The 60820-nt window shown below is 39.2% G+C and overlaps 7 protein-coding genes and 1 long non-coding RNA gene across 9 annotated transcripts; 3 read left to right on the top strand and 5 right to left on the bottom strand.

The window, feature by feature from the left end:
* Positions 1-2800: 2800 nt before the first annotated feature.
* On the top strand, positions 2801-7695 carry LOC121809746 (serine/threonine-protein kinase SRK2I-like). The gene is made up of 8 exons (XM_042210521.1): positions 2801-3314; positions 5407-5481; positions 5563-5664; positions 5762-5815; positions 5903-5995; positions 6194-6286; positions 6501-6704; positions 7078-7695. Exons 1-8 carry the CDS (start codon positions 3153-3155, stop codon positions 7339-7341), a joined length of 1047 nt encoding a protein of 348 aa, XP_042066455.1. The 5' UTR covers positions 2801-3152; the 3' UTR covers positions 7342-7695.
* A 939-nt stretch (positions 7696-8634) lies between these two features.
* Positions 8635-9605, bottom strand: LOC121807396 (dof zinc finger protein DOF3.4-like). Its single transcript, XM_042207611.1, has one exon. The coding sequence runs from the start codon at positions 9354-9356 to the stop codon at positions 8766-8768; it is 591 nt and encodes a 196-aa protein (XP_042063545.1). The 5' UTR covers positions 9357-9605; the 3' UTR covers positions 8635-8765.
* Positions 9606-32814: 23209 nt separating this feature from the next.
* LOC121807318 (GDSL esterase/lipase At2g23540-like) lies at positions 32815-34530 on the bottom strand. Its single transcript, XM_042207541.1, has 5 exons — positions 34242-34530; positions 34036-34166; positions 33666-33914; positions 33326-33581; positions 32815-33184 (listed from the first exon to the last, which is right to left on the bottom strand). The coding sequence occupies exons 1-5, from the start codon at positions 34492-34494 to the stop codon at positions 32961-32963; spliced, it is 1113 nt and encodes a 370-aa protein (XP_042063475.1). The 5' UTR covers positions 34495-34530; the 3' UTR covers positions 32815-32960.
* A 6400-nt stretch (positions 34531-40930) lies between these two features.
* LOC121808322 lies at positions 40931-44893 on the top strand. Its single transcript, XM_042208739.1, has 2 exons — positions 40931-41247; positions 41685-44893. The coding sequence occupies exon 2, from the start codon at positions 41856-41858 to the stop codon at positions 44625-44627; it is 2772 nt and encodes a 923-aa protein (XP_042064673.1). The 5' UTR covers positions 40931-41247; positions 41685-41855; the 3' UTR covers positions 44628-44893.
* Positions 44894-46889: 1996 nt separating this feature from the next.
* Positions 46890-49204, bottom strand: LOC121809483. 2 transcript variants are annotated; one of them, XR_006052269.1, is made up of 6 exons: positions 48996-49204; positions 48841-48920; positions 48572-48756; positions 47762-47940; positions 47268-47353; positions 46890-47179 (listed from the first exon to the last, which is right to left on the bottom strand). It is a non-coding gene; the product is annotated as an uncharacterized LOC121809483 (long non-coding RNA). The 2 variants fall into 2 exon arrangements; XR_006052268.1 differs by having other exon boundaries at positions 48841-49204.
* A 441-nt stretch (positions 49205-49645) lies between these two features.
* Positions 49646-53499, top strand: LOC121809482 (protein root UVB sensitive 4-like). The gene is made up of 10 exons (XM_042210131.1): positions 49646-50327; positions 50973-51119; positions 51270-51416; positions 51730-51792; positions 51880-51956; positions 52123-52228; positions 52466-52568; positions 52642-52790; positions 52908-52973; positions 53080-53499. The coding sequence occupies exons 1-10, from the start codon at positions 49830-49832 to the stop codon at positions 53314-53316; spliced, it is 1593 nt and encodes a 530-aa protein (XP_042066065.1). The 5' UTR covers positions 49646-49829; the 3' UTR covers positions 53317-53499.
* Positions 53500-53579: 80 nt separating this feature from the next.
* LOC121808810 (protein JINGUBANG-like) lies at positions 53580-55053 on the bottom strand. The gene has a single exon (XM_042209384.1). It carries the CDS (start codon positions 54855-54857, stop codon positions 53580-53582), a length of 1278 nt encoding a protein of 425 aa, XP_042065318.1. The 5' UTR covers positions 54858-55053.
* Positions 55054-55266: 213 nt separating this feature from the next.
* LOC121806870 lies at positions 55267-57193 on the bottom strand. The gene is made up of 5 exons (XM_042207039.1): positions 57037-57193; positions 56909-56961; positions 56109-56285; positions 55916-55990; positions 55267-55676 (listed from the first exon to the last, which is right to left on the bottom strand). The coding sequence occupies exons 1-5, from the start codon at positions 57082-57084 to the stop codon at positions 55514-55516; spliced, it is 516 nt and encodes a 171-aa protein (XP_042062973.1). The 5' UTR covers positions 57085-57193; the 3' UTR covers positions 55267-55513.
* Between the last annotated feature and the right edge of the window lie 3627 nt (positions 57194-60820).

The raw sequence follows: 60820 nt of genomic DNA on the forward strand, positions 1-60820 counted from the left end.
AACCCAAATGAGTTGATCCGATTGTTTCGCCAAATAGATTCTGCTACCAGATTAGAAATGCTCATCCCATACCCACTCGTAGAAGAGAACGGAGTAAATTTAAAATTGAGTGGTTTATAATTTTACATTCCTTAATTTTCTCTGTTCTTAAATAAATAATATTTCAACTTTCTCATAAAATAAAAACAGACATTTTATTTTGAGATGATATAAGCATTAATATTATTAGAAGAGAAAAAGAGTCATCTCATTAAAGAAAAAGTTACTAAAATTAAAAGATGAACGGACGGACCAATGGGACTGAGACTGACTAATTGTTAAGATTGTGTTATTTATAATTTTTCATTCCTTAATTTTCTGGGTTCCCAAATAAATATATACTTTAGTATAATTGTGATGCATTTATGATTTCCGAAACTACATTTCTTAATAGTTGCATTGGGGCGTGAGAAACAAGCGATGCAGGTGAATTTTCCATCTGGATCCGCGCGCACATAATTTTTAGTTTTTACCATCATCAAACATTCGGTTTTAATGATTTTCTTATGGAAAAACATCAAATGTTTTCTCCATAAAGTAAGTTTTTTTTTTACAAAGACTGAAAGGAACGCTATAATAGTGGGATGGTATGAGAAAATGATGCTTATTCTAAATCCAAGAATATACAACATGCAGCAGTTCCAGGAGTTACCAAAAGTCTAGCTAATACTACGAAACGAAACAAAACAACATAAATGTGGCGTCATAAATGAATTTTATTGTCGGAAATAAATCAAAGTCTTAAGGCTGACCAAGATTTGGAAGGCTCCATCACAAAATCTCAAAAGAGCTTTATCACTATGATCATATTTCATAGGTAATGACCATTGTCTATGTCTTGATTTTGATTCCTTGTGTGTATTATCAGATGGATGATATTGTTGAGTAACCAATACAGGGATAGTCAGATTATGACACAGAAGAAATTGACATTGCTGAGGAAGAAGAGAAAGTAAAGAACGTGACAGGTAAGGCAAGAAGAGATGGAACCTCCTGAAATATATAAATCGATAGTTTGCTAAGTTATCCGTTACCCCCTGAAATCTGAATGGAGTATGAGATGATAGTGATTCTCAGAGGAAGTTTACATCTCAACTCTCCACCTCCTCTCAGCGAACATGGAACTCTTCTCATTCCTAATCAAGATACAGGTGTCTCTCTTTTTTGTTTTACGATTTCTCAACTTCATTATTGATACTATTTTGTTAAAATAGAGGAAAATATCTTAGCAGCAGGATAATTGTACTCCTCCTCCTCCTACTACTACTACTACCTTTTTGTATGTGCTATTTCTTCCAAACAATAAACAAAACTGAACCAGTTTACTACTATTACAAATCCTCACTAAACTCATCTCTGTCGTCACACATCAAATGTCTAAGGAAAAAAGCTATGATTTTCCCATCACCATTAAGTATAATTTTTGGTTGTAGAATATGTGCTAGTTGTAAAAGCCAAATCGGCCATAGGAGATAATCTAATCCTTGTCAGTATCGTAATTAATAACCTCCACTCCTAATATTTATTGTATTCAAAATAGAGCCAAAATTAAGATATCTATACATGCAATTAGGGGTGGGAAAAAAAATACGACTTACCGTACCGAAAAAATACCAATTTTTTGGTATACCATAGTTTTCGGTACAGCAACGGTATCAAATATCATATACCTCGGTATGTACCGTACATGCGGTATACCGAATCTTCGGTATAATATATATAAATTTAAAATATTTAATATATTTATGTGTTGCGATTATTTTACTTTACTTTCATTTGGCACATAATATTAGTAGTTAGCTTATGATGGTTTCATCAAGTTTAAGTTTAATCATTTCATCCTCATAGTTAATTAGGTGGTGTCGATATATGGATTTTACACTTAATATATTTATTTTGGTTTGGTTGTTTCATAGTATTTGTCATTGTGATTATGCTCGACCATTAATAAAGATTGTCAAATGCAGGATGATATCTTCAAAGATTTCTTGTGGGATTGTGAATATGAAGACATCAAGGTTGCGAGAAATAAAGATAGTGTTGATCAATTGAAATGTTATTTTAAATATTTTGGGTATAGGTTTGGTTGTTTTGGATTATTGAAGTTTTTTTTTGGACTTTTTTCAAATAGTTAAACACTTGAAAATGTTATTTTTTATATTTTGGATATAAAATTATAATAGATTTTTTTATAACAGGTATAATGGTATTACGGTATGCCGTACTATATTTCGGTATACCATAATACGGTATGGTATATCGCAATAACGGTATGATAATGGTATTGAAAATTATCATACCGCAATAACGGTACGATAATGGTATTGAAAATTATCATACCGAATTTTCGGTATATCGAAAATTCAGTATGGGATCAGTATGGAATTTTGTCATATCGCTACTTTCGGTACGGTATGCGGTATGACACTCTCGGTACGGTATATACCGTATCGATCTACCCCTACATACAATGCAAAAGAACACAACTTCCATGAAGTCAAATACAATTAAAAAAGACTATTTATCTTTTTCTTCACACACATCATCATCTAAAATATAGTTTAACGTGTAATATGAGTGGAAAGTTTTATTAGGAAGGAATTAAAAAAAAGGTTTGAAAATATAGGGGTATTATTATTACTGTATTATATAATCGATAAAAAGTCGCTACTCCGGATACCAAAAAAACCCAAAGGTTTAAAACGTGAATCGAACACGCAACCTTGTGATCTGGAGTCAGACTGGCTACCATTGCACGACGGATACCGGTGTCTGTGTCTGTTACATTTTTTGATTTTATAACTTATCGTATAGAAGAGAGTAAAGGAAACCGAAGTTAAAACGACATCGTTGCGATTTCGTCTCGTCTCGTCTCGTCTCGTCTTCCTCACAATCACAGGCGCAAAGGAACCAAGAAGAAGATAATAATCACATCCACAGACCACAGTATCTGTCATTATAACCATCGCTCTACTGCTTTCCAGTTAGCCACTTCGCCAATCTCGTGTTCCCCGTCGAAAAACCACCGCCGTGTGCTCCTTCGAGCAGTCTGAGTCTCGGTCAACGGAGACGGAGATTTCGAGGTTATACTAGCTGAAACGTATCGGGCACTGATGGCCTTGCCTCCAGGTATGGATATGCCGATCATGCACGACAGCGATCGCTACGACTTTGTTCGAGACATCGGCTCCGGTAATTTCGGTATTGCCCGATTGATGACGGATAAGCAGACCAAAGAGCTTATCGCGGTCAAGTATATTGAGCGAGGCGACAGGGTCAGTTTTTTACCTTTGCTAATCTTGTTTTTCACTTGATTAATTACTTAAGTTGATTTAGTTTATTCAATTTTTTGTGCAAATCGGGGGTTTTGGTTGGATTTAGATTTGGGAATCGTATTAGGAAGAAGGAACCCCTTTTCTGTTTTCAAACTTAATTTTGATTAGCGACCTTAGTTCGGTTTAAAAGGGCCAAATAGGGTAGTTAATTTGTTAGGCAAAAACTTTCGTTATTCACAATTAGGCTTTATTTATAACCCCAAATTAGGGTTTTTAATCTGTGTTTAGAGTTTATTTAACATAATTTCAATTTAATTAGGACGGTTGCCTCAATTTGTTATTTCAGAGCTATTAACGGAACGAAGGATAAGCAAGCTGAAACTGCTGGAATGTAATCAATCTGTATATATAGTGTCCAAAATGCTAGATTGATGAATGGAATCTAAAGATTCGATTGCAGTGGCTATTTTAGCAAGTCATTAACCACTTTAGCCAGGCCTTTAGGATTGATCACTCAAAGCTGAATTAGGATTTGAGCTGCTTTGCTTACGTGATAGCGCTTATAATAAGGTTGAAAAGGCATTCCCTTTCTCTCATTACAACGCTAATCTCATAGTTGCCAAGTCTATCAAGAACTTACCAAGAATATAGTAATGGAAGGAATTACAACACCAATTATTGTTGGATTGAAATGTTCCGGGAAGCAGTTTCTCCTGCATATACTAAGCAAAAACAACAAATCATTTCTTCACTGCATCTTGTGATTCAAGTAGGAGAAATTTCTAAAGTGTGACTTCATTGAGATATAGCTATTCATGCTCAAAAATAAAAATAAGTGTTTGTGAGTGAATGTGTATGTTTACTGATGTCATCAATCACGGGTATTAAGCGCGCAATTAATTTTATGCGGCAAGCGCTTGTCGTTTATTACCGAATGAAACCTAACATTTCACTCTCACATTCATAGAAAAAAAAGGAACGCGTTGCTATGTTGGAAACAAAATCGTTTTAATTTAACTGTCCAACTACTGCTAAACGACATTATGCTTTCGTCAACCCTTACATCTCCACAACCTTATTCTGATAGTATACAATGCATCTGAATCAAGATTTCAAATTCAGACCTCTATATCATCACTTATAGCTCTATGGTTCAATTTCTACTTAAGAGCGCATAAGAAGCATCTCTCTCTCTCTCTCTCTCTCTCTCTCTCTCTCTCTCGCACACATACCCCCACCCGCATACACGCTTTCATACATACATAAAATCATCTGACCTCTGCTGCCTCACTCTTTTATTTCTTCCTCAATTTGACCACCACCTTTTTTGCATTTCCCACCTCAACCTGCTGGTTTATCATCAGATCCAGTCAAAAGAGTTCAAGTAAAAGCAAGTGAATCAGTTAATACCCGTTTTAGTAGAGTTCGCACTTGTGTTAATGGAGTTTTTTGCCCAAAAGAGATTTCCATGTAGCGTGCAAATTGTGCACAATAACGATCAATATGATCTAATTAAGGATATTGGATCTGGGAATTTCGGAGTAACCCGGCTCATGAGAAGCAAACAGTCTAATGAACAAGTTGCTATTAAATACATCGCTAGAGGCTGCTCGGTCAGTTATTACTTAAGTGCACATGATGCCTGTTTAAGATATCCTCTTTCTGTTTTTAGAACTGGCTATTGGGGTGTTAAGCTAGAAATTATTTGTTTTTCAGTCATACAACTCTTAAATTTTTTATTATTTATGCAAACAAATATGCTTCTAAAATTTAGATTGAAGATTATTATGATAATTCAAAAAGTCCGATAATGTATGTTTTGTTTAATCTGCTTTGCTTCCTATAATGTCTACAAAAGTTCCAAAGAGATCATTCTCTGATTTTCTGTATTCAGATTTTTCTGCTTGAGGTTGTTCCAATTACTATGGCGCCTACTAAGCTGGTTTTGATGTCATGATAAGGGATTATCCAAGTTCCGAAAGAGATGCTTGTCTTTACCTCCTTTTCTTGTCTAGTGTTATACTTATGTTGCAACAGAGACTTGTTCCAATAAAATGTCATGAATAACAACAAAGTAATGTGTGGAATGCAGATAGATGAAAATATTCAGAGAGAAATTATCAATCACAGGTCTTTGAGGCATCCAAACATTGTCAGATTTAGAGAGGTTTGTTATCGATACTCTATTGGCAATATATGAATTTGGAGATATTTATTGTGAGCAGCACTTCTGAATATTGCACTTCAGGTGATTCTAACACCTACCCATCTCGCTATTGTGATGGAGTACGCATCTGGAGGAGAGTTATTTGAACGCATATCTAATGCAGGACGATTCAGCGAGGATGAGGTCCTTTATTTGCTCTAAATGTTTGTTTTCCCTTGACTCTGTGGCTTTTCCATGTGCTTACTGCTTAGTGTGTTGTTTCCGAAATTTTGTCATGCAGGCTCGTTTCTTTTTTCAACAACTTATATCTGGAGTGAGCTACTGTCATTCAATGGTATCAGAATTTTACAATCGGGAGTATTTTTCAATGATGATATTAGAACTTTAATCTAATATCTCTCTCCTATTTTTCTTGATAAAGCAAATATGTCATCGGGACTTGAAGCTAGAAAACACACTGTTGGATGGAAGCCCAGCGCCTAGGTTGAAGATATGTGATTTTGGGTATTCCAAGGTAGTCATATTGTTAAGTTATTTTCTTATGCATCTATTGATCACTCATGTCAAAACTCCCCAGTAGCTGAGATTTTCAAATAAGTTTTTGCTATTTTGATCTGCTTCATGGTATTTTATTCTCATTTTATATGCGCCAGTATCTGCTTATTTAATGTCATCTTCTACTCATGATTAAATTGTAACTCTGCTTTTGCAGTCTTCTTTGCTGCATTCACAACCAAATTCTACAGTGGGTACTCCTGCATATATTGCTCCCGAGGTGTTGCATAGAAAAGAATATGATGGGAAGGTAAAACAATGCATTGCCTTGTTCATAGAGAGTTGTACTACGATTCAATTTGCTACATTTTTTAGCAGGTGGTTAACCTGTCTTCCAGTTCTCTCCCTCTCTAACTTGCATGAACTTTCATAAAGCTTTCAGGAAGACCCTAGCCCGTGTTTCAGCATTTACACAAGTAATGTTCTTTTTTTATCTGTTAATATTAAAGATGGATTTCCTACAGCTTGCAGATGTTTGGTCATGTGGAGTTACATTATACGTTATGCTGGTTGGTGCTTATCCATTTGAAGATCCTGAGAACCCGAAGGATTTTCGTAAGACAATACAGAGAGTCATAAATGTTCAATACTCTATTCCTGAAACTGTCATGATTTCTGAGGAATGCCGTCATCTAATTTCTAGGATCTTTGTGGCTGATCCTGCACAAGTGAGTGATATGATCTTTGGCATGCAAAACATGTTTATAGGTCATCACTAAGGCCTTGTTGAGAAAATTAAAATGAATCTTTGGGAAGTAGAGATCTAACAGAGAAATACCAGTAGACCAATTTTATTGCATACAAAAGGATAAAGCTGAACAGACCGATTCATGTGCACGAGGTCTCAATTTATATACCCAATTCTATAGTCTGACTTGACAGAATCTTGGCAATAACTTGAACTAATTACGTATTTTTTGCTTGCATAATTATATAATAGAGTAAAAAACAGTGGATGATTGCAAAACTTTCTGTGCTGTATATATTCTATGTTCATTTTTAGTTACTATAAATGGGATTTTGTGATTTCTACTTGGCCAGCGCATCAGTATGCTTGAAATCAGGAACCATCCGTGGTTCCTCAAGAACCTCCCAGCAGATCTGATGGATGAAACAACCCAATTCCAAGAGCTGGACCAGCCTATGCAGAGCTTGGAAACCATAATGCAGATAATATCCGAGGCCACTATACATCCAGTTGGTTCATATAACCTAGACATGATGGATGATGATGACATGGATGACCTGGATTCTGATCCTGATCTTGATATTGACAGCAGTGGGGAGGTGATTTATGCCATGTGATTTGCTACTTCAAAGATTGTGCAAGCATCGCCAGCATATCGATCAAGTTTCGTGGTTATGGGAGTCTTTAGTTCACAGGGTGAATGAATGCAAGCAATGGTTAGCTATCTGTGGTTGGATAGATATTCACTGGATAATTACTGCTGGATCGGTTTATTTTTCTTATTTCTTATTTTGTATATGTAGTTGTGTTTGTATATGCATGGTGTTGTTCCTGTATCATTGTATTTATATATTAGGATTTGCGAAAAAGTGGGGACCGAACTGAATGTATGAAGTCAGTGTGGTTTGTGTGAACTTGGGTTTGCGTTTTACTATTTGTTTTCATTTTAATACTGAAATTTATTTATGTAATTCTTGATTTATTTTTTAAGGATAGTTGTGGGTTGAATGAATAATTTTCTGAAGCTCAAACTCCTCATGTCTGTTAAGATGGAGGTCTTTTGAGGAGAAAGATTGAACTTTAGGAGGAAAAACAGAGATTTAGAAAGAAAAGATTTTAGAAAATGGCGGTGATCGAAAAATAGCAGTAGAAAGAAAATGGAAGAGAGAGTAGCAGAGGAGATGAAGAGGGAGAGAGTAAGGTTAGAGAGGCATAGAAAAATCCAAAATTATCATAATATATTAGAGTAATAAAAATGTAACATATGCATGGTGTTAATTTATTATACGAAAGAATAGAAAATAAAGTATCCAGGTTTAATGAATGGGGCTAGTTGTACTGTAGATTTAGTGAATTATTATTCGGGTCCTTTCCTTCCACGAGTTTCAATCACTGATGTGCATAATGTAAATTATATTGGGCCGAAGCCCAGTTCAGATCGTTAGTAAATCCGCCCATATAAAACAATCTGATGAAAATATAACTGCAACCGTAATATATTGAAGAAAATTGATATGCATATGCTGAGCTCTCCCTACTTCACAATCACAAATTTATCTCGCCCAATTCTCAACTCTCTATCTCAACAAAATTGATTCATTTTTCTCTGAAATTCTTTCCAAATCTGTCTACCTCTCTATGAAAATTGAAATAATTGTATAAATGTTCGATCTTTGAGCACACAAGTAAGAGTAGTGCAGAATGCAGATTATGAGAGTCAGATAATCTAATAATGCAGGTAGCAGCAATAATATTGTAATTAAGGACTAAGGAGCATAACGAAGATAATATTTTATATTTCTCCTAAGAGTTCAATTCTTCACAAATCTTGAAGTGAAGTACTAACCATTTATGAAAATATTAGTATAGGAGAGCTAGAAAAGCTAGGTATTAAACGGGGAGTGCATTCATTCTGGAAATACTCACATTGTAAATAAAATTTGAAGCCACAGAAACATAGATTAATTATACTCCTACAAATTACTGCTAATCTTGATTTTTTTTATAAAAAAAGAAAGAAAAACCACTAGTAATAATCCTTTTACTTAAAAAAACATCCAGGAGTGGAAATAGCAAGATCTGGAAATCCGAAACAGTCAGCCCCAACAAACCCACCCTCTCCACTCTCCAGCTGCCACGTATGCCCTGCCACGCCGGGGTGACCACCACCGTTGCCGCCGTCCACAACCGCAGCAAAGGGCCAACTCTCCCTCGCCAGGCCAAACCCCATCTCATCAATCAGCACCGGAGAAGCGTTCACCAGAGTAGTGAATTTGCCAGCGCCGCTGTGGCTGGGCACCAGCTGGAAGTGGGAGGCGGCGGCGGGCAGGTGGCGGTAAGCGGAGGAGAAAACGGCGGCGGCAGGAACGTGGGAGGTGCGAGAGCGCTTGGCGTTCTTGCGGGTGCTGCCGCCGACGGGGATGTCGCGGAGGGTGCCGCCGTGGGTCCAGTAGCGGCGGCAGGACTTGCAGAAGTGGCGCGGCTGCGAGAAGTTGTAGTTGTTGTAGTAGCAGAACTTGGTGTTGGTGGAGTCGCAGCGCGGGCATGGGAGATGCTCCGGCTCTTGAGGCGGCGGCGCCGCGCCGGCCTGCCCTGACTTTGTCGCCTTCTTTTCGCTTCTGTCTGTCGCCATATGCCTTATTAGTGTTTTTGAGATACCAGTAATTTGTGAAGGTGGAAGCTGTGAAAGTGTGGCTTACGATTTCGGAATTAATATATACTAGTTGAGATTTTATTGTGTGAAGAGAGAGAGAGAGAAGGATAGATAAGAGTGTGGGAGAGTGAAGAGCAGCTTTTTCAGAGGTGTTGGTTGAGCACAAAACATATGTTCAGTCGGCTCGAAATTGGCTTTTCTGTTTCGCCTCCCTGCTGGGGAACTACTACTATATATGCATGGACCAAACTATAATCATACTACTATTTGAGATATATTTAAGAAAAAAATTGCTTGTTGGCTCCAATGAATTGAAACATTGTTGTCACAACTTAAACTTTAAAAAATAAACTAGTACATGAGAAATTTGATATTGGAGTATAATTTGAAATTTGATATTGGAGTATCATAGTTAAACTTAAATATCATCATAAAGTTTATTATTTGTAGCATTCTTTTCCGCTAGATATCATTGTAGTAAGTTTATGAATGTAGGCAGAGGACTATATTAAAATATGGAGTAGCATAAAGAGTGCATGCATCTTTCATTAAAATTATAGTACTCCGTCGTATATTGCGCAGAACCGGTGCTGGATATAATCTGAAATACAGTGGGCTTTTGTATTGGTAATTTTGGTAGCCTTTAAAAGTTGTTTGAAGAACCACAAACTTTATATTTTGTGCAAATTTTCCACGGTGCAGAACTGCAAGAGGAATACATAAATTTATGTCCCGCTACATCCAAAAGACTATAAGTCCATCCGCGTCCCCATCTCTTAACCGTCTCATATCTTCACTATTCATGAGCCACACTGTACTTTTCACCCATTCTCTTAACTAAGAGACATCATCTGCATCTCTTAACCGTCTCTTAACCATCTCATCCCTTAACTATTCATTCAATTTCATTTTTTATATTTATTTTCAACAAATTCAATTAATAAAAACACACTTCATTAAATAAAATACAATTACAATTTAAAATCCTAAAAAAATAAAATAAAAGTGCACAAGCCCCTTGGCCTAGCGGTAAAGGGTGCCGGATACCGCGTCCATCCTGGAGGTCTCGAGTTCGAACCCTGGGTGGCGTAATTTGTCTTTCCTCCTTGTTATAGGAGTTGATTTGTAATTTCCTCCTTCATATATATGATATAAATATATGAAGTTAATTTTTAAAAAAAAAAACAAAAAAAAATACATAATTAAAATCTAAATAAATAAATAAATAAATATAATTTAAAATATTAGAAATTAAAAATTACACATTTAAAAACTACTCCGCCGGCGAATCATCCCCCGAAGGCGGTGGCGGTGCACTCAAGCCACCTGTAGGCGGAATACCAATTTGTCTTGCCATATACACAATCCGGCAAGATGGGCTTGATATTGGGGAGGCGTCATGCGGGAAGTGTCCATCGTGGCGGTCAAGTACATGGACAATAGGGTGTTCGAGCCCGAGACTGAGCCCCCGCCTGGCTTGATTCGCCTCGGCCCCTCCTCCCTCTAGCCGCCTTCACCGCCTTGGTCCCTTGCGGCCGACGGCGCCCACTTGAGGAGCCCCCTGCATTGGTGGCCGTGCCCTCAACCTCTTGTGAGGCGTCCGTGTGTTTCGTGCGTTTCGAGCTCGAGTCCGTGCTGGACTGGACACCGCCAGCCCACCTTTTAACGTCTTTGACCGCCTCCCAAATATCAACATGTTTGAATTCTTTGTTGTTGTCGTCAAAAAAGACTCGCATAGCCGCTCTCAGAATGTCGGCTCCACTGGCTCCGCTTTGGTAATTCGCCCTTCATTCTTGTAGATCCCGCAAAAAATTTTGACATCTCTGTCGACTCGGTCAAAATGACTGCGGAGCATCTTCATGGTGCGGCGGCGGGACCCCTTTGGCTTGTTCTCGTTGTAGGCGTCGGTGACCTTTTTCCAAAAACACTTGTGGGTTTGTTGATTCCCGGCGATGGGATCGTACGAGACGCTGACCCAAACGTTGAACAGAGTCATCGTGTCGTTGCGGCTGTATGGATGACGGCCTACATCCTCCTCCTCCTCCTCAGCCGCCTCCTCCTCTTCCGCCACGGCGTCGAATGCGCGACCCCCCGGAGCTTCCACCGCCTCGTCCTCCTTCCGGATCGGGTTCATCTGGAAAATCCACCCTAATTTGGGATAATCCCTGCGATTACCCATACCTTGGGGCGGAGGGACGAGAATATGCATCCACATCAAAATAGGGTCGACAAGCCTTGGGTGCCCGACGTCGACGAACTGGAACCGGAAGCACCCAAGACATTGTACATGCCCCCCAGTCGCCAAACGTGTTCAAGTCATAGCCGCCAGAGCCGCCAGAGTTTCCGTCGCCGGACATTTTGAGATGAAAATTGGAGAGAAAAGAGAGATGAATTGAGAAGAATAGATGTGTGTTTGTGTGTATAATGAGAATGAAAGAAGAGTATTTATAGAATAAAAAAAAGAAAAAAAACTAAAAATTAAAAATTACCATTGAACGATAATATTACCGTTTTTTAATTTTTATTTTTATTTTTTTATTAAAATCAAATTTTTAAAAAAAATTATTTATTGCGTCAACATGACGACGCCCACTCGCGTACCGGCGAGTGGGCGTCACGCCTAGCGCCAGCGCTCGCCATGTGGCGCTGGCGCGTGGCGAGACGTCTCGCCAACCCACCCTTCGGGCCGAGACGAGACCGAGATGGATGGCTGCATCGCTGTCTCGATGTCGTCTCATCTTAGAGAGACGAGACGACATCGAGACAGCATCGAGACGCGATGCGGATGGCCTAATATGGAGTTACATTGATTGTTTCTCTAAACATGGGGGCCTATCCTCTCTCTCTCTCAAAAGAACAGAATGGAAAAATAACATTAGAGCACCCGCATCACTTCTCGATGCGGGCTCTATCTCGTCTCGGAGAGACGAGACCGCATCGAGACAGCGATGCGGGCTACGTCTCGTCCCTATCCCGTCCCTTGTCTCGCCGCGGAAAGGCAGCGCACGAGACAGCTCGCCACGCGCGTTGGCCACGTGGTGAGCGTTTGTTCGTCCGTGACGCCCACTCGCCGGCCCGCGAGTGTGTGTCTTTAATTTCCGTTGAAAATGTTTTTTTGTTTTTTTTAAAAATTCAGGAAAATTTCAAAAAATAAAAAAAATTCCAAAAATATACTAGTCGTTTATAGCCTTTTTTTACAAATTTTTAATTTCTTTGTATTTTTTTAAGCCCCCAATCACTTCTATAAATATCAAATCATTCCTAAAAATTAATCCACCATAAAAAACTCTCTATTCTCACTCAAACACTCTACATTCTTCTCTCAAATTTAATCCATTCATTGATCAATTTGAGCAAATGCGTCGAATAATGGAAGAATACCTAGAAGAAGATCGACGTAGGGAGGAGAAGGAAGCCACCGCAAGGTTGGTACGCGATTACTTCTGTGAGAACCCGGTATGGGGAGAGACCTACTTCCGTCACCGTTTCCGCATGCAGAAACCGCTATTTATGCATATCGCAAATACATTGGCAGCCCGAGAAGAGTACTTCCAAGAAGGGTTCGACGCCTTTGGCCGTCCCATTCACACGACGCTCCAGAAATGTACTGCAGTAATCCGTCAGCTTGCTACTGGACAAACGGAGGATTTGTTCGACGAATACATGCACATTGGGGAAAGCACTGGGAGACTGTGTTTGATGAACTTCTGCAAAGGCGTCCGGGCAGCCTTCACCGATGAATTTCCCCGGAAGCCAAGCACCGCAGATTGTCAGTTCCTGCTCCGACTTCACGAACAAGTGCACGGATTCCCCAGGATGCTTGTCAGCGTCGATTGCATACATTGGCAATAGAAGAATTGCCATGTGGTGTGGAGGGGGTTATACACGAGCAGCCATAAAGGCACCCACCTCACCGTTATACTCGAGGCCGTTGCCGACTACCGGCTATGGATTTGGCATGCGTATTTCGGGGTCCCCGGATCGAACAACGACGTCAACGTGCTCAACCAATCTGACCTCTTCAGCGAAGTTTTGAATGGTAAAGCGCCGGCCATCAACTTCATCGCTAACAACCGCCATTATAAAATGGGATACTATCTTGCCGACGGCATCTATCCGAAGTGGCCATCCTTCGTGAAGACGTTCAACAGGCCGATGAACGAAAAACATGTTCTTTTTGCGCAGAAGCAAGAGGCTGCTCGCAAGGATGTGGAGAGAGCGTTCGGGGTTCTCCAAGCTCGATTCAACATTATCAAAGCCCCGGCTCGTACGTGGTTTATGGAGAATATGGTCAACATCCGTGCATAATCTTGCAAAACATGATTGTCACTTGGTGAGGTCGAGATCGAGATCGACGGATTGGAATTGGATCAAGTTATATGGAAGATAACCGAACCGGTCGGATCAGTTAGCAAATTGTCGTCGCCACTTAATCAAATCAATCCTCAAACTGACTCACGCAAGAAAATATTTATAACTCCCGATTTCGCACTACTTTAACGGTAAAGCGGCAAGTTCAGGGTCGATCCCACCGAGAAAAATGTGTTGCGAGTGTGTGTTTAGTGAACAGGGGGGTTGGTTGTGGCCACGCTTTAACTTGGGAGTTTTTAAACTATTGGATTATACTAGGCAGAAAATTAAGTTGACTAACTACTTGATCAAGCTCCGGAACATTATAACTAAATACTTGAAAAATTAAAGCTGCGGAAATTAAAATGAAACAGTTAACACAAATTCCGAAAATAAAAGAACTTTGATTCCAAAATAAGTCTCAACAGAGTGCGCGAATTGAAATACAAGCATAGACTAACTACGAGCATTAATTGAAATTTAACTAAGCTAAGCTACGAGATTGAAAGAACTGAAAGCGAGTAAACCGAGCGATTCTCGGATTGAAACTGGAAACAACGTCTGGCAGAACCAAAGTTGCTGTCGCGTTGAATCTCTTACGCTTCACTAACTAGAATTCTTTACTAAGCTATGCTAAGAACTGGACGAGAATTTAAAGTTAACTAAGCTAAGCTAAAACTAACTAAGGAGCGGATCCTCTTCATGTGGTAGCACATCCTCTATTTATAGGCTCGGCACGTCCTTCAGCTGGATAACGATTTTTGGCAGGAAATATTCGATCGTGCCGAGAGTGAGCAACTCTTTGATTGCCACGTGCCCTTCTTCGACGCTTTTCATAACAGAATGGTGGCCCAACTTGTCATTTGCGTCTCATGTATCAGCACGTGTCCTCTTCTTAGAGTGTTGTCCTTGATAACAGAAAGATGCGCACCGTTAGCTTTACGTGTCCTTCCTCTAGAATTCAGTGGTTCCCTCCTTGACTGCTTGATCACCCCTTTGATCAACTCCCCCGATTTATGGCCTTTTTTCCGCCCTTTGTACTAACTTGATCAGTTTAGCCTTGATTCCTTGGTCAAGATGCATTCCTGCACTTTTAACACTTGTTTTTGCGCAATAACAGATCAAGTAGCGTACTTTTTACCCTTAAACCAATGCATGAAATAGGCCTTATCATCGCTGACGAAGGACCTGAGGCGGGAAATTGGTTCGACCTTGAAACTCCGGGAAGCTCTACCACAAGTAGTCCGCCTCGCAGTGGAGTGCATCCGTCTTTGCAAGAGCGACTGTCTGTTCGGGCAAGGACACGTGATTCTACCATCCACGCCCAACTTTAGGAGGATCTAATGGAGCACATTTGGGCAAAATTTGGCAACCAGTAGACGCACATGATCGTCATTAGACAATCTTTCTTCTGCTTCTTTGAGTTTTGAGATTTTGAATTTAGAGAGAGTGAGCGGAAGATTTTAAATTATGTATTTTTAATTTTTTTAGGATTTTAATTATGTGTTTTTTTTTTGTTTTTTTTTTTTGAATTTTAAGTTGTAATTTTATTTTATTTAATGAAGTGTGTTTTTATTAATTGAATTTGTTGGAAATAAAAATAAAAAATGAAATTGAATGAATAGTTAAGGGATGAGATGGTTAAGATACTGTTAAGAGATAGAGGGATGCATGTATTGTCTCTTAGTTAAGAGATGTGGTGAAAAGTACAGTGGGGTCCATGAATAGTGAAGAGATGTGAGGGTTAAGAGACGGATAAGAGACAGAGATGCTGATGGCCTTAGGCACTCCAAATTATATACTTCCCCCATCCCATAAATTTTGTCACACTTTAATCATGCACAGATCATAAGAAATGTAATGGAAACTGAGTTTAAAAAGTTGATGGAATATGAATCCTAATTTTATATACTTCACTATTTATATAATAAAATGTGAGTGAGAATAAGTTGTTAGAATATGTGGTCCACTACTATGACAAATTTTGTAGGACGGACTGAAATATAAAAATGTGACAAACTTTATGGGATGGAGAGAGTATATTCCAAGTCATATACTCTTCTATCCCAACTAAGTTAACTCAAAAATTTTAGGCACAAATATTAAGAAATTATTTTGAAAAGTAGGAGAGAGAAATAAAGTAGAAAAGATAAAAAGAAAGTAAAGTAGGTGATGAAATATAATAAGAATAACTAAATATTTTGTTTTTTTTTTTTAAATACTCTAACTTGCATATATGATAAGAATCTATCAACTGGAGAATCTTAATGATTTACAACCACAAGGCCACTAGTAGAGCATGGGAAGAACAGTAAAGCTCAAAATAGTCTCTTATACAAATAATAGAATAAAAATCATATACCACATTGATCAATATTCACCAAGATAAATTATCAATATTCAATGGTAGTCGCATAATGGTATAACTTGCATATATAAAGGTGGATATACACTACAAATTAAACCAAAATGCGTTTAACAATTATATGTAAATAATTACTACCTCCGTCCCACATTAAGTGTCATATTTAGTGTGGACACGGGTTTAAGAAATGTAAATAAAAGTGGGTTGAATAAATTAGTGGACTATAGATCTGATACGAGCATATTCCCTAAGATTATCCCCATATCAGTATTATTTAGTTAATTATTGATTTGCATATCTTTCCCATATAATTAGTTTCTTATTCCCTAAGTTAGGGTATTTAGCATTATAAATAGGGACATTGTTATTCCTTTTCCACCATTCAATAAATATCAAATTATCTTATTTTCCTTTTATCGCGTTTTACTTTCTTTTGCAATCCTAAAATCTTGGTTTGATCAACGGGCAAAGCTCCCGCGACTACCGTTTATCCCTCCGCCGATCGCCTCTGCGACGCCGAAAACTTGTTAAGAGAAATCATATATATATATATATATATATTAGTTTTATAATAAAATATTAGTAGAATTGGTTGGTGGAATGTGGGGTTTGCTTACTATTTATGGTAATAGTGAAATGTGACTTTTATTGCGGGACGGACTGAAATGACAAAATGTGATACTTAATGTGGGACGAAGGTAGTAATATATAAAAAATATATATATAAGAGAACATGGTCAAGCAATCATATGACCAATTATCTAGAAAAACTCTTAAAAGTTATCGTAGGGCAATCATATGACCAATTATCTAGAAAACCACAACTTACATTTATATCACACTGATTCAGTCCAAATGTTTGATTCATATTGCCAACCTTGGTGCTTGGATCAATGCTATGAATACATCCTTTAGCATCGATGCTACAAATACATCGATCCTTTAGCAATAATTTTTTAAAAAAATACTCTCTTTGTCCGTTATTAGGAGTCTCATTCCTTGGCGGTACGAGTTTTAAGAAAAGTGAGTGGACAAAAGTTAGTGGAATAAGGGTCCCTCTTGTAAATATTAGTTTTAAATGAAATGTGATTGGAGTGAGTTAGTGGAAGGTGGGTCCCAGAGTACCATTTATGGCAAAAGTGTACCGGGACTCCTATTCGCAGACGGACTAAAATGGAAAAACGAGACTCCTATTCGCGGACGAAGGGAGTAACTTCTAAGAGACAAATATGTACCAACCTCTAAAATAAAAATATACTCTTATTAAGTAAATAGTACTACAATATTTTAAAATTGCATGAAAAAAAAAGAAGCAAAGCTACTGGATCAACTTATTTGGGGGTAAATACAAAACTCATACAAAATGTATCACATTTGTTTCATATTAGTACAAAAAGTTTGAAGTTGACATAAATCATACAAAAAGTTTCTTTCGTGTTTTAATTTAGTACATTCTGTTATGTGTTTAAACAGTGTTAACTTTTTAATTATATGACGTACAAACCATGAAACAATGATAAAAAAAAATTTGTACCAATATGAAACAATTAAAAAACTTTTTGTACCAACATGAAACAATGATGAAACATTTTGTACTTCACATAGGCAAAGAGCTAACACCGTTTAAACACATATAACGGAATTTACTAAATTAAAAACGAAAGAAACTTTTTGTATGATTTATGTCAACTTCAAACTTTTTGTACTAATATGAAACAAATGTGATACATTTTGTATGAGTTTTGTATTTAACCGACTTATTTGTCGTAGCATTTCGTGAAAGAGGCTTATAGACTATGACATCTAGCCTCCTGTCTACTTCATTACAAAAGCAGCCATACAAATATATTCACTATTTTCATTCAATTCAATTAGATTCAGTTTTAATTGGAGGATAAAATGGAACGACACTTTCTCTTTCGATGTGAATGAGCAACGACAAGTTAGCTCGTTCAAAGGGCTGAGAACCAAAGATCACAGCGGATTGGAAAATACAACTGGATATATACCTCCTCTCCTTATCCATCTATTGGGTCGAACGACAATCCTTTCCCACCGACAGGGGTGAATACTAGTGACTACGAGCTTAGTGATATGGAATCGATGACAAGCAATGGGACACGCGAAGGCAAGGGCAAGAAGAGGTACTACTCTCTGGATGAATTTTTACATTTGGTGCGCATAAACAATTTTAACAAAACTCTCCAGCTCTGGAAGATGGAAGCACTGATGGAGAAATATGTCCGACTTTAACTCTGGAGGTGCACAAGGACATGGTTACTAAATTCTGCGCCAACTTAAATTCAAAGAAACCCTTCACAATGTAGTTTTTACTAGTAATTCTTAGGAGAATTTAAAATATTTAATTTATGGGAACATGTAATGACTTGTAATGTTATAATGAGGTACTTCTCATCCAATGGCGTTGAGTCGTATTCTTTTTTGGGATATCCTAACTAAGTTGATTCATTTTCTGTTTTGTTAAAAAAAACAAAACATTCAATCGATTTTATTTTATTTCATCACCTACTTTACTCCTACTTTATTTTTCTCTCCTACTTTTCAATACAATTTCTTAATTTTTATATATAAAAGTTTTGACTCATTAATTGGAATGGAGGGAGGAATGGAGGGAGTATATAATAATGTAATTTCACCATACTACTATTCCAGTTATCATGTTTGAAACGTTTCATTTATTTTAAATAGGACTATTTATTTAGCTATATGATTATGATATTTTAGTTCATGCTTCAAGTGTTATAAAAAATAGACTAACTTGACACAAGTTTTAATGCATAATTGATAAAGAAAGAAATAAATAAATAAAAAGTAAGAAAGAATAGAGAAAAAATATAATGGAAGTAGTGTTAGTGGATTGTGGGGCCCACATTATTACTGGTGTGTAATTGGTTAAAAATTATCGATATTTAAACTTGGTCAATTTTGAAAAAGACTAAAGTCCAATTTTTGTTCCTTACATTTGCCATAAAATTCTTTTTGGTCATATACATTAAGTTTGTGACCTTTTGGTTCTAACATATTATTTTTTTATCTTTTGGTCCCAAATATATCCAAAAAATAATCATTTTTTGTTAAAAATAACAGTCAAAATGCTTGATCAATTTAAAGTGCATATTATTGTAGGACGGACTAAAAAGGAAAGAGTGCACATTCTTGAGAGACAGAGGAAGTAACTTAATTATAATGTAGGACTAAAGTCTAATTTTGGTTCAATACATTTTTCATAAAAAAATTTCGGATCCCATACATAAGTTTGTGGCCTTGTTTGTGACCAAAATGTCACAAACTTAATGTATGAGACTAAAAAGAATTTTATAAAAAAATGTAAGCGACCAAAATTGGACTTTAGTCTTTAAAAAAACAACCAAAATAGTAAAACTAGTCTATTTTTTTAAAATGAAATGTTAAAAAATAATAAATCCACCAATTGTAACTTGAATTATTATAGAAATAAAAATAGAATATGGATTTTTTAGTAAATGGGAGTGACGAGATTATCATATAGGTTAGTAGCATCAACTCGTTGATGTAGCCAAGACATAGGAGTATTAGATTTTATTGATTGAAATATTAAAGGGAAATAAAAACAGTGGGAAATAGAATTTGTTGGGAGTATGAATTGGGACAGCAGTGATAGGAAAAAATGATGATGGATGTCGGGATAGCGTGGGGGTGCAATTATTGGATTGCTCCTCATTCTGTGTGGGCCCCGCTCGTCTTCAGATTCTCTCCGTACTCTTATCTCCTTCCCCAGATCTCGCTCTTCTGTCTCCATTTGAAAAGGTTTTAAATTTAATTTATTCTCTTCTAAAATTAAAATTTTTGAAAGTAACACAAATTTTTACAAATTTTAAACAAAATAATGTTAATAGACATAAAATTATACTTTCTCCTGATTCATCTTAAGTGATTGACTGTTTTTCAGCCTGAGTTTAGAAAAAATAATAATAAATAATTAAAGTAGAGATAAAGTAAAGTAAAGTAAAGTAAATAAGATAATAATGTATATACGACTCTTTTCTATATTATTTTATTTTTTTACTTTATTTTCTTTTCACTTTAACTATGTATTATCAACTTCACAAAATAACGGTAAAAAAATTAATTATTTGAGCTGGGACGGAGAGAATATCAATAGTATTAATTTTTAAATACTAATTATTATTTAGTTTGATGATAGACTATTCCAAATAAAATAAAACTATTTCAATAATTGGCTGGTGCCTAACAAGTAGAGTATTTCTTTAAAGTAAATTTACAAACTTAAAAGTTAAAAGAGTGTGCATATTTATTTCTCCAATGACTCCGTGTGTGGGCGAGATCATTTAAAAGTAGTAATCCACTTTAGGTAATCAAACACTAATCAATTACTCCTCCAGTCCCTAGTGCCTCACGAATATGCACACTTTCTTTTTTAGTTCTTCTTATAAAAATATACATTTTTTTAAATTTTAGAAAGTTTTTTTCTCTCTAATGAGGTGAGAGTCATTCTCCATTAACAATATTTTATTTACTTTTTCTCTCTGTCTCTCTTACTCCATCAATTTTACATTAAAATTCGTGTCAACCCCAAAGTGCATATTTTTTAGGAACAGACGGGGAATAAATTTTGTGTGTGCAGATTGAAAAATTAAAGCGGTTAAAATAATTTCAAATAGAAGCAAAAGATGAAATAGAGTGACAGACATTGCATGCCGTATGATCTCGATTCGGACTGCGCAGATCAGTACTCTGTCGGCACGTGTGAAGCCCAGCCCAGGCCCCCCTTTCCATAGGCATAGTGAATTTGACCTCGAATACCTCTAATCAATTACTCCCTCTGTCCCACATAATTTGAGACACTTTGATCGAGCACGAGTTTTAAAATATATAATGAAAAGTGAATTGAAAAAATTAGTGGAAAGTGAGTCCTACTTTTATATATTAATTTTATAATTAAATATGAGTAGGAATGAGTTAGTGGAATGTGGGGTCCACTACCAAAAATGATAAAAGTAAAATGAGTCAAATTATGTGGGACGGCCCAAAATGGAAAACTGGATCAAATTATGTGGGAAGGAGGGAGTAGTATATCCAGTCATTTTCAACACTAACACTGCCACTACTTGCATGCTCTGCTTGTCTCTGGCCCTATGCACACACAAACACACACTCACTTCACTCGTATGTTGTGATGTTTGTTTAGGTTATTCATATCCATGTCTCAATACCATCTTAATACTGTCTCATGCCTTAAGGGTCCTACTGCACTTTTACCCCATCTCTTAACTAGAGATAACACTTGCAACCCTTCATCTCTTAATCATCTCATCCTTTAACTATTCATTCAATTTTATTTTTTATTTTTATTTCCAACAAATTCAATTAATATTTTATTAAAATATTAAATTAATACTAATAATTCATAGAATCATTAAAAACCACGAAAATTACAATATTCAAAAATACGAAAAATTCATCTTTGAAATCCTAATATTACAAGAAGTGATTGAGGCTTAAAAAATAGAAAAAAAATAAATATTGAAAAAAACGGCTAGTATTTTTGGGGAAAAAATTATTATTATTATTATTTTATTTTTGAATTTTTTGGAATTAAAAAAAATATTTTCAACGGATATAAACGGCTCCCACTCGCGGGCCGGCGAGTGGGCGTCACGGCCGCACGGGTGCTCGCCACGTGGCCAACGCGAGTGGCGAGCCAGCTCGCCAACCTCCTCTTGGCGGAGGGACATGGGACGAGACGAAGCACCCGCATCGCTGTCTCGTCTCGCCGAGACGAGACCGAACCCGCATCGAGACGGCGATGCAGATGCTCTTAGTCTTTCTTCTTTTTAAAGGGTTGGATGGGAGTCTTCTCTCTGCTCCTTGCATTATTTACATGAGTGTATGAGATTGTAAGTTTTATTCCCTACTTACTGAAATATGGTACTACTATATTACATTAAATATATATATACATCCAATTGTTGTCATAGTTTATGCATGCTGTGCAATTAATGTTGTTAAGCTCATGTCAAATTGTTTAAAATTATTTGTTTGTCAGTTGGTGGGTGTCGGTTTGCTAGATGAAAAAGTCCTTTTCCTTTTGTCTTATAGTACTAGGAAGAATATAATCCTATCTACAATACAATTCGTGTCAGAAGATCATTTCCATATCTCGGTACAAATACAATTCCAACCTTTTGTTTCTCTACTTTGTCCCACCTACAAATGTGACAACATTACTTTTCTTCTAACTTTCATCCTTTGCTTTTTTTTCGAGGAAGAAGAATTGTCACAAAGTGTTAACTAAGAGCATCTCCAATGGCGGACGTCCGGTCGGACATCCGGTCGGACGTCGCGACGGGCGACCGGGACGTCCGCCATTGTGGCGTTTAGGGTCGGATACGGACGTCCCGTGAGGACATCGGGTGTCCTCGGACGTCGGCGCGACGGGCGGGCGGACGTCCGCCATTGTGGCGTCCAGTCGGATGTCCGGTCGGACGTCCCGTTTTTAAATTTTTTTTTTTAAAACTCTATATATACGGCTCGTTGAATTTTATTTCATTCGCACCACTTGTGTTAACAAGTTTCTCTCTCTACATCTCTAATTTCAAGTATATCTAGAATGTCTAGTGAAAGTGATAGCGAGAATGAGTTGGAGGTCGCTGTTGAAGGTGCGATAGAGATGCTGCTACAACAGAGGTCGCAGCGGCGGCAGCAGGCGGCGGTACCTCGGCCGATCCATCGTCGAACTCAAGTACCCCGTGACCACATTGCTGCACATATTCGGTTGTATGCGGACTACTTCGCTCCGCAACCGCGTTTTGGGGAAGCCTTATTCCGACGACGCTATAGGATGCATCGTCCGCTGTTTCTGCACATCGTGGGTGCTTTAGAGAGAAGATACTTGTATTTTAGGATCAGAGAGGATGCAGCTGGCAAACCCGGACTCACGCCCTTGCAGAAGTGCACTGTCGCAATCAGACAACTGGCATATGGAGGCGCGACCGACATGTTTGACGAGTACCTCCACATTGGTGAGTCGACAGCCGTCGAGTGTCTGCAGAATTTTTACACGGGCGTGAGAGCGATATTCGGGGAGCGGTATCTTCGGAGTCCGAGCCCCGAAGACTGCCAGATGCTGATAGATATGCATGGGTCGGTGCACGGGTTCCCTGGGATGTTGGGCAGCATAGATTGTATGCATTGGGAGTGGAAGAACTGCCCCGCCGCCTGGAAGGGGATGTACACTACCGGCTTCAAAGCCAAGCATCCCACGATGATCCTTGAAGCTGTAGCTGACTACCGGCTGTGGATATGGTATGCTTATTTTGGAGTCGCCGGGTCCAACAACGACATCAACGTTCTCCAGTCGTCGCCCCTGTTCAACGCTCAGTGCAATGGCGTTGGTCCCGTCATCAGTTTCGTCGCCAACGGCAACCAGCATAATATGGGGTACTATGTGGCGGATGGGATATACCCAAACTGGCCCGTCTTTGTGAAGTCAATCAAGCATCCGCTCGGACAAAAAAAGACATACTCTGCGAGCCGTCAGGAAGCAGCGCGCAAGGATGTGGAGCGGACATTTGGTGTGCTCCAGAGTCGGTGGGCGGTTGTGAAGGGTCCTGCACGGCAGTGGTATATTCCCAATATCGGCGATATCATGTACGCATGTATCATAATGCACAACATGATTGTCGAAAATGAAGCTGCGGAACTGACTCAGTGGACCAACGAAGATGATACGGGTGCAGGTCCAAGTCACGGCGTGGCCACCGCGAATGTGAATATGGGGGTACCTCATGGAGAGGTCGTGCGGCTGCGTGCATTTACCGACATGCGGCAAACAGATGCCCATGTTCGACTTCAGCAGGATATCATCGAAGAGGTTTGGACTCGGAGGGGTTGACGTGATAATGTATGAAGTTTTTTTTTATTAGTATGTAATTTTTTTTTCGAATCATGTATGTTTTTTCCGATGAAGTTGTTAATTTTTCCCGTTCGTATTCTCGGTCAAATTTTATTTCCGTAAATGTAAATTGTTTTATTTGTAAATGTATGATTTTTTTTATTGCGGGATGTCCTAGTGGGAAGGGCGATGGGAAGGGCGGATTGTGCAGGGGATGTCCTAGTGACGTGGCAGTGGGATGGGAAGTCCTAGTGACGTGGCAAGAGGTGTTTTTGGGATGTCCTAGTGGGATGTCCGCCCACTAGAGATGCTCTAAGACAGGTAGCGTGTTTGTTTATTGACTTGAACTGATTAAATGGACTAAATTAAAAGCTCGACGAGTGATTAATAGTGACCCGCATTTTATTTGGTCAGAGCATCCACGGTAAGAATACTCCGGCCATAGCCTAGCCACAAACTTCTCCTATCATATCATCAGCATTAAAAATACTCCTGCCACATCATCAAAACAAGCAAATAGCCCAGCAATAGCCTAGACACATCACTCAAAATTATATAAAACAAATAATTAACAATCACACAAAATACGGAATTAAATTTACAATCACACAAAATACGGAATTAAATACGGAATTAAATTATATAAAACAAATAATTAACAATCACATCAAAACAAGCAAATAGCCCAGAAACTTCAATTATATTATTAAAATTTAAAAAGTACATTAATTAAAAAAATTACATTAATTTTAAAAAAATACATTAATTAAAAACCCGCCTCCGTCTCACTCCTCGTCGCCTACGTTGCCATCGCCCCCAACCGTGCCGCGGCGGCATTCAAATCGGCTCGCATGCTCACGAGCATTGCGTGAAGAAAACTCTTCTCCTCGGAGTCAGTTGTCGTCTTCCAATCGGCTAAGGTCTTGGCCATATGAGCCCGCGTTTGTTGACGCGAGAAGAAGGCGAGATCGGTTGTCGACTGGCCAACAGGGGGGATGCCGAATGGACCTCCTGGGACCCCCCGGCGACCCCCCTCGATTCCCGTTGCGCCCGCCTTTGACCAGCCGGGTGAGTTCGGCGAGCGAACGATGGAGGGGACGGGAGCTCCTGAACACCCTCGGGGAGGTCGTGGGAACCACCGCTGCTGCCGCTGTAATCACCGGTATAGTTCAGTCGACGCTTCTTCGGCCAGCCAACGTCGACACCTGCCCGGAACTTCTCGGAGTCTGTCAGCACCTCATAGCACTTCCAGTAGGTGAACTCCTTATAGAGCTCGGACACGGGGAAGGCTTTCTCCGCTATCCTCCTGCAGTCCTCGTCAGTTTGGCCACTGCTCTGCATGCGGATGGCGTTGGCGTACAAGCCCGAAAATCGGGAGACCCCAGCCCTGATTCGGTCCCACGCCTTCCGGCACTCCTCCCCGTTGCCTGGCCTCCCCTCCGGGTGAAATGTCTTGTAGGCTGCTGCTATTTTGACCCACAAGTTGACGATCCTCTAATTGTTCGAAGTGAGGGGATCATCACAAACACTCACCCACGCCTTGGACAGCGCGACGTTCTCCGCATCCGTCCACTTCCTCCATACCTGGCTGTCGTCATCAACCGGCTGCGATGACTCGCCGACCCTTTTGCCCTTCCTCTTTGGGCCGCCCCGACCCCGCCATACTCCACCCGTTTGAACGGGAGTTTCCGGAACCCAGAGAAGATCAAACCCCAACTCCTCTAAGGAGAAAGTCTCAAATTGCGTGAACTGCGTCTCTGATGGGGTCGATGTGTGCGAAGAAGCAGTCGAAAAATTAAAACTGGGGCGATAGACGTTGTCCTCCCCGGCGTCCCCTGCGGCACGGGCTGCATCGCCGGTACCCCCAACACCATCTGCATCCCGGGTGCCCACCCCGACATTATCTGCATACCGGGATGCATTTCCGGTACTCCCTGCCATCTCGGCATACTAACCCCGTCTGCCATCCCGGGCATACTACCCCCATCTGCCATCCCGGGCATACTACCCTCGTCTGCCATCCCGTGCATCATCTGCTGCCACGGGTACATGTTGTAGTACCCAGGCATCGGACCCCATCCACTTCCCACGGGTACCGAGGGAGTTTGAGACCCACTCGTCACTGGAGTACCTTCGTTGTTGTTATCCATTTCGCGTTGTTGCTCTTGTACAGAAATTAAGATAGGGAGAATACTCGTTAAAACAAGCGGTGCAAATGAAAATGACGTGCCAATCGCGTATATATAGTGTTTCGAAAATTAAATAAAAAAAATTCGCTCGTCGATCCGGAGCCTGTAATGGCGGCCAGCGCTCGGAAATCGGTGTGCGCTCGCCGATTTTTTCACCGAAATTCGGCTAGCCAGTTACAATTGTTCGGCGAGCGCCAAGGGTCGGCTAGCCGGTCCGCTCGCCGCCATTGTGGATGCTCTCATGGTTCGAATGGTTTAAATTGAAGGGTCGACTAGTGAGTAAAATGACTCACATTTTATTTGGTCATGGTCCGAAGCTAGAATATTCATTTTTAACTCTTTAATAATTTTTATTAATCTCACCATTTATATAAGATTAATTCAATTTGAGTTTACAATATACTCCCTCCATCCCCCATTAATTGAAGTTGTTTGACGAAGCTCGAGTTTTAAGAAATTAGTACTACTACTAGTAAAAGTGGGTTGAAAAAAAATAATGGAATATGAGTCATACTTTTAAATACTAGTATTAGTTTTATAATAAATTTTGAGTGAGATATGTTAATGAAATGTAGGATCCATTATAAAAAAATATTAAAAAGTAAAGGTGTTGGATGGACGAACAAAGGAAATTGATGTCAGTTAATCGTGTACGGAGGAAGTATCCCCTAATTCCTTATTTATAAGGATTGTTTCTTAGAGCATCAGCAATGGCGCATGTCCTAGCAGAATTCCGACCGGCGTGCCGGAATTCCGCGGCGAACGTCCACCATTGTGCATGGTATGCACGGATACAAAATTCCGCCGAGGACACCGCAGTTCCGCGCCGTTACGCGGAATTCCTTCATGACGGGCGTGCGGACGTCCGCCATTGCGTTGACTCCCACATACGTCCGCGCGGAATTCCGTTTATTGCATTAAATTTTTTTTACTTGGTATAAAACATACTACTGTGCTACTAATAATTTGCAATCACGAAGTTTAATGACTTCCAACAAACATGAATTCATGATATTCACATATCATCATCCTGTCATGTTAAACCGAAATAAATATTTGGAAATTTATTGCTTTTACAAATTACAATGCCATCATTTGACTATTTCAATATTATTACACTGAACGTGGAATTCAAAAAAAGAACTAATAATATTAGTAATAAGAAACTGAACGTAGAAATTGATCGAATGAAAGTATCAGGAATTCAGGATTAATATACAATAAAGGTTATTGACAAAATATTCAAGCCAAAATAATAAGGCTGTTATATGCTAATTGATCACACAAATGGTACTCCTATTTACCACACAAATAAAATTGCACTCCTTGTATTAAGCAAAAAAAAAATCAAGGTCCAGCTGCAGGTGATAAAATTGTTAAGTACATAGTATTTTTTTTAATTTAGTGAAATGTACTTTTCTTTTCTTTTTATTTAATGAAAATTTTTTCTCTATTTGTGTCAGAAATTTTAATTCCGGAAATTGTTTAGTTTGTGAATTTGTGGTTTTTTTAATTGTGGGAAGTCCTTGGGGATGTCCGTCACTGTGCAGTGGGAAGTCCGTATAACGTGATAAGATGTGTTTTTGGGAATTCCGCCGGGAATTCCGCGCCACTGCTGATGCTCTTAGAGCATCTCCAATGGCGGACGTCCGGTCGGACGTCGCGACGGGCGACCCGGACGTCCGCCACTGTGGCGTTTAGGGTCGGATACGGACGTCCCGTGAGGACGTCGGGTGTCCTCGGACGTCCCTGCGACGGGCGGGCGGACGTCCGCCACTGTGGCAAGGGTCGGACGTCCCGCTCGGACGTCCGAATTTTTTTTATTTTTTTAAAACCCTATATATACGGCTCGTTGAACTTCATTTCATTTGCACCACTTGTTGTTAGAGCATCTCCAGTGGGCGGACATCCCACTAGGACATCCACTAGGACATCCCAAAAACACCTCCTGCCACGTCACTAGGACTTCCCATCCCACTGCCACGTCACTAGGACATCCCATCCTATGTCCGCCCTTCCCACTAGGACATCCCGCAATAAAAAAAATCATACATTTACAAATAAAACAATTTACATTTACGGAAATAAAATTTGACGTCAACCCCTCCGAGTCCAAACCTCATACATTATTCAAAAAAATTACGGGAAAAATTAACAACTTTATCGGAAAAATTAACAACTTCATCGGAAAAACATACATGATTCGAAAAAAAAAATTGCATACTAATAAAAAAAAACTTCATACATTATCACGTCAACCCCTCCGAGTCCAAACCTCTTCGATGATATCCTGCTGAAGTCGAACATGGGCATCTGTTTGCCGCATGTCGGCAAATGCACGCAGCCGCGCGACCTCTCCATGAGGTACCCCCATATTCACATTCGCGGTGGCCACGCCGTGACTTGGACCTGCACCCGTATCATCTTCGTTGGTCCACTGAGTCAGTTCCGCAGCTTCATTTTCGACAATCATGTTGTGCATTATGATACATGCGTACATGATATCGCCGATGTTGGGAATATACCACTGCCGTGCAGGACCCTTCACAACCGCCCACCGACTCTGGAGCACACCAAATGCCCGCTCCACATCCTTGCGCGCTGCTTCCTGACGGCTCGCAAAGTATGTCTTCTTTTGTCCGAGCGGATGCTTGATTGACTTCACAAAGACGGGCCAGTTTGGGTATATCCCATCCGCCAAATAGTACCCCATATTATGTTGGTTGCCGTTGGCGACGAAACTGATGGCGGGACCAACGCCATTGCACTGAGCGTTGAACAGGGGCGACGACTGGAGAACGTTGATGTCGTTGTTGGACCCAGCGACTCCAAAATAAGCATGCCATATCCACAACCGGTAGTCAGCTACAGCTTCAAGGATCATCATGGGATGCTTGGCTTTGAAGCCGGTAGTGTACATCCCCTTCCAGGCGGCGGGGCAGTTCTTCCACTCCCAATGCATACAATTCATGCTGCCCAACATCCCAGGGAACCCGTGCACCGACCCATGCATATCTATCAGCATCTGGCAGTCTTCGGGGCTCGGACTCCGAAGATACCGCTCCCTGAATATCGCTCTCACGCCCGCGCAAAAATTCTGCAGACACTCGACGGCTGTCGACTCGCCAATGTGGAGGTACTCGTCAAACATGTCGGCCGCGCCTCCATACGTCAGTTGTCTGATTGCGACAGTGCACTTCTGCAAGGGCGTGAGTCCGGGTTTGCCAGCTGCATCCTCTCTGATCCTAAAATACAGGTATCTTATCTCTAAAGCACCCACGATGTGCAGAAATAGCGGACGATGCATCCTAAAGCGTCGCCGGAATAAGGCTTCCCCAAAACGCGGTTGCGGAGCGAAGTAGTCCGCATACAACCGAATATGTGCAGCAATGTGGTCACGGGGTACTTGAGTTCGACGATGGATCGGCCGAGGTACCGCCGCCTGCTGCCGCCGCTGCAACCTCTATTGTAGCAGCCTCTCTATCGCACCTTCAACAGCGACCTCCAACTCATTCTCGCTATCACTTTCACTAGACATTCTAGATATACTTGAAATTAGAGATGTAGAGAGAGTAACTTGTTAACACAAGTGGTGCGAATGAAATAAAATTCGACGAGCCGTATATATAGAGTTTTAAAAAAAAATTAAAAAATGGGACGTCCGACCGGACGTCCGACTGGACGCCACAATGGCGGACGTCCGCCCGCCCGTCGCGCCGACGTCCGAGGACACCCGACGTCCTCACGGGACGTCCGTATCCGACCCTTAACGCCACAATGGCGGACGTCCGGTCGCCCGTCGCGACGTCCGACCGGATGTCCGACCGGACGTCCGCCATTGGAGATGCTCTTAACAAGTTTCTCTCTTCTTTTACTACAAATTTCATTTCTACTTTTAATGGAGAACGATAGGAACTCCCCGGCCACGAGCGAATCGCAGACTCCGGCGTTTCCCATCGACCTGGAGGGAAACGTAAGCGGAAATGCGACAACGGTACCGGGAATGGGACAGATGGGGGCCATGGGTGGGATGATGTCCGCCGAGATTAGCGGAGGGGACGATGGGGGCGGCACGGGCGACGGGGCGGCACGGGCGACGAGGACAGCGCGGAGTGAGCCGGGGATGTTGGATTATGTATTTTTCTTTTTTTTGAATGACTATGTATTTTGCTTTTTCTAATTATGTGTTTTTTATGTTTTATGAATATGTATTTTTGCCCGTATTTTGCTTTCCCGTATTCCGTGTCAAAATTATATTTCCGTTTTTACGTAATTAAATTATTGTGATTTTTTTATTGCGGGATGTCCTAGTGGGAAGGGCGGACATAGGTAGGGGATGTCCTAGTGACGTGGCAGTGGGATGGGAAGTCCTAGTGACGTGGCAGGAGGTGTTTTTGGGATGTCCTAGTGGATGTCCTAGTGGGATGTCCGCCCAGTGGAGATGCTCTTATGCCTAACCAATATTGTTTCATCATTTCACACATAGTCCAGTTCTTGAATTTGCAAAGTGCCGCAAGCCCAAATCATAAGTCCAAATCGAAAGTGTCTAACAACAGATTAATTAAATCGAAAGAGTGGTAATAGTTGGATTAAAAAATGCCATAATATGTCAAAATTCAAATCTTGCATAGTTAATATACTGAAATATCTTTTATGGGTTTGAGAGTACTAGTTCTGATAAAAAAAAGTTTAAAAAATGAAAATAAAATTGAAACGATATTAAATCGAAGTTAAAAAAACTCATATCATATTTTTAAATGATATGTACCTAAATTGATACCTAAAAAAATTGCCCCCTTTTAAATTTAATACTAGCAAAAATTGTTGCAACTTTTATAAATACACATCAGAACTATATTTTTGAAAGATTACATTTTTTATGTTCTTCACTAACATTGTAGATTTATTATTATTATTATTATTATTATTATTATTATTATTATTATTATTATTATTAGCCATCACATTTTGAATATGAGATCAAGAGTTCAAATTTATAAGCAATGCAACTCTTATCATCTTCAAAAAACTTTTCAGTTTCACTTCCTCTAATTATTAAAATAATAAATAAAACCTTTTCATTTCCTCATTCATATTAAAAAAATCTTGTTATTTTTGCAAAAAACTTCTTTTAAATGCTATTGGTTTATACTTTATACAATAGCGATGAATGAACAAATAGGACTTATTACTAAAAAAAATAGATGATGCACTTCAAGAAGATTTATTATGACCAGATGATAGTTACATTATGTTATACTCCAATTATAAAAAAGAGATTCAATAAATCACTTATTTACCTGACCCCGCAGTACACAAGAGACAATAAATCATAACATTAATCAATTTTAATTTGAACCCGTAATCATTCTTCTATATTGTTAAATTTTATCAACATTTGAGCTGCAGTAACTATCATCACCTGAGTTCAATATTTTACAACAAAATGTCACAAGAGGAGAAAGTTTGAGATTGTTGGATATCCTAGGTTTCACGAATTTCTTGCAAGTTTAGCCAATCAGATAAATAAACAACGTATATGCAGGCATATGGGTCAACAATCCATCCTTGGTAGAGTAGAATATCCAATAAATCATAGATTCCACAATCCACATTCTAGGTGAACTTAAATCATCAATTCAGAAAAAATTTAGATAAATTGACAAATATTATACTTCCTCTGTCCAAAAAAATAGACTAAGCGGTACTCCAAATGAAATGAGTTTTAATATATAATTGGTAAAATAAGAGACAGAAAAGGGAGTGAATTGAAAATGGAACAGGTTTATTTCCTCATATTTATTGAAAAAAATCATTATGTCAATCTTGTTATTTTCTCCAAAATTCCACTTTTATACTATGTATAGATATAAAATAAACTTCTGTTGTTGTTGTTCATAGTGACCTGCCCTTTATATAGTCAAAGTAAAACTTCATTCTAGAAATATTATTTGTTCATAGTGATCCCTTTATATAGGCAAAGTAAAACTTCATTTTTTTTATGGGTAAATGAATGTAAACTTACAAGATTGTGCCACGGAAAACTCAAATCGGAAGCCAAAGGTTTTAGGCATTAACCTCTTTACTGTTTGGTCAACTCACATACATAAATAAAACTTCATTCTAAAAAAAGATATAGGTAAAGAGAAAAATATAAAACTAAAAGGAAACAAAATAAAATAAGGTCAAATCCTTACCATATACTATCAGTCCCTAGGAAACATAATTAATATACCAAATCAATTATTTATAGTAGAAAACAATTACTACTACAAAACAGGGGGGGATTTTCGGCTCACATTCATGCAACTCAACCCACATCAATTCAATTTTCGGCCCACATTCATGCAATTTACTACTCGTTCCGTCCTGGCCCATGTGGAAAACAATAGTACTTTGATTGTGGATTGTAACGGCACCAATGTAAAATTAAATAAATAGCTATTTTACGAAAATAAATATGGTAGTAGCAGTAGTAACTAATTTGGTTCAACTACTCATTCATTTTGAATCTCAGCTACTTTCCATATTGACATGATCATACGATGGATGATGTTGCATCCACGTATCGATAGATGATCACATTAATCTAATTCATGTGTCGTGGCCTAATTTCAGTAGCTCGTAACCACAATAACATTACGAAAAAAACGGACATATCAATTAACTTTTAACAAACGTTTGAAAGAAAGAAAAAAAACAAGAAATACGTACATTAAGAAACAAATACATGAGATTCCCGAGTTATGAATAATGAAATTTAATTAAAGATCTCGAAGCTGGCGAAGATTGATTGGAGAGATATATCTCTGGTCGCCGTCAAGCAGCTCTTTGGCGATGAGAAGGTTAGCTGCCTCGCTTGGGTGGTATGGGTCCCAGAACACGTGCTTGTCGCGGTCCGAGCACATGGTCGACGTCGGCCCGCATGGGATTACTCCCGCGTACTGCCCGCCGTCGCCGCAGCAAGCTTTGCTTGGCGTTGCAAATCCTGGACATTCAATGTAACCATTTAATTAGTTTAGTAGGGTATATAGTAGTATAATTCATCTATCTTGAAAATATATGACCTAAAATGTTTCGTTCATTATTTATCTTCCTAACGAAGTTGCCTATAGGGAAGAATCGTCACCGTAGTTGGCATAATTTGTGATGAGTTCCATCACAAGATCATAGACATTAGCATACACAAAAGTGGAGCCGGGAAGATTCTCATTTAATTGTTGCAGAAGATCCTTCAACTTAGCGTTATATTGCTGCGCAAGCTTGTTTGGCAACGATACACATTCACTCTCTTTCAATTGGTTAATACTTCTTTGATACGGGATGCAACCGATGGGCCCCACATTCCCTACTATGAACTTCCTTCCGTCTAATCGGTAAAGTCTCTGCATTTCATTTTCTCATTATACATGAATTCGAATACGATCAATACGCATAAAACATTATATAAGACACATATATATACACACCGTGAGTTGTGTTCTTAGATGATTGATCATGTCGTCCACGAAGGCATCGGGGTTTTGTGATATTCTTTCACCCATCGAGACGACCGGGAGGAGATAATTGTTGAGGAAATCATTGGACCCTATTGTGATGGAGAAAATTGAATTTTTGTGGAGATAGTCTCTTGCTTCTGATGCCCCTAGCAATTTATCAATTTGCTTCCTTGTGATGGTGAAGTAATCTACTTGAATGTCCATCGATAGCCTGTTTACCTGTCAAATTGTAACATTTTTTTACTACTACTAGTATAAATTATAGTATGTCATGTTACTCAATTGTCCTTAAAAAAAATCTGATATTTGTGATTGATGCACGTTTCCCAAGTGTACTTACAAAAATACTTCCGGTAGCATTCAAGATTCCGCCACCTCCGGATGCATAGTTGACGCCGTACAATATAGCTCTTCCGGTGGTGTTGGGGGCGAGAAACGGAAGCGCGTAACGGGGCTCACCTAGCTCCTCCCCTAGCACGTTGGGAAAATGTGTTTAGCCCTCTGTCGTGTTGATTCGTAAAAAAAAATAAAAAAGAGGAGACTTACCCACGATATCCCCGATGGTCCTTCCGTTGGTGTAGCGGCCGGTCGGATTCCCACCCGAAGCCTTGAAATCAATACCATTGGGTGTGATATCGGCCTTGGACAATGTTTGCAAATAGTTGTTGTTTCCAGCATCAACCAATGAATCTCCAAAAATAAATGATGCCCCTTTTGTCAAATCTATGTCATCTTGTGAAATCCCATATTCGATCAAGAACAACACTAATACTACCACGTAATGCAATCTCAACGCCATGACGGAAATAAATTACACAATAATTATAGTTTTGTGGATTTGGATTATACAAATTAAATGGAGTTGCAATTGTGGTTTGACGACTTGAGTTATATAGAAAGGAAAAGTTGGGGGATTTTATGGGGGTTAGGTCATCAACGTTTGGACTTGTCGTATATTATCGTGAATTGGATTAAAATAGATAGTTGCTTCTATGATAAGCAGTAATGTATCAACCCAAGTCAAATGGGTTATTTATTTAAGATTATTACGTGTATATATGGCGGATTATGATAAGCAAGATTGTATCAACTCAAGTCAAACGTGGTATTTATTTAAGATTAATATATGTATATATGGAGGTTTATGTTGGAATTGAGAATCTTCTAGTGAAAATTTAAATTAGGTGTGTTTGGTGGATGGGGTTTGAATAATTCTGCGGGAATGTGATGATTGGGAAATAAAAGTTATAAATTGGAAGGTGATAAAATGGTGAACTAACAATGGTGCATATGAATGGAGTCCTGTTTTTGTCTATCTTCCCTTTTAATTTCTTTATATTTTTCTCCCTGTTTTTTTATTAATGATATATTTTCTCATTTTTTGACTTATTACAGTTTCCAATCCATAAAATTAATTATTACTCCATAGTGTAAAAATAAAAATTTTATTAGTATACTCTCATTCCGTCCCACTCAAAATGTTCACATTTATTTTTTAGTTTGTCCTACTCAAGATGCACATTTTCCATATTTGAAAACAAATTCCTCACTCAATCTCCCTGTTAAAATATTAATCACCATTTTCACTCTCCTTTGTCATACTCAAGTATTCAAAACATTGAAAATGAGGGATCCAAAAAAGTAACACAGACTCTAAGAATTTTAACTCGCGTAACAAACTACATGTAAAACTATATACTAAGCATAAAAATTTCACTGCAATTGAATCTATGACCATTTTCATCCAAATCATAAAAATTGATAGTAACTATAAATCGATACATGGGGATGGCATTTTTGGGTAGATGATTTATATTAATATATAGTAGTAAATTTTGGGATATAATATTCTGGAAGAATAGTGAAATATTCGGGCTTTTTGCCTCGGGCCAAGCTAAACACCAATGGGCCAAAAGTGTAAGGCCTTATCAAACGGATCCTAAATACTATTTTCAAATTTATTTGTGTCGTGAAATTGAGCTTGAACAGCGAGTGTGCAACAGCAGTTACAATTTTGCGATAATCACTGCGATTCCAATTGAAAACTTCAATTTAATGGAAGTCAATTTGTCCTTCCCCTTCAATTTATGTTTGGGTTTTGGGTGTTTTACAATAAAGAATTCCACTAGAGTCAAATGCAAAGTGTGAGAGAAGAGGGAAAATGCTATCAATTGTTTTTCAATTCACAACTGAAGTAAATATGCATTCGTTGTGGAAGGTCTGCTTTAAATTTTCTTGCTGAAAATGAGAGAGATGGATGCTGGTCTCAACACAAATTTTCAAATTTTGGAGCTCATGTTGCTACTTCTCTTGATTCCTCCCTTTCTTGAGGTTTTTGCAAATTGGATGTTCGAGACTTAAATCTTGAACGTAGCATTTTGCAATTTCATTTTCTATGAGCCCATCCTTGAAGAAATGCTGAGTTTAGGGTGTCATCCAATCCGCCCCAATATTTACTTTTTCCAATTTTTAAAATTAAACACAAACCTCTTTTCTCATTCTTTGAATGTTTGATTAAGCCCTTTCCCTCCTTGTTTGGCGGGGGGAGGGGATTTTGGGTTTTTGAGAAAGCAATGTCTTATTCCTTAGAAAGCTTTTTCTTGCTTTAATTCCTTTTGCCTTTTGAAATTTGGGTCTCCTTTGTATGGCCAGTCAATACAATGCTCTACCAAGAAAGAAAGAAAAAAAGCTTCATTTTGTTCGAGTCTCCCTAGCATTCTCTCTCTGTATCAATTTGAATTTTCTTGTACGCTAGGGTGTCCACGATAGTTTGGCCAAGTCCAAGGCCAAACCACAAATTTTTGTCTACAACCAATTTTTTTTTCCACAACCACAAAAAGCCTTGTTCAGCCTAATAGTGGACAAGCCGCAGCCCTCACTGTCCACCCCTATAGGGAGCCGCGGCCCAGCCGTGTCACAAATCACATTATTTTATAAAAAAAACAAAAAATCAAAAAAAAAAGAAAAGGTTTTCCGGCCGCCCCGGGCAGCGCCGTGTCCAGGTTGACTAGTCGGCCCGCCCGTATCCACCCCCCGCCGCGGCCCTCGCTGTCCATCCCTATAGGGAACCGCGGCCCAGCTGTATCCTCGGGCGGTGGCCGTAGCTCCCTATTATGTACACTTTAAGAGCAAACAAGGGAAAAGAAAGTACTCCCTCGTTGTGCCGCACTGCTATTGGATAGAAAGAGCAGAAATAGAGATGGTTCTGAGCATTCAAATTTGGTAATTCAAGCTAATTCATCAATTTTGAGGAAATTGCAAGAAAAAGAGATGGTTCTGAGAGCCATGCGCCGGACTAACAGTCTATCGAGACTCTTTTGGACTCTAAGACATTCTTGACAACCCATTGACCTGGCATGACGCGAAGTTAGTGGGTCTAGTGGATTGGGTTTACTTTGGACGAGGACATCATTCTCGATGATTCGTTGATTTTGCATAGTACGGACTTAGAAGTTCGTTAGGTGTATTAGACCATGTTTATCAGCAACCACTCAACTCAACCCAACCCAACCCAACCCAACCATCCACCTCTTTAATATTTAATTAATTTCTATCTCATCGACCTCATCATCCACCTCATCAATCCATCCAATCCAACCATACCATTTTTATGGTTTATCAATGACCACTCAACCATACTATTATATATTTATTTTTATATTATAACTCTATAACAAAATTTCTATATAACAAATTTAGGAATTTCAAAAATATATTGTTTTCATTATCCTCTGTATGAACAACAAAGGATAAATAAAAATTAAGAAATTATATCAAAGAAAAGGATTATATGAAGAGAAAAAATAATATTTTTTGTATGCAAAACTATATTAAATGTGATCTCTATTTATAAAGAATAAAAAATGATAAATTTTGGTATAATACTTATAATTTTGTGATATAATATACAAAAGATATTTAAATTTTAAATAAAATATATATCTACTAATGACATTGTGCCAAAATGACACAATCTCATTAGTTGATATAGTAAATTCGGATGAGACTAGCCAGTCTATGGTCCGCCTCCAAGAGACCATTGGTTGAGGAAAGAGAGGGACCTTTTCTTCAAATTCTACTCCATCTGTCCCACATAATTTGACCCAGTTTTCCATTTTGGGTTGTCCCACATAATTTGACTCATTTCACTTTTACCATTTTGGTAATGGACCCCATATTTCACTAACGGATTCCTACTCACATTTAATTATAAAACTAATATATAAAAGTAGGACCCACATTCCACTAACTTTTTCAACTCACTTTTCATTACATTTCTTAAAACCCGTGCCCGGTCAAAGTGTCCCAAATTATGTGGGACGGAGGGAGTATTTTTTTTAAAATTTTAAAAATGACCTGGCAAGAGACCAGGCCATTGATAAACGTAGTCTATTGGTTGGAGTTGCGAACTCGACAGTTCGATGTCTATGTCATGTTCGGGCAATGCGGTTTCAGCATTCCATTAAGTTTGCATAGCGTGAACCCTTCAACACGCTAATTTTGACTGATACCCTTCTTTCATCTATTTTGACTTTGAAGTATGTTCTTATTTTCTCTGTCTTAAAACACTACCTACAAAATTGTATTGACACTTCCATGACCTTATATCGTCTTCACGTACAGAATAACAAATTAGGAAAAGTAATGCAAGCCCGCACGGGCTTAACTCAGTTGGTTCCTGGGTGGTAGATTGTCCCTAAGCAGACAGGATCGAATGCTGGCAGCCGCAGTGTGGGAGTTTCACCACTGTGGTGGCTCCTTGTGTGCTGGTTACCAGTGTAAGTTCCTCCCACCTAATGGGCCGCTGAGGTACCGTGTTTGAACCCCTCCATAGCGATGTCGGGCCGGGTTATGGGGGCGCCTGGGGTGAGCGAATCACCTTTGTCCCTAAGGAAAAGTAATGCAAATTAGATTCACATCGGGTGGTCACTACTTACTATTCCACTACGCATGATAATTCTCTTTTTACCTTTTTATCTTATGAACTTCGTCACTTTATTTAATTTGCCTTAAACCACGACCTACACCAAAATTAGTGTCAAAATCACTCAAAAGTGCATAAAATTTAAGAAAAATAACAATTTAATTCACGTTACTAATCAAGTTGGAATTTATCGGATTAAAATTTTTAATTCTAATACTCTAAATTTAACAAGCTATTTGGAGCGGAAATAATATCCTAGCAAAGTAGATACTAATAGTCTTGTAATTTAGAGCATCCGCAGTTGTGCTTGCTGGCGCGGCTGACCCCTGCTCGCCGCTGTGCTCTTGCTGCTGGCACGGCGTTGCTCGATGCATCGAGCACGTCCGTGCCGTTGAGCAGCTGACGTGGCGGCGCCTGATTGGCCAACGGCAATGCCGTTGGGAATTTCGTTTTTTCTTTTTTTAAAAAAATCGGATTTAATTTTAAAATCCGAATTAAATAAAAAAAATATTTCCCCACTTCCCAATAAATTATATCCGTTTTCTCCCCACTTTTAATTTATTTTTCAATTTTTTTCATAAAATTTACATTTTCATCTATAATTACCCCACTTCCACACCAAAAATTTCACACCACTACACAATTCTCATCTAAATTCTCTCATCTTCCCTTATCAATTCTCAATCTTTCGCTCTTACTTACAGAAAAAAATGTCCGGCTCCGGCGATCACCCCTCCGACTCCCGCGGTTGGAACCACGAATGGTTCGGCTCACAACCATTTCCTAGTCCAGAAATGCAATTTTCGGCCCCTCCTCAAATGCAAGGTTCTCAAATTTCGGGTGGCTACCGGCCTTACCCGGTGGACGATCAAGATGCCCCCGATGGGCGATACGGGTGGGCACCCGAACCCAGATCGGGAGGGAGCGGCGGCGGTTTCATACTCCCCCTACTCCTCGTGGTGTCCGCACCCCGTACACTCCGGCGAAGATGGATCAATTATTCAAAGCCTATTTGATTATCTCCGAAGATCCGGAGATAGGCACGAACCAAAGCGGGGATAGGTTTTGGTGGCGCGTCTCTCGTCGGTACAATGAAAACCGTCCGGTTGGAACCATCGAGCGCAATGAGAGTATGGTGCGCAATGCCATATTCAGAGCCAATGAAGAAATCGAAAAGTTCCAGGGGTATTACCTCCAGGAAGAGCGGTCGGCGGGGAGCGGTAGGAGCGAGCTCGACATCATCAGTGCCGCCTTGGCGACCTACCAATCCATAAATTACAAACCGTTCAAGTACCTCAGTGCTTGGCAGGAGGTGCATGTGCATCCGAAGTATAGGGGAGGTGTATCATCCTACTCCAGCTCCTCCAGCAAACGGTCGAGGTCGGTATCCCTATCCGACGCCGGCGAGGATGAGGTGGCTAGCCAGCTCGCTGGAGCTAATTTGGGTAGCCCCGACGCCGGCCCGAGCAGTTCCCAACGCCAGCCACAAGGAAGGAAGAATGCGACGACCAACCGCTGTCGCACCGCGACTCCATCCGCCCCCGCTCCCTTTGTGCCACCTCAACCCCCCACCAACTCGTTGTGGACCTTTTTGGCCTAACTCAATTTGGCCGATAGGTCAAATATGACCCCCGAGCAACTTGATTCACATTTGGCAATGATACGGGGTCTCCGAAGAACATCGGGGATAAGGCCAGATGAATAGTATTCCACGAGGGTATTTTTTAGCCTTTAATTATGTATTTTTTATTTTTAGGATTTTAATTATGTAATTTTAAGTTTTTAGTATTTTAATTATGTAATTTTTAATTTTTTTTGTAATTTGTAATAGTATTTCAGATATTTTTAATGCATTTTAATATTGTGGAAATGTTTTTAATTAAATTGAATAATAGAATGGTGGGCCCTTGAGCATGTCCTTGCGGAAGAGCATGAATATAGGTGTTGAGCCTAAGAGCAGAGAGTAAAAAAATAATAAATGTAGGTCTGGGCCCATATCCGTATCTTTGGCAAGAGTAAGGATGAGGATGCTATTAGGAAAAATGGCTACCATTTATATAGCCGGTATTAATCGATCAAACCTGATTTTATTGTTGAATTTAGCTTGTATGCATAGATAAGACTTAAGAGCATGAATTTAGAAATAAAAATCCATTAAGACGAGGTTGAGTAGTAATCGGGGACCGGAAGTAGTGGACTTTGAGCGAAACGCTGCTGCACAAAAGCGATTATTTGACTTTATGCCCCACCACTAATCTTTTTATTTTACTATATGCTTGCTGCTTTCAAAATACCAAATCACTGTAATCAATTTACTAATACCAGATTGAAAACTGGGAAGTCAATTTCTTTATATCTCCTCAATTCAAGAATCCCACTACAGGCCCCCTACCCCCAACAAGGTCAATTTAGAGGAGAGAGAGAGAGACTGAGTAGTGGGGTAAATGAATTAGTTGAGGTATGTTTTTGATTCACAACTGTAGTAAATGTGCGTTTGTTGTGGAAGGTCTGGCTTTAAATTTGCTTGCAGAAGAGAGAGGAAGAGAGAGAAAGAGAGAGGTGCTCGACTCAACACAATTTTTCTAGATTTAGAGCTCATAGCTTGCTCAGGGGATCCAAGAGCAAGAGGTAGGGGGTTTCTTCATTTGATTCGCAAAAGCCTTTGACTTTGTTGAAAATGCCCATTTTGTGTATGACCATCTCTTGTCGATTTTGATTCCCTTATTGTTAGTGCTTCTCTTGATTCCCTCCCTTCCTTGAGGTTTTTGCAAATTTGATGCTCAGACATCGAATCTGGAACGTATCATTTTGCAATTTCATTTTTCATTTTGTCTGAGCTAGTTCTTGAAGAAATGTTGAGTTTAGGGTTCCGTTGATCTGACCCAGTATTTACTGTGGTCCATTTCTTTTGATTGAACTCAAAAATCTATTCTTGCTGTTTGAATGTTTGTTTAAAGCAAATGCCCTTGCCCTTTCCCTCCTTATGTTTAGGTTTTTTTGAAAGCAAAGGTTTATTCTCGAGGAAGCTTTTTCTTGCTTTGATTTCTTTTGCCTTTTGAAATTAGGGTTTGAATTGGGTCTCCTTTACCTGGTCTCAGTCAGTAGAAGGCTCTACCAATAAAGAAAAAAACAAAGCTTCATTTTGTTTTCCCAGGCTCCATTGCCATTCTCTCTCTGTTTCAGTTTGAATTTTCTTAAATTCTAAGAGCAAATTGAGGGGAAGAAAGCAAGATTTAATGCATCTCTCTCTGTGGAAACCGCTCTCTCATTGTGCCGCACTGCTGTTGGATAGAAAGAGCAGAAAAAGGGATGGTTCTGAGCATTCAAATGAGGAAATACAGGCTAATCCATCAATTCTGAGGAAATTGCAAGAGCACAAATTGAGGGAGGCTCTCGAGGAAGCTTCTGAAGATGGCTCCCTTGTTAAGTCCCAAGACATTGATGCTGAGTCATTGGCCAATCAAGATGAGGGGATAGGCCGTTCGCGGTCACTGGCACGGCTTAATGCCCAGAAGGAGTTCCTCCGAGCCACTGCTCTTGCAGCCGACCGCACATTTGAGTCGGGGGACTCGATTCCTCAGCTCACCGAGGCCTTGTCCAAGTTCCTGACGATGTATCCCAAATACCAGTCATCAGAGAGGATTGATCAGCTGCGGCAGGATGAGTACTCGCATCTCTTGGGTGTTGGTTCAAAGGTATGCCTTGATTACTGTGGATTTGGATTGTTTTCATTTCTGCAAAGTGTCCATTATTGGGAATCTTCAACGTTTAGTTTGTCTGAGATCACGGCTAATTTAAGTAATCATGCTTTGTATGGGGGAGCTGAGATTGGGACGGTAGAGTATGATATCAAGACTAGGATTATGGATTATTTGAACATCCCTGAGAATGAATACGGACTTGTTTTCACTGTGAGCCGTGGCTCAGCTTTCAAGTTGCTTGCTGAATCGTATCCGTTTCACACTAACAAGAGATTGTTGACCATGTTTGATCACGAGAGCCAATCCGTGAACTGGATGGCTCAGAGTGCTAGAGAGAAAGGTGCCAAGGTTCAAAGCGCTTGGTTTAGATGGCCTACTCTCAAGCTCTGTTCGACTGACTTGAGGAAGCAAATCTCGAACAAAAAAAAGAGGAAGAAAGATTCTGCAACCGGTCTTTTCGTGTTCCCTGTTCAGTCGAGAGTCACTGGTGCCAAGTATTCGTATCAGTGGATGGCTCTTGCTCAACAGAACAATTGGCATGTCTTGCTCGATGCTGGAGCATTGGGCCCGAAGGACATGGATTCTCTTGGATTGTCTTTGTTCCGACCAGACTTCATCATCACGTCATTCTACAAAGTGTTTGGTTATGATCCATCTGGTTTTGGATGCCTTCTGATCAAGAAATCTGTGATGAGCAGTCTTCAAAATCAATCGGGTCATGCTGGGTCGGGTATAGTGAAAATAAGCCCCGTCTTTCCTCTCTACTTGAGTGATTCTATGGATAATATCCCTGGATTTGGATTTGATGAGGATGAAGAAGTGAGTGGGGCTGGTAAAGTGAATTCTGAAAATCGTCCAGTATCTCAGCTGCCAGCCTTTTCCGGTGCTTACACCTCTGCTCAGGTGAGGGATGTGTTCGAGACAGAGATGGAGCATGATAATGGCTCTGACAGGGATGGCGCAAGCACTATATTTGAAGAAACTGAAAGCATTTCTGTTGGGGAGATGATGAAAAGTCCGGTCTTCAGTGAAGATGAATCATCGGACAACTCACTTTGGATTGATTTGGGTCAGAGTCCAGTAGGGTCGGATACGGCTACTCCTTCAAACAAGCTTAAGGCATCCTCTCCTTTACCACCTGCTTGGTTTAGCCAGAAGAACAATAAACTCACTTCTCCAAATGCCTCAAAGTTACCGAGCAGCGGAATGCATGACAAGGAGTTGAACCCAGTGTATCATGAGGCCTTGTCATTTGACGCTGCTGTTCGATCAGTTTCTCAAGAACTAGACCATTTCAAGGAGATACCTGAAGATGAGCCATTCTCGGAGGGGTATCCCGCTTCACGAGAATACAGGACTCGGGATAATCAGCACTTCCAAGAGATTGAAGAAGAAGTTGATATCAATAATTCAACTAGCTCTGCTGTTAGGGGATCCAATCGTCTGACTACTCAGAATGGCTGTGCTTCTAAGTTATGCCTCGAGAAAGAGAGTGCTATAAGGCGAGAGACAGAAGGAGAATTTAGATTGCTGGAAAGGCGAGAAAAGAGTAGAATTGCTGGAGGAAGGTTTTTTGGGATTGAGGAGAGTGAGGCAGCTGGAAACAAAGGGGGAAGGGTATCCTTTAGCACAGAAGACAACCACAGAGCTCATATTGGTCAGACCTTGGATCCAGGAGACATGTCTCCCAACAGCATAGACGATGATGACTATTTGAGCAACGGGGAATTTGATGACCTAGAATCAGAAAGGGGTGAACCCGAGATAATCTGCAAGCATCTGGATCATATAAATATGTTGGGCCTCAACAAGACCACCTCCCGGCTCCGTTTCTTGATCAATTGGCTTGTGACCTCTCTGCTGCAACTAAGATTGCCTAGTTCGGGTGGGAAAGACAGTGCGCCGCTTGTTCACATATATGGCCCAAAGATTAAATATGAAAGAGGTGCCGCGGTGGCTTTCAATGTGAGGGACAGAAGTAGGGGTCTGATCAGTCCGGAAGTTGTACAAAAGCTGGCTGAATCGCACGGTATTTCTCTTGGTGTTGGAATACTCAGTCATATACGCATCATAGAAGGATCCAAACAGCGCGGACCTCTGAGTCTTGAGGATACCACCCTTTGCAAGCCGATGGGGAATGGCGGGAAAAGTGGATTCATCAGAGTTGAAGTTGTGACTGCTTCACTTGCATTTCTGAGCAATTTTGATGATGTATATAAGTTGTGGGCTTTTGTGGCTAGATTTATAGAACCAAATTTCGTGAAAGAGGGCGCGTTGCCATCTGTTGTAGAAGAGGTTGAAGAATGATGGCACACCATTGCTGCTGGTCTAAGTTGAACAGCAATGAAGATGGATTTTTTTGCCACCTCCTGCCTCGTTGCTGCTCCGTGCATTTCTTCCTTTTTGTCTTGTTGCTTTGATTTGCCTTGTTGTAGAGTTTGATTTTCGAATTTTTTTCATTGTTTCAAATATTTAGTGGAGTATTTGAATTGAACTGAAGCAGATGCAGCGTAGCATTACACTCTTCTATTCAGAATGAATTGTTGACCCCATTGCTTTCTACTCTGGAAAAATCCCATCATTTTTTTCTTTTGCTTGTTTCTTGTTTTTGATACTGCTGTTTCCACTGCTTCTCATCTCTCTTTGACCATATGTTCTAATTGGATTTGATAAACATAAAAATAAGAATTTATGGGATGCCAAGCATGAGAAAAGGGGTCTATTAATACTTATTGACTAAATTATTATCTATTCTTTTAAGAAGGTAGTATGTGATAGTACTTACTAAGGCACGGTTCTAGGAAAAAGCTCCTACGAAATTCTAGGAGTATTATTGTTAATGAATTAGAAAATTAATTTTCCTAAGAGTGTCGTCCACAATAGGGAGGACACGGCGGCAGCCCCGCCTCCCTATAGTGGATGACACATGAGGCGCGACGGGAGGCGGCGGACAGCACAAGGCCGACTAGTCGGCCTGGAAGCGGCTGGGTGTGGAGAGTCGCGAAATTGGACTTTTTTTTTTAATTTTCGTTTGTTTTTAATAAATACTCCCTTCCACTTCATTTTCACCCTACACACATCTACACCCCCGATTTCACACTCTATCCCTTTTTAACTCTCTATATTTCACTCAATATGCACGGTGGAGACAGTGTCGACAATGACAGTGTTTTTATATTGTTTTTTTATAAAATGTCCGTTGTATAATTTTTCCGTATCTATAAAATACAGCGAATATTTGGACCCAAAATTTATTATTTTTAATTTCCTTTTCCAATTTATTTTATTTTCGATAATTTTATTCACATTGAATTAAAATATACAAATAATTAAAAAATAAAAGGTGTCTACTATTGCTGTGAACATTTTTTTCGTGGTTGTGGACAAATAAAAGTGACTTGTCTACTAAGATGTGCTCGCTATCGTGGACACTCTAAGTGGGGGTGAATCATAGAGGTAAATCCAAGTGGTGGTGAATCATAGATAGAGGTAACAATGACAAGATGGGGAAAAGTTGGAGGGTGTCATTAATTATGTCGTTGTGAAATGGGACCATTGACTCCATTCCAAAATTCGTACCCCTCTTGTTCTATCTATTGTTGGTGGCAATTCATTATTGTAGTATATCTAATCAATAATTATTATATTAATTTCATTTTTTTGTGATGCCTGTTCTTTGATATTGGTTTTCTTTTATTTAAATCAAAGTACCCCTAGAGAAAAATAAATATAATACAAAATGAGATGCATATATGGAAGCATCTCACAATTCTTAGGCGGTAGTAGTAGTATAATTTTTTTGTCAGAGTGAAGTCTGTTAGATTATCAATGGTTAACTATATAAATTAATAATAGTAATAATGGAACATATGCTAGTGGAACAGCCAATCACTCAACTTTTTGGCTTTATATATATTTAATTGACAGCATTAACATATAAAACAAAAACATAATAATATAATCTTAATCTTCATCTAACCCGATAAACTGTCTATTTCTTACAAGTAAAATACAATGTCAGAATTTACTAAATCGATATCAACTTTTACCAACTCTTGTCATTGATCAACGTAGAAATTATGTTTCCCGTCAGTCAAATAATGATTTAAAAATTGCAATCTCCAGAGGTCAATTTACCGAAGTTTTAATTATGAATAGTGCACATGATAGTAATTAACAAGGACAATAATTGATCAGTCAGACTCAGCAACCAATTAATTATCACCACATAATTAACGCTGTAAACAACTACTAGTAGCAATTAAATACTATAATTTCATGATTATATAATTGAACAATGTAATTATCGTTATTGGGCCACACCATGTAACTTTGTTTGTCATGGAATAATAATGATTTCGAAGTGTTGAATGATTATGACTGATATTCTTATCAAAGACATGCATATGATGATTGAACCTTAACTTTTCTTCTACAAAAGCAAAAGTAAAACCAAATCATTCAATCAAACTTTACCATTTCAATGCTGAAAAAAGTTGTTTGAACAAATAATTAATAATACTAAGTATAAATAAAGTAACAGACGCTATAGTGACTCTGACTGAGACAAATCTTTGAAGTCCAATTTTATTGATGGAGAAGCAATATTTATGGAGTAATGGATTGTAAAGAAAAACTGCACATGATTATCGTCAATGAGCATTGCTAATTTCAAGTGTATAAAAGAGATCCTACTTTATAATTTCCCTGATGGCAATGTCACAAAAAAAGAAGAGACCACCCACAGCAACCATGCGCCATGATTCGCTTAATCGAGAAAAAGCCCCTTTCCAACGTCCAACGCATGGCGATGGCGCATAGTAAGTGAGACTTCCACCTGGAAAGACAAGTTCTCCCATCTGAAGGCAAGGAAAAAGTTAAGTTAAATATGGCATCCTACTAGTCATTTTATTCTATTGCTGAGGTGAAGCTGTATAAATGATTCACCTGATCATCTACAAACTTGATAAGGAAAGCAACCTTTCAATTAGAAAACTTAGCACAAGATATGTGATCCTTTCCTTCACAGTCTCCTGCCAACATAAAACAATTTTCTACCATCACCACCTCCACCTCTGGAAAATAACATCACTCAACTACTCAGAGATATATGCACCATTCATGTCAAACTTAAACACCAAAACCACTTTCTTAATTCTTAATAGATAACAATTTTCATCAACCTATCAGAAAAATATAGTCTTAATGTCTTAACTATGAAGATATGAAGTGAAGATTCTTAAAAATAGAAGGGGAAACCTACTTAAAAATTTGTATACATGGACCAAGTAGACAAGATATATTCATACACTAAAATCACAATAGCCAAAATATAATATTAGGAGCAAAAAAATCATATTTTTCCTGGAGATGAATTTATTCAATAGGATGAAAGCAACTAAAGATAGCAGAAGAAAAAGAAGTAATTCACAAATTTGTACCCAGAATTATTCTTGTAGCGTGATTAAGTATGGTAAGTGGAACCGAAACCCTCTCAGAGAGGTCATCAATCTTCTGCATTATTGACATAGAGAGTAGCTTACAGCAGCTGATGATCCATATAAGCATGTTTTGTTGTTGAACAATAGTCCATTTTCCGTTCAGCTAATCATAATCAACACTGTGACGTGCATTTAAAAAGGCAAAAGGAAGTTAATCCACACATATGTATTACAAGAGAGAAATAAATTTAGTACAGCATAAAATGTATGCATTTAGCTCCAAAACTCAAGCAGAGGCTGATAATGAGAAATCTTCTAACAACTCCACTTCAACTCATTTCTAGATTATTAATCTAGGCACTATAAAATTGTACTCTGCAACAAAATGTTGTGGTTAGATATACAATTTTTCTATGAGATACACATATATATGCAACCCAAATATGAGATTAGTAACTTTTTGGGGCATAGAATCCAGATATGTTATTGATATTGATTATCCGTGAAGATGATTTCAATTGTTGCCAAAGATTATCGGCCAATTGTTTGGATAATTGTCCATCTTTCATCTTTTGTTTGTTAGGATTATGTTTTGTTGGCAGAGTCTTTAGGCAATTGTATTCTATTTAGAGTTTGAGTGGGGATAGGAGTCTACAGTCTACTTCATTGAGGTTTGAGACTTATACTTGCTTAGTGGAACACAACTACCAATCTAAAACCTAAGTGTGGACATGTTTACAGTAACTCGTAAGCATCCTGCAAAACACATAAAATCGGCCTTGTGTAGGAAAATTACAGAAATATGCTAACCTTCCAATTCCTTGCACCACATGAAGAAACAATGTGACTAGACAAAAGGTAATGCTTATCAACAGGCTGCCCCTGCAAAGCGGCAGTTGTAAAGAGGTAGAGGTATCCTTGATGATGCTCAATAACGCAATGAGCGTTTGGTTCACCTCCCCAGATAAAGGGTTGGCTGCATTCATTAGAAAGACCTAACAGTGGATTGAAAATATAGTATGAATCCAGCACAACTTCATGCATTCAATAGGCAGTCTAAAACGCGTTAGTAGGCATACCTTTGATGACTGATTTACAGTAAAAAACTGGAAGGCTTTGGTGTGCCTTTTATTCAGATGGACGTTTACTTGAGGCTCTCCTACAATAACACCATTCACAATCATATACTACTCCTACTATACAACTCCATAGCTCTAATAAATAAAAAACAAACTGATAAGAAGAAGAATATAGCGGGCAGGGGAGAGGATTGCCGGTGGGGTGGGAACGGCCATCGAGAGTTCAGTCGGTAGAGAGCTAAAGGAATATAGCTTGATTAAAGTAAATATACTTTTCATTGACTGAATGGAAATGGTGTTGATCAATTGACATTTAACTGAACTGTAACTACTAACTTCATTCTGCTAACTCATTCCTTTCTTTTTTCATTATTAAGTTTCAAGTTATCTTGTTGCAACAAATATGAGTAAGATTTCACTTTAAGCAGTGTAGCTCAGGTATTTTTATGAGTACGAAAAAAAGAGAAGGATCAAAACAAAAATATGAGTAAAAAAATTGATAAAGTAAAAGAGAAGCAGAAAAAAAAGTAGTGGAAGTAATATTAGTAGATTATGAGTCCATCTTTTAAAATAGAAAATTTAAAAAATTTATATATTTAAGAGAAGGATCAAAACAAAAATAATTACAAAACATAGATAGTATAAAAAATAATGAATAAGTTGCGGTTGATTTTGAAAGTTAGTTACTGTGACTGAAATTAAAAACTTAGAAAAAATAGATTTTAGTATATCTGATATTTTGGTCCTATGCCTTTACTAAAATCTAACCAAACCTAACAAAAAAATCTTAAAATAGAATCAATGTATACGCCGCGCCTCTGTCCGGCCTTCACAATCACATCAGCAGCCAACAGGTAAGCTGTGATCATCAAACTTATAGTGTTCTGCTAATCCTCACTCCCTCGAATCCCTAAAGTTGAAAACCCCCATCCCGCCGTTCTCCATCTACATCAGATAAACATACTCGAATTCGTACCATTTTTATAGCGATGAATGTAACGTTACACACGCATACAAATTCACAACTGTATTGCACAAGGCCCGTAAGATATGACCCCATCAAAGCTACCAAACCCATTGACCCAAAAACCTCTCTTAAACCCTTGGCTGTCTCAAAACCATCAAGCATCCCATTCAAATTCAACCATGAATATCAAGAAGAAGAAAAGATAAAACCCCTTCACTTCGGCCGAGAATCCCCTAAAAAATTCGACCTTCCTGTCGTCGTTCACCGTTCAGGGACGATTTTGAGGTACTATTGGGATGGACATGAGATGCAATTAGTCTCTGTTGGCGGAGTTAGCCAGTTTTCTATATGGAAATTTTCGAGTTTCGAAGATGGGATGAAGAAAGTGGGCAGAGTTTGTGGGGTTGCGATTAGGAACTTTTTCCTTCCTAGGGAAGTGAATGAGAACTACATGAAGTATGTGAAGTGGAAATTCTTGCATAGAGTTTTCAGCTCCGCTTTGCAAGTGCTTGCTACTCAGGTGCTTATTTTAACAACTCTTCGTTTATTCTTCCGGTTTTCAAATTGCTGGTAAGGATTAGTGGCGGTAAGTGTGGCATGTGAGGGCAATGTAAAAGATCAGTCTTTATTCAGCTGTATAGTTTGATAGGTTTTTCCTATCACGTCCTTCATGTTCTTGCATTCCAACTTACAGTTTTGCTCATGTTTTGTAAGTACAATTCTGCATCAACTTTCGGTATAGTTTCAGTTTTTAAAAAATTCGGTCACAGGAATGGTGTTGGTTATCTTCTGATCAGTGTTGTTCTACAATTTAGCCTCGGCACTAGCTGTTGGTTATAAACAATTATCCTTTGAGATTAAATATGATTATATGAACTGTTATTTCAACTAAACAGTTTATTTTTTCATGTAATTTTAACTTGAGTGGTTGAATTTATATGCTCCTGGATTGTTTATTAACTGGAATAAGTTTGAGATTGATTAATTATATGCTTGAGACTGTGCATACGTGTGAATGTGTATTGGTGTTGCCATTTTTTATTTGAGTCAGTTTGAGGTTGGCAATCATACTTATCATTTGGACCTAATTTTTTTGAAAATTACTCTTGATATATCACTGCATATATTGACTAAGGAAACTGTGATATCTGAATGGTCATATTAGGCGATGTTTCGGGCAATAGGTATGGGTTATTCTCGCTCACTACCATCAGCTGCAGCCCTAAATTGGGTTTTGAAGGATGGCCTTGGGCGGCTTAGTAGATGCATTTACACTGCTAGCCTTGCTTCAGATTTTGATACTAATCTCAAGGTATATATTCTCACTTGGTAGTCATTGTGTAAATCATTGTAAGCCATTTTCCATGTTATGGTGGTTAGAAAGCCTTTTTTCTCTTGCTTGAGTAATCTTACTTATCTTCAATTAATTTTTCTGATTCTGTTGTTTTGTTTTTGGCTAAAGAGAGTTAGGTTCTCAACTTCTATTCTGTGTAGCCTGAGCATTGGTGTTGAGTTGCTGACTCCTGCCTACCCCGCACACTTTCTTCTTCTTGCAACGATAGCCAATATTGCTAAGCAAATAAGCCTGGCTTGCTACTTATCAACTGGTGTAAGTTTAGAGTTGCTGCTTTGATTATTTATTCAACATTGTTGTCAAAATTGGATGTAGCCGTGACTGCCTACTCAAGAAGCATTATGATTGTGCCCCTTACCTATGAACTTATCCTTTAGTTGGAAAGCATGTAAATTTAATACGAGGCATACATCTAACTAAACAAGTTGAGTTCTCTATAGTGCGAGTGTCTTCACGTTTTTACTTGATGATTATATGCTTCAGCGAATCTAATTCCATAATATCATATGCCAACCATGTTCATCCCACCTAGTTTTCTACATGGTGACACAATGTATTGTGTTGTCAGACTGCTGTTCACAGAAGCTTTGCCATCTCAGACAATCTTGGTGAAGTTTCTGCAAAGTCCCAGGTAAGCTTTGGTTTTTCTGAAAGGTATAAAAATATCTTTAATTTATTCACTTAATATGAAGAAATCTGATTCTTGTTTGCACTTCAGATTCAAACAGTGTGCTTTGATAATGTTGGCCTTCTGCTTGCTGCAACCTTCAACATTTTGTTCAGAAACAATCAGAGGTTGGTGCTCGATCCTCATTTCCTGGTACTTTGTAGTAGTAATTTATGAATTAGTACAATTAATGTATTCTTATCGTATGTGTGTGCGTTTATGTATTTTCCTTTCTTTGTTTTGGTTGAAAAAATTCTTGCATGCTTTCTAGTTCTAATCTCTCTGCGTTTAAAGATTGTTGGCAGCTCTACCATTTGTTGTGTATCCTATCTTCTCCACCATTGACCTTTTCGGGATTTACCAATCGCTGAAACATGTTCATCTGCAAACATTGACCAAGGTTGGTCCTTTATATTGCATTAATATCTACTTACCAATTTTACTTCAATCTGAAGGTTGTTGGAGATCTCATATAGTACTCCATCTTTCTAAAATCTACCTCAACAAGATATAGGCATGAGACAAAAATCTTTGTACATCACTTTTTTGTGTTTCTAGAATATTTAAGAAACCATCCTAACCTTGTCAAATGTTATTTTTGCAATTAAGCAAGATTTCTTAGTACATTCTATTGTAGGATAGGCTTGAGTTGATAATAAACATCTGGGTTCAGCATAAATATATCCCTTCACCAGCTGAAGTGAGTGAGAGGGAAGGCATTAATATCATATCAAGCAAAGGTAGACTTTTCAGCATTAGTTACAATATATGATCTTGCTTTTTGTGCTGCCTTCTAAGTTACATTCCGATCAGGCAGGGAGCTGCTGCCTATTAGAGTTGGTTGCTTGAATCCCAAGAGGAAAATACCAAGGCTATCGCTGATGACATTACGATCTTTAAAGGATACAGATTTCTACTTTATTTGCTTGGAGAACCACAGCAGAGGATCCAGACTAAAGGATGTGCGTATATTAGATGGCTCTGGCTCTTATGCTGTCATGTTTATCTCTCGAATTCTGCTACGTGCCAATTTTCTTTACTTGACTCTTGAATGCTAAATCGTGCTCATCTATTTGCAGCATGGAATTCTTCTATCTATGCGGGAAGGGGCTCAAACTTCAGATATGATAACAGGATTATTGCAGGTGAGCCGTCTTTCTACTAATCAATTTTCTGACAATTTATAGTATAAAAGTGGATACGGAAATTTCCATCAATTAATTAACATCTATCTTTTCAATGGTGTTATAGGCTTGTTACATTCGGGAGGGTCTCCTAGTTAAAACGGCGGAGTGGGAAAATGTTTTAAAAGCTTGTGATTCATCAGATTCGGCATGTGAATGGCGTACACTAATGAGAGAGAGCAAGCAACGTGCAGAAGCGGATGTTAGTGAAATGGTGGAGAAGATGTCGGGACTGGGATGGGCGTGCAGAAATGTTCTTCTCAGCGCTCGGGAGCAGGCAAGATATAGTTTTATGGCTGATTGAGATATGTTGTTTTTGCTGCTTCTCACACAGTGATAAAGGGAATAGGAAACTTAGTTTATTTTCCCTCCTCACAAAATACAAATTCCTAGGGCTGGATGTGTTGATAAAGATAAATCATACACTTCCTCTCCAGAAATGTTGAACAAACTTTTCACATACCAGAGTAGAATACCTTTACATCAATTTTTTTATGTCATGTCATGTCATGTATAATACCAAAATAGTGAAGGTGAAAAAGGTCCCAAATAATCCTGTAGAGAATTTCATGAAGCCTGATTAAACATAGGACGTGCATGATCCTGCTCAGCCGCAGCAATCTTGCAGGTGGAAGCTCCGTAGAGAATGTCTGCCATTTGGCGGTAGGGCCGAGAGGGCAGGTGCGGTGGGGCTCGTGGCGCCTGCGTCACCTTCCATATCTTGACGGACTTATCGCTGCTGCCGCTATACAAGATATAGTTCCTTCCGCCGCCAATGCGCCAGTAGGCTCCCATCTCGTCTTCCAAATCTTCCTCCTCGGCCGCCAGGCACTTGACAGGCCCGCTGTGCCCCGTCAGCACCGACAGGCATACGTGCTCCCCGCCGTCCCTCCTCCACACGCACACGTTGGTGTCCGCCGACCCGCTCAGCGCCAACTCCCCCACCGTCGCCAGGCACAGCACCGCCAGCTTGTGGCCCCGCAGCACCCCGCTGTGGCATAAAAATGTCCCGCACTCCCAGTAGTTCACGAGGCCGTCCGATGACCCGCAGTAGAGGAACCTGCCGGAGGGGTCCACGGTCAGCGCCGTCACGGCGCAATCCTGATTAAGCAGCGTCTGTGTCAGGAAATGCTTCGTCTTCCGCCCCACCGGCTGCCTCCGCCACACCTTGACGGTGCCGTCCGCCGAGCCCGTGAACACGAAGCCGTCGCATGCGGCGACAAGGGCGTTCACGGCGTCATCGTGCGCCGTGACGGACTCGAGGCATTTGGAGTCGGAGATCCTCCATACCTTGAAGGTCTTATCCCAGGAAGCGGAGTAGAGCAGGGATTTGTCCTCGCTCAGGCTGAGGCATGAGATGGCGTCGTTGTGCGCTTTTCGATCGTGGATGCTGGGATTGAAGGAGATCTTGATCATCGATCGCAAGGTCGGCATTGTGCCCACGCGCTTGTGGAACGTGGGATCCTTGCGCGAGGCCTTCCAGATTCGGATCTTGCCATCCTGGTGACCTGAGAAGATCCGTTCTCCGGAGATGATGATGGCCTTAACGAGGCCGGAGTTGGATTTGAAGCCGGAGAATTCCTTCTGATTCTTCCAGACCCGAATGCTCTTGCTCTCGGAGCCCGTGTAGAGGAGGTCGCCAGAGGCAGCAAGGGAGTAAATGTGGCCCTCTTTACGGATGAGGGAGCCGAGCAGACGCGTGTGATGATGATATTCCAAGGAGGGGGCGGGGAGGTAGCGGAAGCTTCTCTGCCCCGCCCCCCGGAAGAGGAAGGGATCCAAATTGAGCCAGCTGGAGAATGTTGTTGCCCTTTTGGGGGGGCTGGAATCTGAGTTATTCATCATAAGGGCTCTCTCTCTCGGATGTTTGTTGCGTATTGCATTAACATTCGATTCTAGAGAGACGAAATGGAGGGGATGGCTGCTATCGACCTACAACCACGACCATTAGGATATCTTCTCTTTGCTATTTCTGATTTCTCACTATATTCATCCTAAAATAGGCCGTCTATTTCTATCGTTATTTTTCATCTCGTTTGCATGTCCACAATTGTCAAAATTAAAGCTTAATAGAAAAATAACGATTAATCGGTTAAGGGGCAAGATTTTTACAAATTATATACACTATTTGTGCATTTTAATCGTATCAATGGTCGAAAGTCAGCCCTCCATAAATAATTATAACCATACGTCCTTCGAATAAAATTCAACCGAAATTTTTTAACCATGTAACAATATATAAAACCACGAAATATTTGATGAAATAATTTTCGTTGATGTGAAGTAACTTACAAAATGTATTCATTTAGAGAAGTTAGTATACGATTCCTCCAAACATTGGTCGAATACACTGAATCTCTTGACCAAGCAATTTAGATTAGGAATGTTGCGAGTAATTCATTTATAACAACAAATACAATGTCTACTAAATTTTCTCTCAAGCACAGTTTTCTGTAGCAAAAAAATGCGCTATTGACTAGCCCGGTTTGCAGCAACGAGTCTCACTTTAGTAAGCCGGACTTTGACAGGAGGCGCAATGCTTGGTTTGAATTGTTCAAAACTGCAGATGATCTTGAAACCTGCATTTTTCTTTTCTTTAAGAATTCCAGTGAGCTTTCTACACATTGCGCAGCTGGTATGTCCTTCAATATAACAGGTTCCAACCTGTCAAAGACAATGACGAAAAATACAAAAAATTGAGGTAGGCATAATCACAAATTTCTAGTTTTTATACTGAGGCAAAATCAGTGAGCTCATTTGTTACTAACTGTGTGTTGAAGGGGGCACCGTGAAGAAGTTAGGTTGGGGTCTAAACAATAGCCACATATTCTATGAAATACTACATGCTATTGGAGATCTAGGGAGGGAGGTGACAGAGAACAGGACAAAGTGCCATCACTAACCCAGATTTTCTCGTCTTTCTTCTCTTTGACTTCTTCTCAACTTTCTCATCCTCAGAGTCCGATGAGAAAACTTTTCTGCACACAACATATTTGACTAGGTTAGGATCTTGTGAGCTCACAACAACATACGATGGCATATAAAATCCAAGGAGGTCAGGACTACAACGACTTTATAAAAGGTAAGAAGGCGTACTTCTCACGCTCTGCAAGAAGTTTGACAATGTTTTCTGGTAGCATTCCCTTGTTAACTAGAGACTCTTCCCTTGTTTCATTTTCCATCACATGTTCGGTGATATCTTTTTTGGGCAATGACCGTGGGGTCAAGTTTTGTGCCCACTGTCTGCGACGTTCTTTCCCTTCACGCACTACCCTGTCATCGTTCACCTTTTGTTAACAGCACTGCTAAAGATCAAATAGCATTGCCCCCTTTCGTAGAAATTTAAGTACATTAATTGTTGTTATGTAAGCATATGAGCAAGTGCAATACATACTATACAAATTCTCAAAGTTTGGGGCATCATTAGTCATTACATAGCTTAAGCTTTGAAAAAAAATCCATATACTTCTTCCACAAGCAATATCTTCAACAAAACTGGAAGCCAAGCAAGAACTAATCTTATTTAGGCACTATAGATAATGTAAATTTTGAATTTTTTCGTCCACATTATTCATTCAAAATGGCTATCGACTATCGAGAACAACAAAAAACTCACATGCACAACCAGAGAAGACAATTTTGGTAGTTTAATTATAAAAAAATGCAAAAAATATCGTCAACCTGGGGTAAACCTTGTAGTCCCCAAGTCAAGAGCTCATTCAACTACATTTCAATTCTCACTTCCTTCTTAGCAGGGTAAAACTTGGGATAAGATAAGATTATTAACAAAGTGGAGCCTTTATGTACATCCATCTTGCCTTAGAACAAGAGCATAAACAATTTCAGCACAGGCGTCGCATTTTATTCCAAAAATTCGTGAGTTTAAGAAAAATTACCTGGCCTTATTTTCCTTTTGCACTTTTCTTATCTCTTCATCTTGTTGCATCCCCTAAAAAATTAAGAAAAATTATAAACGAATATCTCGGTTAAAAAGAAAGATTCATAGCACTAGAATTAATCGAACCTGCTCGGAGGTGAACTCCTCTGGTGCATCGGAGTCGTAATCCGACATATTGCACCGACAGTTTTGAAGCACGACGGTGATTGGAATTTGATAGTTTGAGATGGTCACAATTAGGGTTTTAGATTTAGGGGTTTAACAAATGAGGGCAGTCGCTAGTTATTGGCATTGGGCTTTTATTCCGTTGAAGTCCAATCTTAAAAATAATGCTACTACAATTTATTAAATCGCAAATCGAATTTTATGTTTGTGTATCAGTGTATGTATACATTTTTTTACTATGGGTCAAAATTGGTCCCAAACATATAATCAGAATAAGAATAAGAATTTTGTCGTAAATATTCAAGTTTTGAAAATCGGGTCATAAACATTTGAAATCGTTATCGAAGTGGTCCTAAACATTTGAAATCATTGTCGAAGTGGTCTTTTTTTACGGTTCCATAAAAAACTAACTGTCAATGCCTAATTAATGATTTTTAAACTTAATTAATATACTAATGCATAATTAATTAAATAAAGTTAAATAAAAATTAATAAAATGCTAAGAAAATTCCAAAATCGACTCTTTCTCTCTCTTCTTCCTTCTGTTCCATCTCATCTCTCCTCCGTTCTTTCTATATCGGAATCTCTCTCTCCTTCTCTCCGGCACTCAACGTTGTCGCGTCTTTCTCTCTCTGCTCGCTCCTCCACAACTCGCCGTCATCGCTTGTTTCTTCGCATTGCTGATGTCCGAGATCAAACGTTGTCCACCATTGTTGTTGCCATCAACCCCCATTCATTTCGGTCTTTTTCATCTATCTCTCAATTTTCTTTCTCGGCGGTCCGACTTGTTATCTCTCCGCTGACTTCGACGTTGTTGCCAGAAGATGGTTTCGCTTCCGTCACCTCTGCCTGCTCGTTGTCTGTCGAGCAGTATTGCTGCTCCATGACCTCATTGTCGTTGCTCTTGCCTCGGTCCAGCCCATTGTCATCCTCTCTCCGTCTCCCAGCTCAACCATCAATGCCATCTCTTCTCTCCCCCCTTCTCAATCAATCTTACTCAAATTCATATCTTTCTCTAATAAATTTCTAGAACCTTAACTGTCCGCCGCTGCTCAAAAATTCAATCTCTTTCCCCTTAAAATTTCCGTCGCGGTGATGCCTTACGTGTAGAGATGTTTGTGGTTAATTTGGCGAGTTGACGAGATAGAATTTGTGAGAGGTTTTGACTTTTCTCCAAATCCAGATCCTTTTGAATTTCTGGCCTTGGAAGTAGCCAGTGATCTCCTCGCCACGTTCCATAGTGATATTTATGTGTTTCTCCTTTTCGGGGCTTGCTGATCTTGAGGCGGCGGGTGCTGGGGCTGATATGGGGGCCGAGATAGGTGGCGGCGGCGTAGATTTCTGGAGCAAAGGCCTCTATTTTGTTTTTTTTATATATATTTTTTTATTTATTTTATTAAATTATTATGCATCATTATACTAATTAAGTCAAAAATCGTTAATTGGGTGTTGACCGTCAAAAATTAACGGTTCCGTTAAATTAGGACCACTTCGGTAACAATTTCAAATGTTTAGGACCCGAAATTCAAAAAGAAAATGTTTTGAATCAAATTCGTATTCTGGATATATGTTTAGGGCCAATTTTGACCTATACTCTACATTTTTTTTTGGAAAAATAGACTAAAATCCAATTTTGGTCGCTTACATTTCCCCTAAAATTCTTTTTTGTTTCATACATTAAGTTTGTGACCTTTTGGTCTGAAACAAGGTCACAAACTTAATGTATGGGAACCGAAAAGAATTTTATGAAAAATGTACGGAATCAAAATTAGACTTTAGTCATAGATTATAATTAAGCTATTAAATTGATCAAGCATTTTGACTATTAATTTTAACAGAAAATGATTATTTTGGATCAAAACAATATGTTTGTGACCAAAAAGTGCCAAAATAATATGTTAGGGACCAAAATGTCACAAACTTAATGTAAGGGACCAAAAAGAATTTTAAGACAAATGTAAGGGACCAAAATTGGACTTAATCTATTTATATTGATTTTATTTATACAGTTTGCTCTCTAGTTTTTTTGTTTTATATTATTGCTCTTTATTAATCTAATCTAAAAATACAATTTGTTCTCAAGTTAAACCCAATAAATATGTTTTCAGATTTAACACGGTTCAATAATTGGGTGCCATTGACCTGGGTTAGATACTATAAGACTTTGTTTTTTGTAAAAAATGCTAATTAACTGTAAAATACAATTTAAACTAATCTTTTTCATTTTAAATCGAAACAAATGATTGTTAGATTGCATATTAATATTAAATGTAATAGTATATTATACTCTAGATTAAATATTAATAATAAACTAAAACATTATTTGTTACAAATAGTTGTTTTCTGCAATTATGACATTATCATTTTATCAATTAATAATTAAAAATTAGTACAAAAAATATACTACTACTATTAATCATATTTGGAGATAAATTAATATTTATAATATAATCAATAGTAAATGCTTTATTAAGATAAATGTTAAATGCATTGGTTTAACCTTACAATTATGTATAACAAAATTACAAAATTGCTATCAAATTATTACATTTATGTTGTCTTTATTTCATGTTAGGATTATATATAGTGGTCTTGTTTTTAAACAGAATAAGAGCATCCACAATGGGGCGCCCCCTATAGTCCGCCCTATAGGACGCCATATCCTCCGCTACATCAACATTTTATCATCCTACCCTTCTACCTGGAGTGGGATGCCCTATAGTCCGCCCTATAGCACCACAATTTAATTTTGTATTTAATTTTTATGTTTGCAAATATATCAAGCAAAATAAAAAAAACACCACAATTAAAGCAAATCCTACATTTACTTCATTAATAAAAAAAAAGTTAAAAGAGTGGAGATAAAAAACAAGTGCACTACAGATAAAAAAGCGCATACTCTAAATCATTCTCAACTTGCGGCGCAGATCATCGATCATCCACTTAGGTATTCGGCTTCACCCGGGTCCTCGCACTGCCTGAGGGCATTGTGCGTGTCCAACAACGTCCTCCGGTTGGTGGCCACCACCAACTCCCCGTAGGCATGAGCCGCAGCCAAAGTCGGGGTCGGGGTCGCGGTCAGGGTCGGGTTCTGTGAGGACGTCGCCTTGGCCTTGGCCTTGTTCTTGGCAGCCTTGTTGCCAATGGGACGCCGGGAGGACTTCGGTGTGCCTGAACTCTCATCCTCGTACATCGGCTGGTTGAGGTCCATCGGAGGGGCGCCGCTGTCGCTGCTCGTATAATCACCGGCGGAGGTGTTCTTCGTCCTATTCGACGCAACCGATATGGGCAGAATCCCTCCTTGGAACTTCTGCTTGTCCTTCACGGTCAGCCAGGAGGAGTAATGCTTGAATTCGCCGTACAATGAAATGTACGACGCAAGCGCTCTATCACGCACATCAGTCAAACTCTCGCCGCTACCCTGCTCCATGTCCGACTGCCCGGCCACCGGGGGGCGCGGGTGGGAGACGGCTCCATGTCTGACAGCCCGTACGAATCCGTGCTAAAATCCGGATCGTACTGGGTGTTGGAGTCGAAGGGCTGGTATTCGTCAGGGTCTGTACCCGGCCACCGTGCACCACCACCGAACATCGGAAATCCGTCGGGACTATTCGGATTTGGGAAATCACCGGGATTCATTATAAATTGAAATAGAGAGAATGAGATGAAAGAGTGAATGGAAGAAATAGAAGTGTGGTATATATATATAAATTTTGAAGAATTACAAAAAAAAGGAAAATGCGTT

Source organism: Salvia splendens, chromosome 6 (assembly GCF_004379255.2).
Source record: "Salvia splendens isolate huo1 chromosome 6, SspV2, whole genome shotgun sequence".
Taxonomy (NCBI): Eukaryota; Viridiplantae; Streptophyta; class Magnoliopsida; order Lamiales; family Lamiaceae; genus Salvia; species Salvia splendens.

Coding starts and splice junctions, on each gene's coding strand:
- LOC121809746 (XM_042210521.1), top strand. CDS start 3,153: ATGGCCTTGCCTCCAGGTATGGATATGCCGATCATGCACGACAGCGAT. Junction 5,996..6,193: donor GTGATTTTGGGTATTCCAAG/GTAGTCATATTG, acceptor CTGCTTTTGCAG/TCTTCTTTGCTGCATTCACA. Junction 6,287..6,500: donor GAAAAGAATATGATGGGAAG/GTAAAACAATGC, acceptor GATTTCCTACAG/CTTGCAGATGTTTGGTCATG.
- LOC121807396 (XM_042207611.1), bottom strand. CDS start 9,356: ATGGCGACAGACAGAAGCGAAAAGAAGGCGACAAAGTCAGGGCAGGCC.
- LOC121807318 (XM_042207541.1), bottom strand. CDS start 34,494: ATGGCGTTGAGATTGCATTACGTGGTAGTATTAGTGTTGTTCTTGATC. Junction 33,915..34,035: donor ATGCTACCGGAAGTATTTTT/GTAAGTACACTT, acceptor ACAATTTGACAG/GTAAACAGGCTATCGATGGA. Junction 33,582..33,665: donor ATCTAAGAACACAACTCACG/GTGTGTATATAT, acceptor AATGAAATGCAG/AGACTTTACCGATTAGACGG.
- LOC121808322 (XM_042208739.1), top strand. CDS start 41,856: ATGCATCTCTCTCTGTGGAAACCGCTCTCTCATTGTGCCGCACTGCTG.
- LOC121809482 (XM_042210131.1), top strand. CDS start 49,830: ATGAATGTAACGTTACACACGCATACAAATTCACAACTGTATTGCACA. Junction 51,120..51,269: donor ATTTTGATACTAATCTCAAG/GTATATATTCTC, acceptor TTTTGGCTAAAG/AGAGTTAGGTTCTCAACTTC. Junction 51,793..51,879: donor AAGTTTCTGCAAAGTCCCAG/GTAAGCTTTGGT, acceptor TTTGCACTTCAG/ATTCAAACAGTGTGCTTTGA.
- LOC121808810 (XM_042209384.1), bottom strand. CDS start 54,857: ATGATGAATAACTCAGATTCCAGCCCCCCCAAAAGGGCAACAACATTC.
- LOC121806870 (XM_042207039.1), bottom strand. CDS start 57,084: ATGTCGGATTACGACTCCGATGCACCAGAGGAGTTCACCTCCGAGCAG. Junction 56,286..56,908: donor CAAAAGGAAAATAAGGCCAG/GTAATTTTTCTT, acceptor GAACGATGACAG/GGTAGTGCGTGAAGGGAAAG. Junction 55,991..56,108: donor CTTCTTGCAGAGCGTGAGAA/GTACGCCTTCTT, acceptor TGTTGTGTGCAG/AAAAGTTTTCTCATCGGACT.